Source organism: Trachypithecus francoisi, unplaced genomic scaffold, assembly GCF_009764315.1.
Source record: "Trachypithecus francoisi isolate TF-2019V2 unplaced genomic scaffold, Tfra_2.0 Contig00483, whole genome shotgun sequence".
NCBI lineage: Eukaryota > Metazoa > Chordata > Mammalia > Primates > Cercopithecidae > Trachypithecus > Trachypithecus francoisi.
The window spans coordinates 4,377-76,465 of record NW_022680670.1 but is presented as its reverse complement, the minus strand read 5'-3'; the positions used below and the strand labels follow the sequence as shown (position 1 = coordinate 76,465).

At 43.2% G+C, this 72,089-nt stretch overlaps 2 long non-coding RNA genes and 1 pseudogene across 2 annotated transcripts; 2 read left to right on the top strand and 1 right to left on the bottom strand.

Annotated features, from left to right (window-relative positions):
* Positions 1-8,265: 8,265 nt before the first annotated feature.
* On the bottom strand, positions 8,266-10,104 carry LOC117084410. Its single transcript, XR_004437442.1, has 3 exons — positions 9,914-10,104; positions 9,400-9,715; positions 8,266-8,745 (listed from the first exon to the last, which is right to left on the bottom strand). It is a non-coding gene; the product is annotated as an uncharacterized LOC117084410 (long non-coding RNA).
* Positions 10,105-18,000: 7,896 nt separating this feature from the next.
* LOC117084399 lies at positions 18,001-28,592 on the top strand. The gene is made up of 2 exons (XR_004437437.1): positions 18,001-18,043; positions 28,375-28,592. It is a non-coding gene; the product is annotated as an uncharacterized LOC117084399 (long non-coding RNA).
* A 1,922-nt stretch (positions 28,593-30,514) lies between these two features.
* On the top strand, positions 30,515-32,391 carry LOC117084390 (annotated as a pseudogene).
* The last annotated feature ends 39,698 nt before the right edge of the window (positions 32,392-72,089 follow it).

The following is a 72,089-nucleotide window of genomic DNA, read 5'->3' as shown; positions in this document are numbered from 1 at the left end:
GTTTGGACTGAAGACCTGTTGCTGTCTCAATACTGGCATTTGCTGGTTGAGTATCCTTAGGCAACAATATTAAACTTTTTTGAGCTCACTTTTCTCCTCTGACTAGTGGAGGCATTTACTTCTGTTTTGTTCACCATACAGGCCTATTCAGTCTTGTTTGAGTTCATGGGTGTGAAAACTCCATGCAAACTGTAAAAGTTTGTAGGTTGAAAGAATAAAGACCACTGTCCCCTTTAAGCAACGACCTTCACCTAGATTCAAGTCAGTTATAGACTTAGAGATGAATGAATTGCAGCGGGAAATGATTTTACATTTCTAATTCCTTCAATGTTAGATACACTGGGGAAAGAAAAAACTCATTTAATTATGTCTGCTCCATTCCCTAGGAGCAATCTTTGATTCCCCTGGGTAGGTGGATTCTTCATCCTTCAACCACTGTCTCTTCTGCCCTGGGGAAGTCACATTGAAATCAGCTAAACCTAGCACATATAAAATAAATTTCGTGCTTGGTCCAGGGATGAGGTGAGTGAAGAAAGTTAGAAAGCATCTTATCATAAATAAGCTTGTGGTAACAGACACAAAAGTTACTGCAAAGGATTCAGCAAAGTGTGCCTCTTTCTACCCTTTCTTGTAATGTGTTTCCCAACTCCAATTTAACCAGCTAGGACATACTGCCCCAAAAGGTGTCACTTATAGCAATCATTCAGATAAAAAGCAAATAAATCAATGTCGAGCTCAGCTTTTGTGTTTCAAAGTAGAACACTGAAACTTAAGACAGAGCCAAAGCTCTTGAGAGAAAAGCCTTTTTAGTTATAAGAACTTGAGCTTCTTGAAATTTTCAATTTTAGGTTCTGATTACAATCAATAAAAGAAGAATGAGATTTTTCAAGCTCACTTGGAATTGACAAAGATTCCATTTGCCTGGGGGAGAAGCAGTCCATAGTCTTAGTAGAAGGAAGAGAATAAGGTACCCCTTATTCTGTTGGTCTCTGCTGGACCTTCCACCACATCCTGTCTTCAGTCTTGTTGGAGTTAGGCGATAGGCCAAAGAGATGATCTCCGAGAATCTCTTTCTTGAACTGAAAAAAAGTTCATATGGAACCAAAAAAGAGCCCGCATTGCCAAGACAATCCTAAGTCAAAAGGACAAAGCTGGAGGCATCACGCTACCTGACTTCAAACTGTACTACAAGGCTACAGTAACCAAAATAGCATGGTACTGGAACCAAAACAGAGATATAGACCAATGGAACAGAACAGAGTCCTCAGAAATAATACCACACATCTACAGCCATCTGATCTTTGGCAAACCTGAGAAACAACAAGAAATGGGGAAAGGATTCCCTATTTCATAAATGGTGCTGGGAAAATTGGCTAGCCATTAGTAGAAAGCTGAAACTGGATCCTTTCCTTACTCCTTATACGAAAATTAATTCAAGATGGATTAGAGACTTAAATGTTAGACCTAATACCATAAAAACCCTAGAAGAAAACCTAGGTAGTACCATTCAGGACATAGGCACGGGCAAGGACTTCATGTCTAAAACACCAAAAGCAACGGCAGCAAAAGCCAAAATTGACAAATGGGATCTCATTAAACTAAAGAGCTTCTGCACAGCAAAAGAAACTACCATCAGAGTGAACAGGCAACCTACAGAATGGGAGAAAATTTTTGCAATCTACTCATCTGACAAAGGGCTAATATTCAGAATCTACAAAGAACTCAAACAAATTTACAAGAAAAAAACAAACAACCCCATCAAAAAGTGGGCAAAGGATATGAACAGACATTTCTCAAAAGAAGACATTCATACAGCCAACAGACACATGAAAAAATGCTCATCATCACTCGCCATCAGAGAAATGCAAATCAAAACCACAATGAGATACCATCTCACACCAGTTAGAATGGCAATCATTAAAAAATCAGGAAACAACAGGTGTTGGAGAGGATGTGGAGAAATAGGAACACTTTTACACTGTTGGTGGGATTGTAAACTAGTTCAACCATTATGGAAAACAGTATGGCGATTCCTCAAGGATCTAGATCTAGATGTACCATATGACCCAGCCATTCCACTACTGGGTATATACCCAAAGAATTATAAATCATGCTGCTATAAAGACACATGCACATGTATGTTTATTGCGGCACTATTCACAATAGCAGACTTGGAATCAACCCAAATGTCCATCTGTGACAGACTGGATTAATAAAATGTGGCACATATACACCATGGAATACTATGCAGCCATCAAAAAGGATGAGTTTGCGTCCTTTGTAGGGACATGGATGCAGCTGGAAACCATCATTCTTAGCAAACTATCACAAGAAGAGAAAACCAAACATCACATGTTCTCACTCATAGGTGGGAACTGAACAATGAGATCACTTGGACTCGGGAAGGGGAACATCACACACCGGGGCCTATCATGGGAGGGGGAGGAGGGAGGGATTGCATTGGGAGTTATACCTGATATAAATGATGAATTGACGGGTGCTGACGAGTTGATGGGTGCAGCACACCAACATGGCACAAGTATACATATGTAACAAACCTGCACGTTATGCACATGTACCCTAGATCTTAAAGCATAATAAAAAATAAATAAATAATAATAATAAAAGAAATGTGGCCACATACACCATGGAATATTATGCAGCCATAAAAAAGGATGAGTTTGCGTCCTTTGTAGGGACATGGCAGCTGGTAACCATCATTCTTAGCAAACTATCACAAGAACAGAAAACCAAACACCGCATGTTCTCACTCATAGGTGGGAATTGAACAATGACATCACTTGGACTCGGGAAGGGGAGCATCACACATCGGGGCCTATCATGGGGAGGGGGGAAGGGAGAGGGATTGCATTGGGAGTTATACCTGATATTAATGACGAATTGATGGGTGCTGACGAGTTGATGGGTGCAGCACACCAACATGGCACAAGTATACATATGTAACAAACCTGCACGTTATACACATGTACCCTAGAACTTAAAGTATAATAAAAAATAAAAATAAAAAAATAAAAAAGTAAAATAAAAATAAAAATAAAAAAATAAAAAATAGAGACATAGGGAGGATCCAAGGGGAAATAACCTATAATCTCATCACCCAAAGACTCCTAGCTGACTAAAAAATAGGTAGAAAGAACACACATGCATTTTTGTCATATTCAAAGGAAAAGAAAGATTCTAAATATTAAAAAGCAAAAGCCAAATTATCCGTCTCCCTACCCACACTACCAACTCTCTTCCGTGATATCCAATGTTAATGATACAGACGACTGCTTGCCTGTCTCCTTTCCTGTATTTCAGATGTTTATGTGTATTAAATATGTGTCTGAATGTCTATATAGCCATTCATACACATGCGTGTTTACTTTTGCTTTTACAACAAGCTTTATATTAATATGCCATGTATACCTGACTTTCAATAAAATAGTATATTCAAGATATATTAAAATTATTTCAAGCTTAACACATATATTACTTTCTAATTCTTTTGTTTGTTTGTTTGTTTTTGAGACGGAGTCTCGCTCTGTTGCCCAGGCTGGAGTGCAGTGACGCCATCTCGGCTCACTGCAGGCTCTGTCTCCTGGATTCATGCCATTCTTCTACTTCAGCCTTTGGAGTAGCTGGGACTACAGGAATACGCTGCCACGCCTGGCTAATTTTTTTTTTTTTTTTGTATTTTTTAGTAGAGATGGGGTTTCACCGTGTTATCCAGGATGGTCTCGATCTCCTGACCTCGTGATCCACCTGCCTCGGCCTCCCAAAGTGCGGGGATTATAGGCGTGAGCCACTGTGCCCATCTTGTTGCTAATTCTTAACAGCTCTTCCATCATGTGTGTGCTCTATAATTTATTTGAGCAGTCTCTAGTGATGACATCATTTTGATCTTGTTAAAGTTTGTGCTATTACCAGGACATTGCCATGGTCATCCACAGGTTTCACTGAGTGTTGGTGACACTAATAATGATGTATTAATAGATTCTTAACAGTGATTGGTAGGGGGTGGCCCTGTGATCCAGACCTGGCCAATGAGGCAGGAGGAGTGAGCTAAGGAGTGCATAGGAGGAGCTTACTCACATTCAGGAAGAACAGGTAGAACAGAGGCTTTTCCCTGGGATCTTTCTGCCTCTGGATGTTGGTGTTGATGATGTGATGTCTGGAGCTGTGGCAACCACCTTGCTACCAGCTTGAGGCTGAAGCATCATGAACAGAAAGGTAAGGATGAGAGAATCCCAGGGAAGCAGAGCTAGATGCTGGGAATTCTGTTCCCAAAGCTTGTCTCACCCAGGGGCTTCTTGTTATGAAAGGTAGAGTGTTCCTTTGCATTCAAGCAAGCATTTTTAATTGGGGCCTTTGTTTACATGCAGCGGAAAGCCTCTTGCCAGGTTTCTTCTGCATAGTTTCTCCTTCCCTTGCTTCTTCTCCACATCTCCTCCTACTTTTGTGGCTGGTGGATTTGCCTCCTTCCCATTTCCTCTTGGCCCATCCACTCTTACAAAAATATTAGTGTCTTCTCATAAAATTCCAGAAGGTCTTCAATGATGCTAATGACATTAAGTACAGGGCTTTTCAAAACCCCCACAAAAGGCTCCAAGTGGGCTGAGCAACAGGTCTACTTGGCTGGATGTTTTGTACAATAAAAAGTATGTGGTATTTTCATTGTAGACAGTTAAGGCTTTTTCTACTCTGGCCTTCTTCTTCCCATTCACCACCCCTGGATGTTTAGGGTGAAGACAGGCATTTTGGTATCTGGCTAAGAGGAAGTGAGTTGAGTTGATGCATTTAACCTGGGGTGAAGGAAACACAACCCGTGGTTCTCAGTCACTCCTGTGCATAGTCATGTTGCCTCAAACTGTCCTGGTGTATGAGTGGCCCCAGACAAGGCCCTACCACTACTTCAGTTTTTACCTAAAGCAGCAGGAGAGGTAGTACCTTGGTCAGAAAATGTCCCCAGCACCTCACATTGGAAACCTGTGATTAGCAGAGAGGAAAAAGGTTTGTAATGTATGGAGCCAGAAGCCCATCTGTGGATAATGATTCCCAGCAGAAATATGGAAAATTTTAAGTGCGTGTTCTGGTTCTTTTTGACCCTAGTCAAAAAAGGAAGTTTTACTCTATCAGAAATGTAGTCAGTAATATGGCATGTAAAATAATTAGTGCATCACGCAGTTGTTTTTATTTTTGATGGGAATTGAATGAGATAGAATTTCTCAATTTTTGACATTTGTAGGGCACAGATCTGTGTGGTAAAACTACCCATAATAAGGATATATGTGTGAGAAGTGGCACAGAACTGATAGATGGGGCTGACCTCCCACTTCTTATCCTGACCAAGCCTGGGAGCTCCACATAACAAAGACATAAAATTGCGACCAGCTCGAAGAAGTACTTGCTTCAGGACAAACTCCTCCTGCACATTCAATGAGCTAATAGGTATAGCACATAAGGACATTTTTAGGCAATTCTGAAGCTTAGTACAAAAGTGACAGTTTAAAAATGCTGCCTTTGCATGCATTGTCAATAGAAAAATTTGTTAAGGTCCTCAATTTTAAGTCAATAAAATTTAGAGTTATTAAAATCTTAGAGCTTGCATATGAAAGGAAAATGAAAGAGGCTTTTCCAAAGTAGACAACCATCAGAAAAATGTGCATGATATGAACAATTATAAATTTTGAATCAAGATGTTATGCACCATCAATTTTACGAGTGATCAAACCTTTTAGTGGAAAAACTGGTTTATTCTTCTGCTATACTTTGACAAAATCCTATTATAAATTAAATGTCTTATAATGAGGCAAATAGTGATGCATTAGCTGAGTATAAAAACATTGAACAAAATTATAAGTTTTGTCAGTAGCTAACTAATAAAAATATCATGTGAGTAAGTAAAAATCATGTGGATTAAGAAGAGCAAATCTGCCTTTTCATCTGCAGAGTGGATGGATGGACTGATGTTAACAAAGCCAATGGCATCATGAGCATGACAGAATGTTTCTCTCAAGCAGCAGCTTTGAAATGTCAAACAGCCTCTTCTTGGCTGATGACCACTTTCTGACTCTGGGCAGGTGTCTGAGGCTGGGATTAGACACAGCCCCTTCTCCTGGCCCAGCACCCAGCCCTGCAGCTGCTTCCTCCAGTCCAGCAGGCTATACACCAAAAGATGCATGGTGGAGCTCCCAGTACCCCCACTGCCAAGTTAAATCCCTCTTAGCAAATCAAATTCATCATATTTGTCCCCCACTGTCCCATCTACATGCTCATGTCAGAGGTGTTTGAAGCAGAGCAGCTCCATCTTGAGTAGGGGGTGGGTAAAATGAGGCTGAGACCTGCTGTGCTGCATTCCAAGATGGTTAAGGCATTCTAAGTCACAGGATGAGATAGGAGGTCAACACAAGACTGCTTTCTGACTCAATGGAAGACCTCATTCTCTAGAGTCAGGGGCTGTCAGAAACATTGCTTATCAGTAAGAAGAACATTCCGCTACCTGGAGGATCTATATCCACCTTTATACAGAAGCACAGAGCTACAGAGAAGGGGTTTATGGACAGAACAGTCCACATCTGGCTGGACTTTATGGGTTCTAAGGATATAGGACCTAAGTCCATTTTGCAGGCCAGGCTTGACACTGGCTGCTTTACACAGAGACCTGCCATGCTCTGAGTCCATCAATATCACCTCAAAATTCTTCCCCCGGTCCTATAACAACCTCTTTTCTTTTCTGAGTCATCCCAGCTTTCTTGGTATGAATTTATTCCCTTATTGCAACAAGCCAATAGACCTGAGTCTGTTGACTACAGAATCGGTGTTGGTGACTGATTGCAAGAGGATCTGTGTTATTTTTCCAGATTTTGTGATGTTTGCAGTATTTTTCAGCATTTTTGTACATATAATTTCCATGATTTAATTTCTTTTCCTATATAAACATTAATTTTTGTGCTTAATTTTGTATTGCTAACATTGTGCTATTTTTTTTTTCACAGAGAGCCCCTATAATGTATGCTCCTCAGGCCCTGCAGCACCTTGGTCCTCCTGTCCTTGTTATGGCAAGTGTCCACCAGCCCAAGGGAAGACTGTGCTGTCTCGTGCTTCCCAGGCCTCCGATGCACTCACCCCTCCTTCCAGAGCGATTTCTCTTTGCTGGATGAGGGGTTTCTAACCTCTTCATTTTCAGTCTTTTACCACTGATTTGTGACATTATTTTTGGTAAAGAAAGTCTTAAGAAAAGGCATAAAATTTCCAAAATGGGAATTGAGTGATATGGAATTTTGTAATTTTTGATATTTGTAGGCACAGATCGGTGTGGTGAAACCCTGTCTTACTCTCCTACAAAGACCTAGTGGCTTCAGAACACAGTTCAGACGATTCATTTGGCTCTGAAGATATACCTGCTCACCCTCAGCATCCCTATCCACTTCTTCCCTCCCAAATAGAAGACACACAGGGAGAAGGTAGGGGAAGCCCAGTATATAGCCCACACTTTACTCCCAGCTTTCTCAAGGGAGAGAGAGAATTGTGTCTGAGAAGTGGCTTAGTTTACACAAAATCATCTCTTCATTGTGTGTCTTGATGGTGGTCGCTTGTGTCAAAGGAGATCTTCCGTTCAGGTAGAAAATCATGAGCAACTCCCTGCAGGGATGTCTTCACCCCTAATCACCACTCTGAGCACCTCCTACTCTGCATGCAACCCCTCTCTCCCAACAGAAGCCTGAGTGACTACATCTGCCCACCCCAAAGAGGATGAGTACCAGACTCAAGTCATGGCCTCATGAGTGATGCTTCGCTTCCCAGATCCCAAAGATCTCTGTAAATCAAATCCAAGCAGAGATGAAAGCTCTCCTCTCTGCCTGTCTCCTGGTGCAGGCCCGCAGAGGAGACCTCCCCCAGGGCAGGAACCACCAATTCAAGGGTGAGAGCAGTACAGTGGCGTGGGAGTAGGAGGTGGTTGGTGCAGCTGACCTGGTACAAACCCCTAGACATTCTGACATGTGGATTGCACCAAGGACATTCTGTCCTCCAAAGGAACATCATAGATTTGGAAAGAGCAAAACTGTTTCTGTGAAAGGAAAGAGAGAGGGACAATCAGGGTGGGTTGCATTTAAAGTGGGAGACACCCAGACATGAGACATCAGAGTGGGGGCAAGGATGGATGGAGGTGAGACACTGTGCCCCTACCTGCTCCGGCTGAGTCCCAGAGCACTGAACCAAACTGTGCAGTGATGACTCCATTTCCCCTCCTAGGTGGGGATGGAAGCCTCCAGGTCACCAGGTGGCATTGCCTCCATTTCCAGCCTGCAGGGTTCCTGCCCCAGCACAGCCCTGTGAGGAGCAGCCTGTACAGGGTCTCAGGAGTCCCACGGATGCAGGACAGGGGGAGGTGGCTCACTGCCCCCAGCTCCTTCAACCTCTTGTGCCCAGGCATGCACTAAGAGGGGTCAGAGGGAAGAAGCCAGGGCAGGGCAACTCCCCCTCAAAGAGCTGGGTCATGGGAGGGGTTGACAAGGGCAGTGTAGCTCTTCCCTGATTGGAGACGTCACAAGACCCAGCAGGTCCTTGGAGAGGCTGGTGTTGGGTCAGCGGGGCAGGTCCAGGGCTTTGCAGCTAACAGACCTCTACGTCACTCTAATCTGCTCAGCGTGACTGTAGCTGTGGGCAGGTGCCTGAGGCTGGGAGAAGGGGACCACCCTTGAATTGGTGGCTCCTATCCTCGGGGAGGTCTCCTCTGCGGGCCTGCACCAGGAGACAGGTAGAGAAGGCATCAGGTTTTCTTTTGCACGGCAGAGCCCCATCTCCCTGCCCAGCACCCAGCCCTGTAGCTGCTTCCTATGGTCCAGCAGGCAACAACCCAAAGCACACAGGTTGGAGCTCCCAGCACCCCCATTCCCAAGCTAAAGCCCACTTAGCAAATCAAATTCATTACCCCTTCCATAGCACCCCACCTACACGCACACACATAGGCATCTACATGAACTCACCCCAATCCTCACTTACATGGATCTATGCACCAATGTCCATACTTCCCCACACAACCACATGCACACACACACTCTCATGCACCTCCCACACACACTTGCATATGCGTGTATACACATGCACCTTTCCATGTGCAAAACCACACCTGCACACCTACTCACATGTACATGCACAGACATATAAGTTCATATGCACACACATCCATGTCCTTCCCAACACACATCTGTCTGTGTGTGCACAAACACACATGCATCTTTCCATATACATGTACCCATGCCTGCATGCCCTGCTCTAGGCATACCGATGTGCTTACATACATACGCTTCAAAACATGTGAAGAAGCACACACACACACACACACACACAACTCTGCAGTGCACAACTGTTCCCTGACCCACATCAGGCATGTACCTCCTGAAGTTCTGGCTGCTCATGGAAGGAACAGTTGTCCAAGTTGGGCTGGAACTTGGCGCATGTGGTTTGCCCCATCTCCACATCAAAGAAGTAGTTCATCCTGAGCGGGGTGTGAACAGGGAAGGGAGTCTCATGGTAACTGTGGGTGGGGCCGGGTGGAAAGTGCGGGAGACCCCTGGCAGGCGGTGGGGGTGTCAGAAGAGGGAGCAGCAGCCGCTGGATGAATGTGGGAGCCCACAGGTGTCTCTTGCTCCTCCCCGCAGGGAGCCATGCTGCCAGCACTGGTCCTCTGTGCACTGCTTGGAAAACTCACCTGATTTTTAAAAATTGCCTTGAATGAGGTAGAATTTACATAGAATAAAATGCCTAACTGTATGTGTCTAACCTGGGGGATTTATTTTTTTTATGGATTTCAGGATACAGACGTAGTTGTGTTTTGTGGACATATTGCATAGAGGTGAAATCTGGGCTTCTAGGGTACCCATTACCAGATAATGTACATTATACTCACTAGGTGCTATTTCACATTCACCTCCATCCCACTCTCCCGTTCTTTGAGCCTCCGCTGTCTATCATTCCACTCTGCATGTCCGTGAGTATCCATTGTTTAGCTCCCACTTACAAGTGAGAGCATGCAGTTTTTGATTTTCAGTTTGAGTCATTTCAATAAGGATAATGGCCTCCAGTTCCATACAGGTTGCTGCAAAAAAAACAAAAAAAACAACAACATAATTTCATTCATTTTTGTGGCTGAGTGGTATTCCATGGTGTGTGTATATATATACATATGGAGTAGTATTGGATATATATATATCCAATTGTGTGTGTGTGTGTGTGTATGTGTGTATATATATATATATGGAGGAGAATTCAGACACACACACCACCTTGCTTCATCCAACTGTCCATCTGTCCATCGATACCATGACTTTGCTATTGTGAAAAGTGCTGCAAGAAACATACAAGTGCAGGTGTCATTTTCATATAATGATTTATTTTTAGGGGGTACCTATCCAGTAGTGGAATTGCTGGATCACAGGGTAGTTGCTGAGAAAACATCATACTGTTTTCTATAGAGGTTGTACTAACATACACTTCCACCAACAGTGCATAATTTTTTTCTTTTCCCCACATCTTCTCCAATGTCTGTTGTTTTTTGACTTTCTTTTGAGACAAGGTCTCATACACCGTACCCAGGCTGAAAGGCAGTGGCACGATCATACCCAACTGTAGCCTCAAACTCTTGGGCTCAAATGATCCACCTGCCTCAGCCTCCCGAGTAGCTGGGACTACAGGCCCATGGCAAGACATTTTTATTTTTTGTAGAGACAGGGTTTCACTATTTTGTCCAGGCTAGTCTTGAACTCCTGGCCACAAGCAATCTTCCCATTTTGGCCTCTCAAAGTGCTGTGATTATACACATGAACCACTGCACTCTGCTGTCTTTTGACATTTAGTAACAGCCTTTCTCCCTGGTGTACAATGATATCTAATTGTGGTTTCAATTTGTGTTTCCCAGATATTTAGTGATGTTGACCATTTTTTCACATGCTTGTTTGCCACTTGTATGTCTTCTTTTGAAAAATGTTTTTGTTCATATCCTATGTCCACTTTTAAAAACTTTAAGTTCTGGGATACATGTGCAGAACGTGCAGGTTTGTTACACAGCTGTACATGTGCCATGGTGGTTTGTTGCACCTATCAATCTATCATCTAGGTTTTAAGCATCACATGCATTAGGTATTTGTCTTAATGCTCTTCCTCCCCTTGTCCCTTACCCTCTGACAGGCCCCGATGTGTGATGTTCCCCTCCCTGTGTCCATGTGTTCTCATTGTTCAACTGGCACTTATGAGTGAGAACATGTGGTGTTTGTTTTTCTGTTCCTGTGTTAGTTGCTGAGAATGATGGTTTCCAGCTTCAACTATGTCCCTGCAAAGGACGTGAACTCATTCTCTTTTATGGCTGCATAGTGTATATGCCACATTTTCTTTATCCAGTCTATCACTGGTAGGCATTTGGGTTCCAAGTCTTTGCTATTGTAAATAGTGGTGCAACAAACATATATGTGCATGTGTCTTTATAGTACAATGGTTTATAATCCTTTGGCTATATACCAGTAATGGGATTGCTGGGTCAAATGGTATTTCTAGTTTTAGATCCTTGAGGAATCACTATACTGTCTTCCGCAATGGTTGATGTAATTTACACTCCCATCAACAGTGTAAAAGCATTCCTATTTTTCCACAGCCTCGCCAGCATCTGTTGATTCCTGACTTTTTAATGATTGCCATTCTAATTGATGTGAGATAGTATCTCATTGTGGTTTTGATTTGCATTTCTCTAATGATCAGTGATGATGAGCTTTTTTTTTCATGTGTTTATTGGTTGCATAAATGTCTTGAAACGTGTTTCTTCATATCCTTTGCCCACTTTTTGCTGGGGTTCTTTGTTTATTTTCTTGCAGTTCCTTGTAATTCCTTGTAGATTCTGGATATGAGACCTTTGTCAGATGGATAAATTACAAAAAGTGTCTCTCTTTCTGCAGGTTGCCTGTTCACTCTGATGATAGTTTCTTTTGGTGGACAGAAGCTCTTTAGTTTAATTAGATCCCATTTCTCAATTTTGGCTTTTGTTACCATTGTTTTTGGTGTTTTAGTCATGAAGTTTTTGCCCATACCTATGTACTGAATGGTATTGCCTAGGTTCTCTTCTAGGGTTTCATGGTTTTAGGTTTTTTTTATTTTTTTATTTTTTTTATTTTTTTATTTTTTTATTTTTTATTATCCTTTAAGTTCTAGGGTACATGTGCATGACGTTTATATCATGTATAACTCCCCAATGCAATCCCTCCCACCTCCCCCCTCCCCATGATAGGCCCCAGTGTGTGATGTTCCCCTTCCCGAGTCCAAGTGATCTCATTGTTCAGTTCCCACCTATGAGTGAGAACATGCGGTGTTTGGTTTTCTCTTCTTGTGATAGTTTGCTAAGAATGATGGTTTCCAGCTGCATCCATGTCCCTACAAAGGACGCAAACTCATCCTTTTTTATGGCTGCATAGTATTCCATGGTGTATATGTGCCACATTTTCTTAATCCAGTCTGTCACAGATGGACATTTGGGTTGACTCCAAGTCTTTGCTATTGTGAATAGTGCCGCAATAAACATACGTGTGCATGTGTCTTTGTAGTAGAGTAATTTATAATCCTTTGGGTATATACCCAGTAGTGGGATGGCTGGGTCATATGGTACATCTAGTTCTAGATCCTTGAGGAATCGCCATACTGTTTTCCATAATGGTTGAACTAGTTTACAATCCCACCAACAGTGTAAAAGTGTTCCTATTTCTCCACATCCTCTCCAACACCTGTTGTTTCCTGACTTCTAATGATTGCCATTCTAACTGGTGTGAGATGGTATCTCATCGTGGTTTTGATTTTCATTTCTCTGATGGCCAGTGATGATGAGCATTTTTTCATGTGTCTGTTGGCTGTATGGATGTCTTCTTTTGAGAAATGTCTGTTCATATCCTTTCCCCACTTTTTGATGGGGTTGTTTGTTTTTTTCTTGTATATTTGTTTGAATTCCTTGTAGATTCTAGATATTAGCCCTTTGTCAGATGAGTAGATTGCAAAAATTTTCTCCCATTCTGTAGGTTGCCTGTTCACTCTGATGGTAGTTTCTTTACCTGTGCAAAAGCTCTTTAGTTTAATTAGATCCCATGTGTCAATTTTTGCTTTTGCTGCCGTTGCTTTTGGTGTTTAAACAGGAAGTCCTTGCCCATGCCTATATCCTGAATAGTACTACCTAGATTTTCTTCTAGGGTTTTTATGGTATTAGGTCTAACATTTAAGTCTCTAATCCATCTTGAATTAATTTTCGTATAAGGGGTAAGGAAAGGATCAAGTTTCAGCTTTCTACTTATGGCTAGCCAATTTTCCCAGCACCATTTATGAAATAGGGAATCCTTTCCCCATTTCTTGTTTCTCTCAGGTTTGTCAAAGATCAGATCGCTGTAGATGTGTGGTATTATTTCTGAGGACTCCTGTTCTGTTCCATTGGTGTATATCTCTATTGTGGTACCAGTACCATGCTGTTTTGGTTACTGTAGGCTTGTAGTATAGTTTGAAGTCAGGTAGCGTGACGCCTCCAGCTTTGTCCTTTTGACTTAGGATTGTCTTGGCAATGCGGGCTCTTTTTTGGTTCCATATGAACTTTAAAGCCGTTTTTTCCAATTCTGTGAAGAAAGTTATTGGCAGCTTGATGGGGATGGCATTGAATCTATAAATCACCTTGGGCAGTATGGCCATTTTCACGATATTGATTCTTCCTATCCATGAGCATGGTATGTTCTTCCATTTGTTTGTGTCCTCTTTGATTTCACTGAGCAGTGGTTTGTAGTTCTCCTTGAAGAGGTCCTTTACATCCCTTGTAAGCTGGATTCCTAGGTATTTGAGGATATTTGCATCGATGTTCATCAGGGATATTGGTCTAAAATTCTCTTTTTTTGTTGTGTCTCTGCCAGGCTTTGGTATCAGGATGATGTTGACCTCATAAAAACAGTTAGGGAGGATTCCCTCTTTTTCTATTGATTGGAATAGTTTCAGAAGGAATGGTACCAGCTCCTCCTTGTACCTCTGGTAGAATTCAGCTGTGAATCCATCTGGTCCTGGACTTTTTTTGGTGGGTCAGCTATTGATTGTTGCCTCAATTTCAGAGCCTGCTATTGGTCTATTCAGGGATTCAACTTCTTCCTGGTTTAGTCTTGGGAGAGTGTAAGTGTCCAGGAAATTATCCATTTCTTCTAGATTTTCTAGTTGATTTGCGTAGAGGTGTTTATAGTATTCTCTGATGGTAGTTTGTATTTCTGTGGGGTCGGTGGTGATATCCCTTTATCATTTTTTATTGCGTCTATTTGATTCCTCTCTCTTTTCTTCTTTATTAGTCTTGCTAGCAGCCTGTCAATTTTGTTGATCTTTTCAAAAAAACCAACTCCTGGATTCACTGATTTTTTGGAGGGTGTTTTGTGTCTCTGTCTCCTTCAGTTCTGCTCTGATCTTAGTTATTTCTTGCCTTCTGCTAGCTTTTGAATGTGTTTGCTCTTGCCTCTCTAGTTCTTTTAATTGTGATGTTAGAGTGTCAATTTTAGATCTTTCCTGCTTTCTCTTGTGGGCATTTAGTGCTATAAATTTCCCTCTACACACTGCTTTAAATATGTCCCAGAGATTCTGGTATGTTGTATCTTTGTTCTCATAGGTTTCAAAAAAATCTTTATTTCTGCTTTCATTTCGTTATGTACCCAGTAGTCATTCAGGAGCAAGTTGCTCAGTTTCTATGTTGTTGAGCGGTTTTGATTGAGTTTCTTAGTCCTGAGTTCTAGTTTGATTGCACTGTGGTCTGAGAAACAGTTTGTTATAATTTCTGTTCTTTGACATTTGCTGAGGAGTGCTTTACTTCCAATTATGTGGTCAATTTTGGAATAAGTGTGATGTGGTGCTGAGAAGAATGTATTTCTGTTGATTTGGGGTGGAGAGTTCTATAGATGTCTATTAGGTCCGCTTGGTGCAGAGATGAATTCAATTCCTGGATATCCTTGTTAACTTTCTGTCTCGTTGATCTGTCTAATGTTAACAGTGGAGTGTTGAAATCTCCCATTATTATTGTATGGGAGTCTAAGTCTCTTTGTAGGTCTCTAAGGACTTGCTTTATGAATCTGGGTGCTCCTGTATTGGTGCATATATATTTAGGAGAGTTAGCTCTTCCTGTTGAATTGATCCCTTTACCCTTATGTAATGGCCTTCTTTGTCTCTTTTGATCTTTGATGGTTTCAAGTCTGTTTTATCAGAGACTAGGATTGCAACCCCTGCTTTTTTTTGTTCTCCATTTGCTTGGTAGATCTTCCTCCATCCCTTTATTTTGAGCCTATGTATGTCTCTGCATGTGAGATGGGTCTCCTGAATACAGCAGACTGATGGGTCTTGACTCTTTATCCAGTTTGCCAGTCTGTGTCTTTTAATTGGAGCATTTAGTCCATTAACATTTAAGGTTAATATGGTTATGTGTGAACTTGATCCTGTCATTATGATATTAACTGGTTATTTTGCTCGTTAGTTGATGCAGTTTCTTCCTAGCCTTTATGGTCTTTACATTTTGGCATGTTTTTGCAATGGCTGGTACCGTTGTTCCTTTCCATGTTTAGGGCTTCCTTCAGGGTCTCTTGTAAGGCAGGCCTGGTGGTGACAAAATCTCTAAGCATTTGCTTATCTGTAAAGGATTTTATTTCTCCTTCACTGATGAAGCTTAGTTTGGCTGGATATGAAATTCTGGGTTGAAAATTCTTTTCTTTAAGAACGTTGAATATTGGCCCCCACTCTCTTCTGGCTTGTAGAGTTTCTGCTGAGAGATCTGTTGTTATTCTGATGGGCTTCCCTTTGTGGGTAACCCGACCTTTCTCTCTGGCTGCCCTTAAGATTTTTTCCTTCATTTCAACTTTGGTGAATCTGGCAATTACGTGTCTTGGAGTTGCTCTTCTGGAGGAGTATCTTTGTGGCGTTCTCTGTATTTCCTGAATTTGAATGTTGGCCTGCCCTACTAGGTTGGGGAAGTTCTCCTGGATGATATCCTGAAGAGTGTTTTCCAACTTGGTTCCATTTTCCCCCTCACTTTCAGGCACCCCAATCAGACGTAGATTTGGTCTTTTTACATAATCCCATACTTCTTGCAGGCTTTGTTCATTTCTTTTTCTTCTTTTTTCTTTTGGTTTCTCTTCTGGCTTCATTTCACTCATTTGATCCTCAATCGTTGATACTCTTTCTTCCAGTTGATCGAGTCGGTTACTGAAGCTTTTGGATTTGTCAGGTATTTCTTGTGTCATGGTTTTCATCTCTGTCATTTCGTTTATGACCTTCTCTGCATTAATTAGTCTAGCTGTCAATTCTTCCACTCTTTTTTCAAGATTTTTAGTTTCTTTGTGCTGTGTACGTAATTCCTCCTTTAGCTCTGAGAAGTTTGGTGGACTGAAGCCTTCTTCTCTCATCTCGTCAAAGTCATTCTCTGACCAGTTTTGATCCATTGCTGGCGATGAGCCGTGCTCCTTTGCAGGGGGAGATGCGCTCTTATTTTTTGAATTTCCAGCTTTTCTGCCCTGCTTTTCCCCCATCTTTGTGGTGTTATCTGTCTCTGGTCTTTGATGATGGTGACGTACTGATGGGGTTTTGGTATAGGCGTCCTTCCTGTTTGATTTTTTTCCTTCTGACAGTCAGGACCCTCAGCTATAGGTCTGTTGGAGATTGCTTGAGGTCCACTCCCGACCCTGTTTGCCTGGGTATCAGCAGCAGAGGTTGCAGAAGATAGAATATTGCTGAACAGCGAGTGTACCTGTCTGATTCTTTCTTTGGCAGCTTCCTCTCAGGGGTGTCCTCCACTCTGTGAGGTGTGGAGTGTCAGACTGCCCCTAGTGGGGGATGTCTCCCAGTTAGGCTACTCAGGGGTCAGGGACCCACTTGAGCAGTCAGTCTGTCCGTTCTCAGATCTCAACCACCGTGTTGGTAATCCACTGCTCTCTTCAAAGCTGTCAGACAGAGTCGTTCGCGTCTGCACAGGTCCCCGCTGCTTCCGCTGTTGTTTTTTAGCTGTGCCCTGTCCCCAGAGGTGGAGTCTACAGAGACAGGCAGGTTTCCTTGAGCTGCTGTGAGCTCCACCCAGTTCGAGCTTCCCAGTGGCTTTGTTTACCTACTTAAGCCTCAGCAATGGTGGACTCCCCTCCCCCAGCCTCGCCGCTGCCTTGCGGTTAGATTGCCACAGACTGCTGTGTTAGCAATGAGGGAGGCTCCGTGGGCGTGGCACCCTCCCGGCCAGGTGTGGGATATATTCTCCTGGTGTGCCCGTTTGCTTAAAGTGCAGTATTGGGGTGGGAATTACCCAATTTTCCAGGTGTTGTGTGTCTCAGTTCCCCTGGCTAGGAAAAGGGATTCCCTTCCCGCTTGCACTTCCCAGGTGAGGCAATGCCTCGCCCTGCTTCAGCTCTCGCTGGTCAGGCTGCAGCAGCTGACCAGCACCGATTGTCCGGCACTCCCTAGTGAGATGACCCCAGTACCTCAATTGAAAATGCAGAAATCACTGGTCTTCTGTGTCGCTCGCACTGGAAGTTGGAGACTGGAGCTGTTCCTATTCGGCCATCTTACTCCGCCCTCGGGCATACACATTTTTAAAATGTAGTACTTACCACCAAATTATCTATCTGAAAAGTAATCAGCAACTTAAACTTTTAAGTAGCAGTATAAAACATCTTCACAAATATTGTGGATAGAAAACTGTTTGATTCCTCTTTTAAATTCTTATACCAGAAATGAAAAGGATTTTTTCCTATATACATAAGTAATTTGTAAATCTGGAGAAAGGTACTTGGCCTACTTTTAGAGTGTTTGATGATTTGATTTGAAAGAATTCCCTGTAAAATGAAGATGTACTTTTCATCGAATGTGTATATATAACTTTTCATCGAATGTGTATATATAACTGATATATATAACATATCATATCTGTATCTGTATCTTATATATAATAAACAACATAGGCTGGGTGTGGTGGCTCACACCTGCAATCCCAGCACTTTGGGAGGCCGAGGCAGGCAGATCACTTGAGGTCAGGAGTTCGAGACCAGCCTGGCCAACATGGTGAAAGCCCCTCTCTACTAAAAATACAAAAATTAGCCAGGCGTGCTGGCACCTGCCTGTAATCCCAGCTACTTGGGAGGCAGAGGGTGCAGATTGCTTGAACCCAGGAAGCAGAGGTTGCAGTGAACCAGGATTGTGCCACTGGACAATAGCCTGAGCGAAGAAGCGAGACTCCAACTCAAATAATAATAATAATAATAATAAAGAATACAATGAATTCCCTATGCAACGAAAACATATTTTTCATCTAAAAATATATATATAATATAGTAAATATTTCAAGTAAGCTCTCTTTTATTTTGTTAACTATTTTTCTGAAACACAGTCAGTTTTAATTTTTAGTTTGCTAAATCAACCTTCAGAATATCTGCTTACGAGGTCATTCTTAGGGAGGCGTTTGTCAAAATGTACCTGTAAAATAAGCGTTTGTGTTTTCTTCTGGTACTTTACTCATTTGCACATGTAAAAATTTCAGTCTGTATTCCATCAGGAACTCATGTTTGTGACACAAAATTTCATTAGTTTTCCTCAAACAGCAGGCATTTTTTCATTAATAACTCATCCTTTCCTACTCATCAATCCTTACGTATGTCTTACATAATTTCAGTGTTTCTCGGTTTCCTATTCTGTTCCATGCATCTGTCTTTTCAGCTGTTAGTAAACAATTAATTTCAGAAATTAATAGCATATTTTGCTATCTAGAGGAGCAAGTGTTTTTTTTCACTCCGTTATGAGATTTTTAAAAATGTCATCACAATAGTGAAAGACAGCAGGTGTCACACAAAAATGTTAAAACCTTGATTTTTCATTCGGTCTATGTAAAACTGACAAACAGAGAAAGAGCTCACATTTTGAGAAAAATGTCCTTTCCATTCAAGAACACAGAAATCACCTCCCACTTCCAAGTTGCTCTCTAAGAACCTTCAGTAAAGAACCTACCTACACAGGTGGATATGGATGTAAAACGGACAGATTTATCTGAAAATCTCTCGCCTACCGAAAATCACTCAGGGTATTTTTGATAGGGGAATGATCTCTCCTTAGGCACCTCCTATAATGTATACAAACCATGTTTCAAAGGTGTTCGTTAAAAATAACAACACCGTATATGCTTTGTGAGTTAAATCACTCAAATTCTCCATCAACTGCTCCAGCCAGGGAATTATGAGGGATGGAAAACAGCTGAGGGTCCATTTGACTTCGCCGCTCAGAGTGTGCCCGGTGCCCTCCAAGGCCCTGTCCCAGGGGCTGCGGGGTAGCCGGGCCTGGGGACCCCCTCCCACCCCGGACTGAGGCCCCCTCCCTGCTACCTGTGCTGCTTGTCCAGGGCATCCAGGTCTCCGCTCCTGTGCGCCAGGCAGCGCTCCACTTCCCCGGCATCACCCTTGACAGCAGTCCTGTGGATCTTCTGCAGTTCGGAGTCCTGGATTCGGTACCCGGAACCAGTGTAGACGTGGTCTATGGAGCCCAGGACCATCTGGCCCCTGCGGCTCCAGAAGCCAAACAACTTCATGGTTGTGACTTCTCAGACCCCCAACCACCGATCGGCTCTTGAGTGGGGGCAGCTTCCTGTCACCTTTTCACCACCCCCCACCCCCCCACCGACCCAGCCCCAAATCCCCTATCCAACCCCAAGTCTGGATCCAACCCCAAATCCGCGATCCAACCCCCCAGTCCAGGGTTCCAAATCTATAATGTATTCCAAAATCAGATCCAGCCGGTCCACCACAGCCTTCAGCAGCGACACTCGCAGCCTCTGACCTCTCAGACCGAGTGAGCCTCGCAAAGCTGTTGGTCGCGCGCCTGCACCGCGGTGGCCAACTGGGTTCCGGAAGCCGCTCCCTGGCTGCGCACGCGGGCAGGTGGGCTGCAGCTCCAGGCGGGCGCCACTGGGCTCGCGGGTTCTCCTGGGGTCTCCGGGCGGCCCCAGGATCCTAGGCGCGCAGCCAGCCATGCCTGAGAAGGAGGACTTGTATGGCCTTGCGGCCTGCCCCGCTCCTCCTGGGAAGGGAGATCCGGTGCTGGCAAGGGCACTCCGCGGCCACCGGAGTGGCTTCGCGGATGGCCTGGCTTCAGGCTGAGGCTCTGGCCCTGGAGTCTGTGTGGCTAGTATCAGGTAGTGGAAAAGACATGGAGAGTCAGGGGTTGCTGCTTCCCCCACCCGCCCTCACCGCTGCCAGTGCCCGACTGCGCGGTTTGCAGCTGCAGATCTGGCACTGGCGCGGGATGACAGAGCTTCCCTTGCATGGCATTAGGGTCCCCCAGTGCACAGCCTACCTGGCCTCAAGATGAGTTCCTCCTGGACATCTCTCTAGATCCTGGGCCCTGGCGCTGGGCACACTGAACCCACACCGATGAAACTGAGCGGCTGCTGGCGGGCCGATGACCTGACTTTGCCACCTGGGTGTCTGGCCTCAGGATCCACGCTGCTGGGGGGCAGGCCTGGCCTGGGGTGTCCAGTCACTTGCTGTCTGTGCACCACGTCTAGGCTGCAGCTGCGGCTCAGACGCCAGTGGGGGTTGGCAGGCCTGGTACCTGATGTCCTCAGGGTCAAGTGCATCACCCGCCCACTCGAGGGTCTGCTCTGATTTGGCCTCCTCCAAGAACGCAGGGGCCACGGGAGACAGATTCTTCTTCGTGATAACTGGGATGGTTTTGAACAGCAGGTTCTGTGCTGCTGCTGTGCAGACTGCCTGACTTGGAACTCCGGGCACTGGCCCCGTGTCTGCCTGGCAGGTGTGCGGGTAGGGTGAGTGCCGCGGAGGGTCAGGGGTTGCTCCATCATCTCTGCCCATGTGCAATTTGCAGTTCTGCCATTTTCTGCAACAGCTGAGGCGCAGAACCCCCTGGATGGCGTCAAGGTTGCGGGCATGGAGCACAGCCCACCAGGCCTGAGGGTCCGCTCCTTTTCCATGCGGTCTGAAGCCTGACACAGATGCTGAGCACTCTACCTGGATGCAGATGGGGGTGACTGATGGGTTGCAGAGCCGGCCATCTGGCTTTGCCACTCAGGCCTCTGGCCCCAGGATCCGCATGCTGACGTCGTGGGCTGGGAGTGGCCAGGCAGTTGCTGCCCACGTGCAGGTGGCAGCTGCAGCTTGGGCACCGTCAGGGATTGGCAGGGCAGGTACCTGATGACCTCAGGGTCACCAAGTGCACCTCCTGCCCAACCGCGAGTCAGTTCCTTTTTAGCCTGCGCCAACAGCGCAGGGGACATGGTGGCTCAGTTCTCCATGGAAACTGGGATGGGGTTAGCGGCCAGTTCCCGCCCTTTGGTCGCCTGGCCAACTGCCAGACTTTAGCCTCTGCCACCCAGGCATCTGTCTCTGGGGTTACCGCTACTCGGGTAGAAGCGGGGGTCAGGGTGGGCGTGGAGCGTCACCGGTTGCCCGGCCAGCACTGTTTGCAACATAGTCAGATGGGGGCGGCAGCTCTGCAGGAACTCAGACCCAGTCAGCCCTCCCACTCAAGTACAGGTTCCGGATCCTGATGCCTCCACCCACAGAGCCCTGTCCCCGGTGGTGTCCGCTACTCCATGTCCAGCGTGCCTAGGGGTCCCAGGCAGTCTCCGCAACACAGAGCGAGAAGGCACGGGCCCAGGAACCACCGCGGGTATGGGGGTCTTGCAGTGCTCAGGATTCCTGCGGAAACTCTGTGGGCTAGCTGGGCTGGAGCAGGAGCAGGAGGAGGGCGCGCTCTAGAGTCTGGAGTCCTGGGAGAGGAAGAAGGCTCCTTCTTGGGAGGCCACTGCTGTTGCTGCAACCTCTGCCACCACAGGCATTGTACCTGCTGATAGCGCTCTTAACTCACCGCCCGCTGTTGGCTCCGGGATAGCGCCCCTAACACCCTCCCCTCGCCCGCCACAGTGTAGAACCCAATGGCGCACCCAACTTGTCCCCGCCTGGGACGTTGCAGCACCAGCTAACTGCCCCGACCTGCCCCCTGCTGTGGGCCATGCAGTCACGGATAGGACCCCCAACCAACCCCCTGCCGCCAGGAGTGACGCCCCGGAGAGCGCTGCAACCTGCTCCCCTCCGTGAATAGTGCAGCCACCAATCCTTAAAGCCTCCAAGCCGCTCCCCATTACAGGTAATGCAGCCCCAGATAGCGGATAGCACCCCCAACCATCCCTCAGCCACGGACTATGATACCCTGGATAGCGCACCCAACCTGCACCCCGCCGTGGACAGTGTATTCCTCCACAGCACCCCTAACCCGTATGCCGCTGCCGAGAACATGGTCCTGATAGCGCCCCAAACCCGACCCCTGCCACAGGCTGTGCAGCAGCTGATAGAGCCACTAACTCATCCCCCACTGACCTCAGCACAGGCCCGGAATGGTGCCAACAACCCACCCCACCATCCCGCCTGCCACCGGCGGGGTATCACCCCCAAACTGTCCCTTGCCATGGGCAGTGCATCCTCCAATAGCGCACCCAACCTGCCCCCTACCATGGGCAGTCTGGTCCCCAATAGCGCCCAAAACCATCCCCTCCAAGCACCACCCTGCACCCCCCTTTCCCCGCCCCCACCCACAGTACCACCGGATACTGCCCCTAACCTATCCCCTGCGGTGGGCGTTTCAGATAGCGCCCCCAACAAGCCCTCAGCCGCGGGCAGTGCAGCGCTGATAGCACCCCCACCCCACTGTGGGCAGTAAAGCCGGACCAGTCAGCGCCCAATCAGTCCCCGCATCCGGGCGCAGCCTGCAGTGTAACCACAATAATGGCCCCAACCCGCATCCCCACCAGGCTGCGGGCAGCGCAGCACGGGATAGCACACTTAAAGTAGGGACGCCCGGAGTAACACCCCAACCAGCCCCCGCCGTGGGCAGTGTAGCTCCGGATAGCGCACATACCCCATCACCTTTCTACGCTCTGCCCGGCTGCAGTGGCTGTCGCTGCCACCAACGGCAGAGCGGGGGAAAAAAACAAACAAACTTTACCTAATCAAGATTTCAAATACTTGTTGTATATGTAACTTTTAAAATGTTTAATAAGAGCAATAAGATATATATTAAAATAGCCAATAATTGTTATTTTCTCATGTTTTCATTTATTCCATTGTTTACTGACCTTTCAGGCACATAAAATAGGATTTAATTTCCTACTTGGTTCATACTACTTAATATTAGATAATCAATTACCTATAAATCGAAAACCTATGAAAATTAATGCTGGCTTAAAACTGTTTTTGATAATGTAACAAGAAATTCGAAAGATAAAAGGTTAACTTTAATTAATGTCTTCTAAATGAATCTGTGCCTCAATGCTGAGTGTTCAACATCAGCAACAGGATTCAGAGAAATCACACAACTTGCTTTAATTTTTATTTGTAATCTAAGAAAGAGCACTGTTGGGAAGGTCTCATTGCATATTTATGTGATGACCTTTTATAGTTTCTAATATGTATTTTGAAAATAATAATAAATATTTTGCAAGTTACACAGATTTCTGTAATTACTACATACACTGTGTGTGAAATAGTAAACACACAGGCTACTGGCCCCAGAAGCTGGGCTGCTGGTTTGGCCTGAGCTCCTGGTCAGACCAGGAGGAGGGGGCTGGCTGTGTCCACACGCAGGGGCCAGGCCTCGGTGGAGCTCACCAGGCCATAGATTCCATCTGTGCTTGCAGAGTTGAGCAGACTCCAAGGACTGAGCTACTCTCATCAAATCCCCTAGACACTAACTAGATAGCAATCGATGTCTGCTTCTTTCCACAAGAGACTTTAGGCCCTATATGGAACAAAGTCCAAAAGTGTGTGTATGTGTGTATAACTGACTGGGAGTAATGCCAACCAGACCAAAGACAAGCAAGATCACCAGACAAAGCAGCGCCTGCTGTCATCCATCCTGGGAGGGTGTGCCCCAGTCTGGGTGGTTTTGTCAATTCACACCTACCAGCCCATTCTCTGAACTTGAAGTTTTAAAAAGTCCTCATATCAAACTTAATATTAGGGTTAGAGAAGTTAAAACACAAATGGGACTGGCATGAAGTGGACTGTGTTTTCCAAGGAGGATGTTTCAGTTAATAAAAACAATCTCAGTGTCAGCATCATTCATAGAATGGTAGATATTTGTGCCTCTAGCAGGAGGCTACAGTCTTAAGTTACATGGCCCCAAGCCCACATGGTCCTTCTCTTTGCTATTTTAGTTCAGAGAGAAGGGGGTGCAGCCTCAGGACAGGAGGTACCTCTGGTCCAAGGCTCTGAAATGCCTTCCCCACTCAGAGCTGCATTAACCAAGTGTGGCTGCCATGAATACTGAGGGGGAAATGACAGAGGGAAGCTGTTGAAACAGCCCTGAGGCCAGCACCCACTGTGCCGTACCAAGGAAGCCAGGAGGAGAATGGTCTGGCAGGGAGCATGGGGAGCATCTGCTTCCATTTGCTCTCCACCCCCATGGGATTTAACCGAGTGTGTGATGTGGGAAGTGAAGCAGTGCCCAGGAAGCCATGAGAGGGGGAGTCAAATCTGGGCCTCATGCTCTCAGCGGAGGGTGCACTTAGTGATTCAGGCTTCTACTGGGAGAGAGGGGCCGAGGGCAGAGCAGCAGGTGCACAGATGTTATGGCTGGGGGCAAAGTCTTCCTCATCAGGTGGATCAAAGAAAATTATATGAGTGAAAATATTTCACCAAGTCGAATACAGATGGACACTTTGGTTTGCACTTCACTAGGGATGAAGAGGGGAAAAAAGACACAGCTGAGCAAGAGATTTTTGGAACAAGTAACTTTCCAGATGAAGCATTGGTTTTCTTCAGCAGGTCTCAGGTGTGCGAACATTTGGATCATCTGTTGAAGGGAGATATCCAATCTCCTAGACAAAAATGTTCCAAACTTTCACAAACTTAACACCCCCTGTAGTTTAAAAGGCAGGATGTTTGTGATGTGGGTCCTGACTCCACCATCTCTTGGTTAGGGTTCCTGGAAACAGACTCAGATGGAGATTCCTGGGCAAGAGGCTCACTGAGGCATGTGCTGGGGAGGCAGGGGCATGGGTCAGGGCAGAGGGAGAAGTCAGGCAGGGGTGCAGCTCAGCAGAAGCCACAGCCAGGCCCGTGGGGAGCTCTGCAATGGCGATGGCCTCAGAGTGGTAGCACACTGGAGCAGAAGAACCAGGCCTTTGTATTCCCATAGAAGCCATTTATTGGAAAGAGGAAGTTCCAGGAAGGGCATGAACTTGGACAAAGCAGCTTCCTCTGACTCAGATGAATGCCCACAGAGGGACTCAGCTGTGAACCATCAGTGGCCACACTCCCAGAAACTGAGAGAATGAAGTCTCACTGGTAAACAGGAAACTGTGGGAGGGAGCACCACTGCGAAAGCAAGAGATGTCATCTCTAGGAGACTCAGTTAATTTATCTGTACAATGGGAAGAATTATTACCATTACTGCACAGGAAACTTTAAGAAATAAATGAAAGAATATATTTGAAAAGTGACACTGAGCCCTGCATTAGGTTATGTCATCATTGGTGCATACAGCAAGGGGATAAGATGGGTGCATACAGCAAGGGGATAAGATGGGTGACTTCACATGCCCCGTGTGAAGCACAAATTGTTATTCAGCAAGGGCCTCTTAACCAACTCTTAGGTGCCTTGGGTGATGCTGAGTCCCGGAATAAAAAGACGCATTAAGACATGATCTCCTGCAAATGCAAAGAGGTGTATTACTGAGTTAGCTAAAGATATGGGAAACGAAAAGACAAGATTATTCTTATTTGTAGAAGATTTCTTCATGTGTCTAGAAAGCTCAGAAGAATCAAGTTAAATGTTATGAAAATCAATATGGGTATTTGGCAACATGGCTGAATCCCTGGCAAAAATTCAAACATCAGTAGTTTTCCTAGAAGCGAGCAAAAACTAATTGGAATGTGTGAATAACAAAATCTCACCTCTAGAGGCAAGAAAATGGACAGCAATATTTTTAAAGAGAAAGGTACTTTGTAAAATACTCTTGAAAATATTCACAACAATGTTATTCATTATAGCCTAAAAGTAGAGCAACTCAGATATCCACTGATAGACAAATGGATAAAGAAACTATTATATACCCATACAAGGAAATATTCTTTCATCTTATAAAGAAAGGAAATTGTGACACATGCCACGATATGAATGAACTTTGAGGAAATTATGCAAAGTAACATAAATCAGATAAGAAAAGGACAAATACCATGTCATCCACTTATATGAGCTACCTACAGTGGCCTCATTCACAGAGGTTTAGAATAGAATGATGGTAACTAGGGCTTAAGGGATAGCGGAAACGGGTAGTTAATGTTTAATGGATACAAAGTTTCAGTTTGAGAGGATAAAAAATTCTTTCATTGGAGAATGGGGATGTTTGCACACCAATGTGATATACTTAATGATGTAAAACTCAATACTTAAATACAGCTAAAATGACAATTTTTATGTTATCTATATTTTATCATAAAATATTTTTAAAGATATGAGCAAGTTCTTTGTGAAAAATAAGAAAAATTTACTGAGAAGAGAGATAAAATATGACTAGAGCTCTTTTTTGTATGGGAAGAACAAATAAAGTGAACATAATAATTTGTTTCAAATGAATCTATAGTTAATTGTGTTCCATTCAAAATATGTGATAATCATTTTGAGGATACTAAAAAACACGTGGAAAAATAAACCAAAAAACTAAAAATATTTGGAAAATTACTCCTGATGCCTAATATTAAAATATATTACAGAATTAAAAGGATGTGATGATGATGCAGAATAAACACTGCACACAAATCTGTTAGTTATTCCCTGTTGTGGCTGTCAGTTCACAGCCTATTTCGAGAAGCACCACGTGCTGAGTGCTCACATGGTGCTGGGTGCTGGCGAGGCTGCAGACAGCAACAACCCCCAGGGATGGGCAGCCGTCATGCCAGGCACCACCAAGGAAGAGCCCATCCCAGCCTAGGAGGATGGAGGTCCAAGGGGGGGGGGCATCCTGTGAGTGATGACACCTATGCTGAGACTGTGGCCTAGGAGTGAGAATGAGGAAGAGGCTCAAAGCATACATTTCAGAATGAGGGTTAGAAAGGAGGCTGGGAGGGCACAATCCGGCAGGGATCTGCAGGATTCCCATGTGGAGGGTCTCAGTGTGGGAAGTGCAGGCTGGAGGAGTCAATGCCTTGTGCCCAGCATTTGAGCCACACTAGTGAGATCGAGAGCGATTGCCCCGTAGAAGACACAGCGCTCAGAGCTTTGCGGGAAATGCAACAGAGAAGGTCATGTGTTATTCTGCCACTTGTGACAACATAGATGAACCTGGAGAACATTATGTTAAGCCAGACAGAGAAAGACAAACATTACATCATCTCATTTTATATGTGGGATCTAAAAATCCAAACTTATAAAAGCTGAGAGTAGACTGGTGATGACCAGGGGATGGAGCAGGGGGAACATTGCGGAGATGTTAGCCAACACATCTGTATTTCTTGATATAGAAGAACATTATACTATATTAGATAGAAAAAAGATAAGGAATAATCTATGTGGCATTATCCTGATATATAAAGAGAGAGAGAGACTAGAAAACAATAGTTATTTCTGGATATAAGAGGGGGAAAAAATAACTGACAGCCTCAAAGGCAAGGTTGTGGAGCAAGTAGGAGCTATCACACCTTGGTGGGAAGGTAAGATTGTACAATCACTTTAGAAATGTTTGTTATAAACTGAAGTATACACTAACCCTATTGACTTTTGTGTGAATGCAAGAAAATTTGTTACACCTTTTCTGATTATAAAAAATTGAAATCAACAGTCTTAAAAGGAGCCAAGACTCAGGGTGCATCAGGACAGAGAAGTGGGAACTGTGGGAAAACAGGGGTATTGAGCACAGTAGCTGGGAAACGGCATGGGGTCTGAGAACCACAAGAGACTTTTGGAATCTGAATTTGCCAACTGAGTGTGAGAACTATGTGACAGTTTCCATCCTGGGTGCCTGGCTGCTGGTGAGCTTTTCACATGAGATAGTGAGTTCATTTGTGGAGGTTTTGAAGTTGATTTAAGCTTCCCAAAGAGCTGGAAATACGGATATGAAATTAGAAGAAGTTGGATCATATTTATATATAATACATATATATTATTAATCATATAATTATGAAATATAATATACATACATAAAGATATCTTTAAAAGACAGGAAAGCAAAATACAAAACACTCTGAGTTGTGGCGAAGGAAGAATAAATTTTAGTGGACAATCTAGAAAATGTAGAGGAAATGGACTGGGCACAGTGGCTTATACCTATAATCCTGGCACTTTAGCAGGCAGATCATTTGAGGTCAGGAGTTCCAGACCAGCCTGGCCAACATGGTGAAACCCCACCTCTACTAAAAATACAAAAATTAGCCAGGCCATGGTAGTGCATGCATTTAATCCCAACTACGTGGGAGACTGAGTCAAGAGAATCATTTGAACCTGGGAGATGGAGGTTGCAGTGAGCTGAGATTGTGCCATTACAATCCAGCCTGGGTGACAGAGTGAGACTGTGTCCCAAAAGGAAAAAAAAAAGGAAAGAAAATGGAGAAGAAATGGATAAATTCCTGGAAACATATATCCTTCCAGGATCGAACCAAAAAGAAATTGAAATCCTGAGCAGACCAATAATGAGTAGTAAAATTGAAAATGTAACTTTTTAAAAATCCCAATGAAATAAAGCCCAGAACCAAACAGGTTCACTGGAGAATTCTATGAGATGTACAACAAGGAAGTGGTAGTTATTTTACTGAAATCATGCCAAAAAATCAAAAAGAAGGGACTCATCCCTAATATCCTACAAAGCCAGTGTCACCCTGACACTAGAGCCAGGCAAGGACACAACAGAAATAGAAAATTACAGACTAATATCCCTGATGAACATAGATGCAAAATTCCTCAACTAAATGGTAGCACACTGGTCCAGCAGCACATCAAAAGATAATGCACTACACTCAAGTGGATTTGATTCAAGGGATGCAAGATTGTTTTAACATCTGTAAGTCAATAAATATGATTCACCACATAAACAGACTTTAAAACTAAAATCATATGATCATATCAATAGATGTGTAAAAAGTATTTGACAAAATACAGCATCTCTTCAGGATAAAAATTCTTACCAAACTAGGCATACAAGGTGCATAACTAAAATATAGCTAAAAATAATAAAGGCCGTATATGACAAACCCACAGCCAACATCATACTGATTGGGTTCAATTTGAAAGCATTTTGCCTAAGAACTGGAATGGGACAAGGATGCCCACTGTCGACTCATTTAACACAGTACCAGAAGTCCTAGCAAAAGCAATCAGGTAGAAGAAATGAAGAGCATCCAAATTGTAAAAGAGAAAGTCTAACTTTCTCTGTTTGCCAATAAAATGGTCTTATACCTAGAAACCCTTAAAGATACTCCAAAAAACTCCTAGATTTCATGAATGATTTTACTAAAGTTTCAGGACTCAAAATCAATATATAAAAATCAGTACTTCTATACACCAATGATGATGAAGCTTAGAGCCAAATTAAGAACTCAAGGTCATACATAATAGCTACAAAAAATAAAAATACAAAAAAAAAACATTTAATCAAGGAGGCACAAGATCTCTCCAAGGAGAACTACAAAACACTGATGAAAGAAATAGATGAGCCAAAAAAATGAAAAAACATTCCACACTCATAGATTTGAATAATCAATATTGTTAAAATGACCATACTGACAAAAGTTTTCTACAGACTCAGTGCAGTTCCTATCAAATTATCAATATCATTCTTTAGAGAATTAGAAAAAAAATCCTAAAATTCAATCCTAAAGTCCTAAAACCAAGGCAATCCTAAGCAAAAAGAATACAATTGGAGGTATCACATTATACTACAAGGCTATAGTAAGCAAGACATCAGGGCCCTGATATAAAAAACAGACATATAGATCAATGGAACAAAATAGACACATAGAAATAAAGAAATGTACCTCAATCAACTGATCTTTGACAAAGTTAAGAAATCAAACACTGGGGAAAGGATACCCTATTCAATAAATGGTGCTGGGGTAATTGGAGAGCCACATGCAGAAACATGAAACTGGACCCTTATCTCTCACCATATAAAAAAATTAACTCAAGGTGATTAAAGACTTAAATGTAAGAACTGAAACAATAATATCACAGAAGATAACCTAGGAGAAATCTTCTGGATATTGATCTAGGCAAAGAATTTATGACTAAGTCCTCAAAATGAAGCACATCATCAACTGCCTTAGACAAATGGGACTTAATTAGACTAAAAAGCTTCTGCACAGCAAAAGAAATAATCAACAGAGTAAACAGATACCCTACAGAATGAAAGAAATATTTGCAAACAATGTATCTGATAAAAGGCTAACATTGAGAATCCACAAGGAACTCAAATAACTCAATTTAAAATAATACCATTAAATAAAAAGTTTATGGCTGCCAGTGTGGCCTCCACCAACCGGGACGGAGCTCTGGATAAAGTATATGAGGAGATTGAAAAAGACTTAATTCTCCTGGAGCTACAGCTATTGAAGACAAGCTATGGGATGGGGTTCCAGAAACCTTTTCAAACTTGCAAAAGCTGACATTAAGATCTGGGTGCTTACTGGAGACAAAAAGGAACTGCTGAAAATATAGGATTTGCTTGTAAACTTCTGACTGAAGACACCACCATCTGTTATGGGGAAGATATTAATTCTCTTCTTCATGCAAGGATGGAAAACCAGAGGAATAGAGGTGGAGTCTATGCAAAGTTTGCACCTCCTATGCAGGAACCTTTTTTTCCACCCAGTGGAAACCGTGCGTTAATCATCACTGGTTCTTGGTTGAATGAAATGCTTCTCGAGAAAAAGACCAAGAGAAGTAAGATTCTGAAGCTGAAGTTCCCAAGAACAGAAGAAGAAAGACGGATGCGGACCCAAAGTAAAAGGAGGCTAGAAGCTAAGAAAGAGCAGCGGCAGAAAAACTGTGGACCTGGCCTGCGAGTGCAGCGCAGTCATCTGCTGCCGCGTCACCCCAAGCAGAAGGCCATGGTGGTGGACCTGGTGAAGAGGTACAAGAAAGCCATCACGCTGGCCATCGGAGACGGGGCCAGTGATGTGAACATGATCAAAACTGCCCACATTGGCGTTGGAATAAGTGGACAAGAAGGAATGAAAGCTGTCATGTCGAGTGACGACGATTCCTTTGCTCAGTTCCGCTATCTGCAGAGGCTACTGCTGGTGCACGGCCGGTGGTCTTACATAAGGATGTGCAAGTTCCTACCATACTTCTTTTACAAAAACTTTGCCTTTACTTTGGTTCATTTCTGGTACTCCTTCTTCAGTGGCTACTCTGCACAGACTGCATACGAGGACTGGTTCATCACTCTCTACAACGTGCTATACTCCAGCCTGCCCGTGCTCCTCATGGGACTGCTCGACCAGGATGTGAGTGACAAACTGAGCCTCCGATTCCCTGGGTTACACATAGTGGGACAAAGAGACTTACTATTCAACTATAAGAGATTCTTCGTAAGCTTGTTGCATGGGGTCCTAACATCGATGATCCTCTTCTTCATACCTCTTGGAGCTTATCTGCAAACCGTAGGGCAGGATGGAGAGGCACCTTCTGACTACCAGTCTTTTGCTGTCACCATTGCCTCTGCTCTTGTAATAACAGTCAATTTCCAGATTGGCTTGGATACTTCTTATTGGACTTTTGTGAATGCTTTTTCAATTTTTGGAACATTGCACTTTATTTTGGCATCATGTTTGACTTTCATAGTGCTGGAATACATGTTCTCTTTCCACCTACATTTCAATTTACAGGCACAGCTTCAAACGCTCTGAGACAGCCATACATTTGGTTAACTATAATCCTGACTGTTGCCATGTGCTCACTGCCCGTCGTTGCCATCCGATTCCTGTCAATGACCATTTGGGCGTCAGAAAGTCATAAGATCCAGAAGCATCGCAAGCGGTTGAAGGCGGAGAAGCAGTGGCAGCGGAGGCAGCAGGTGTTCCGCCGGGCCGTGTCATCGCGGCGCTCGGCCTACGCCTTCTCGCCTTCTCGCACCAGCGGGGCTACGCGGACCTCATCTCGTCCGGGCGCAGCATCCGCAAGAAGCGCTCGCCGCTTGATGCCATCGTGGCTGATGGCACTGCGGAGTACAGGCGCACCGGGGACAGCTGATCCCTCACCCCCAGGCCGGGACGCGGCCACAGAGCACATCTATTTTTTTATGAAAGATTCTCAGGACTTCGTGTGTGTGTGTGAATTGCATTCGTCACAAAGATATTGAAGACAATAAATAACCTTTATAACAAACTCCTTGGGTTGGATTATTAAACAATAGCAGAGCCAAGAAATAGGACTTTTAAAAGTCCTATTATTCGGCTGGGCATGGTGGCTCATTTCTGTAATTCCAGCACTTTGGGAGGCTGAGGAGGGGAGATTACCTGAGGCCCAGAATCCAAGACCAGTCCAACCAACATGGTGAAAACGTGTCTCTACCATAAATTAAAAAATGAGCCGGGCTTGGTGTGGGGCACCTGTAATCCCAACTGTCTGACAGGCTGAAGCAGGAGAATCACTTGAACCTGGGAGATGGAGGTTACAGTGAGCCAAGACCGTGCCACTGCACTCCAGCCTGGGTGACAGAGCAAGACTATGTCTTTTTTTTTTTTTTTTTTTTGAGACGGATTCTCGCTCTGTCATCCAGGCTGGAGAGCAGTGGCCAGATCTCAGCTCACTGCAAGCTCCGCCTCCCGGGTTTACGCCATTCTCCTGCCTCAGCCTCCCAAGTAGCTGGGACTACAGGCGCCCGCCACCTCGCCCGGCTAGTATTTTGTACTTTTTTAGTAGAGACGGGATTTCACCGTGTTAGCCAGGATGGTCTCCATCTCCTGACCCGGTGTTTGGCGGCATGGAGGCCTCCAGCCAGCAGCCCAGCGCAGAACGCTGTGGCGGCGGGGGCGGGGGTGGGGGTGGTGTGTGTGGGTGCGAGGGTGTGTGGTTGTGTGGGTGTGTTGGTGCGCGCGTGTGTGTGCGCGCGAGCGCGGGGTTGGGGAGTGGCGTGGGGGATCAAGCTGGGGTCGGGCGGTGGAAACGCGCGAGAGCTCTGCCGGGGCGGCTCCCGGGGCCCAGGCGGCTGCCCGCACACGCGCGCATGCGCAGTAGACGGCCCCCCTCCTGGAACCCGGGCGGGCTCTGGGACCCCGGGGAGGCTCAGTTCTCCTCGGGGTGGAGTCTCTGGCCGCCGCCGCCGCCGCCGCCGCAGCCGCCAGGCCCAGACCCGGAAGGCAGGAATGCCAGGCTGGTCAGCCCGGAGGGGAAACAGGCCTCTCCACACCGAGGCAGGTGCTCTCCGCGAAAGGGAGGCCACCGCCCCGCCCCCGATCCCGTCCCGACCCGGCGTCCTAGAGCTCCTCCAGCAGGGCCCGGTATTCCTCCTCGCTGAGGAGTAGCGGTTCCAGCAAAGCGGGCTCTCCCACGTCCTGCAGCTCCGTCGGGGCCTCGCTTTCTAGGAAAGGCTGCGCCTGTGCTTTCAAATTATGATAGCTAACATTGCTGATTTTGAATTTTTGCATTAACGTTCATCAGTGATATTACCTTGTGGTTTACTTTTTCATTGTTCTTGTCTCATTTTGGAATAAGGTAATTCTGCCTTCATAGAATGAGTTTGGAAGAGTTTCCTCTTTTTCAGGTTTTTGGAACACTTTATAAATAATTAGTTTAAGTTCTTTAAATGTTTTGTAGAATTTGGCAGTATAAGCATCGGGTCCTGAAATTTTATTTTCCTCTTTTTTCTTTCTTTTATTTATTTTTTTATTTATTCATTATTATTTTAGTTTAGATACAGGGTCTTTTCTGTCAATCAGGCTGGAGTACAATGGTGCAGTCATAGCTCACTGCAGCCTCAAATTCCTGGTCTTAAATGATGTTGTTGCCTCAGCCTCCCAGGTTTTTAGGACTACACGTGCACACCAGTACCTGGCTAATTTTTAGTTTTGTTTTTGTAAAGACTGGGTCTCACTATGTTCTCCAGGCTAATCTGGAACTTCTGGCTTCAAACAATCCTCCTGCCTTGGCCTCCAAAGTGTGATATTACGTGTGTGAGATACTGTGCCCAGGCCTCCTGATTTTCTTGTATGGAGAGACTTGAAATCAATGCTTCAATCTCATTATTTTTTACTGGTCTTTTCGCATTTTGTGTTTCTTCTTTCTTCAATTTTGATAGGTTATACGTGTTTAGAAACTTATTTATTTCTTCTGGGTTTTCCAATTTATTGGCATATAATTGCCTGTAGTATTTCTCATGATTCTTTGTATTTCTGTAGTAACCGTTGTAATGTCTGTTTTTCATCTCTGGTTTTATTTATGTGAATCTTCTTTTTTCTTAGTATGACTAAAGATATATCAATTGTGTTTATCTTTTCAAAGAATAACTTTTTATTTTATTGATCTTTCTTATTTTTGTTTCCATTTTGTTTCTTTGTGCTCTGGGCTTCGTTATTTACATTCTTTTACCAATTTGGTGCTTAGTTTGTTCATGATTCTATAATTCCCTGAAATATATTCTTAAACTGTTAGAGATTTCTTTTTTCATATAGAAATTTCTTCAATCTTCCTCTGAGGACTTTTTTGCTGTATTTCATAAGCGTTCATTTGTTCTGATTTCATTTTCATTTGTCTTAAGAACTTTTAAAATGAAACAAAATTTATTTTTTAACCCATTGGTTGTTCAGGGACACATTTAATTTGTACGTATTTACACGTTTTCTAAAGTTCTTGTTGTTTATTTTTAGTTTTATTCTATATTGTCAGAAAAAAAACGTGTATAATTTTGATTTTTTTGAATTTGCTAAGGCTCATTTTGTGGCTTAATATATGACCCATCATGGAAAATGTTGCCTGCACAGTTGAGATAAATGGATTAAATGTTCTGTAAATGAATGCTAAGTTATTTTGGTTTACAGTTCAGTTTCAATATGATGTTTCTTTCTTTGTTGATTTTCTGTCTTGATAATCTGTTTATTTCTGAAAGGGGAATATTAAGGTTTCCTACTATTATTTTCTTGCTTTCTGTTTCTCCTGTTAGATCTATTAATGTTTGCTTTGTATATTTAGGTGCTTCAATATAGAGGGCATATATATTTACAATTATTATATTGTCTTGTGATACTGACCCCTTTATCATTATGTAATGGCCATGTTTGTCTGTTTTTATAGGTTTTTCCTTGAAGTATATGTTATCTGAAATAAATATATCAGATAGGCGGTATAGGCTTTCTTTCTGATTCCGTGTTTATGAAATATATTTTTCCATGTGATCACTTTCAATGTGTGTGTGTATTTACAGATGAAGTGAATTTCCTGTAGAAAGTTTATAGTTAGGTCTTGTTTTTCATCAGTGTAGCAATTATATCTCTTAAATGGGATAATCCATTTACATACAAGCTAATTATTGATAGGCAAGGACTTAGTACTGCCATATTATTACTTGCTTTCATGTTTTTTTTTTTTAAAATTTATACTTTGATTGATTGATCTCACTATCTTCCTTTGTGGTTAAATGATTTACTCGATCAGTGTATTTTGTTTCTGTTTTTTTTTTTTTTTTTTTTTTTTAGTTTTTAGAGTATCTATTAAAAGTTTTTGCTCTGTGGTTACAACAAGGCATGCAAAGAACATTTTATGGTTACGGTATGTTATTTTAAACTTAATAACATTCCACAAAATTTAATTTTGATTCTACAAAAAGAGGAAAAGAAACCACTCTATTCTTTAACTCCATCACTCCCTCATATTTTGCATTTTTGATGTCTAATTTACATCTTTTTATATTGCTTATTCCTTAACAAGTTATTGTAATTGTTATTATTTATTTATATATATGGACCTTCACACTAAGGATACATAAGTGGTTGACATCCAATTATTACCGTATTAGTGCATTCCAAATTTGTCTGAATCCTCACTTCTACCTCTGGGTTTATACCTTCAGATTTTTTGTGTTATGTATGGCTGCCATTTTCTTTCAGTTTGAAAAACAATAATTAGCATTTCTTGTAAGGCTGGTTTGATTACAATAAATTCCTTTGCTTTTTATTTGTCTGAGAATGTTTCAGTCTCTCCTTTTTTTTCTAAATGATAGCTCTGCTGGATATTTTATTCATGGTTGACAGTTTTTTAAATTCAGCACTTGAATCTATTATCCTACTCTCCTGGCCTGTAGTGTTTCTGCTGAGAAGTCTGCTGCCAGGCATATGGGAATTCTCTTATGTGTTATTTGTTTCCTTTTTCTTAGTCCTTTCAGGATCTTCTCTTTGTCTTTTACCTTTGAGAGTTTAATTGTAATATGTCCTTGGTTGCCTTATTCAGATTAAATACGATTGGTGACTTTGACCATCCTAAACATTTTAATCTTTCTCCAGGTTTAAAAAGATTTTTATTATTTCTTTGAATAAGCTATCTTTTTTTGTCATTCTCAGTTCCTCTTTTAACACCAACAATACATAGATTTGCTCTTTTGTTGGTGTCCCACAAATCTCAAAACATTTCTTTGTTTCTTCTTATTCTTTGTTTTTTTTTCATTCTACTCTGACCATGTATTTTCAAAGAGCCTGTCTTTGAGCTCACTATTTCTTTCTTCTGCTTGATCAGTTCTGCTGTTGGTGCCTTCCATTGGATTTTCAATGTGTTCACTGAACTTTCCTGCTCTAGGGTTTCCATTTGATTTTTTCCCATTATTTTGATTTATTTGTTGAATTTCTCTGGTAGATTTCTGAATTGTGTTTCTGCTTTCTCAGTGTTCACAGGTTCTTCTTGAATTCTTTGCCTGCCAGATCATTCATCTGTATGTCTTTAAGTTCAGTTGCTGACACCTTCCTTTTTCCATTCGGAGAGGCAACTTTTCCTAAGTTATTATTATTATATGTAGATATACATCTCTGTCTACACATTGATGAATTAGATATTTGAGTCTTCTCAGTCTGGGTTTCTTTGTGACTACTTTTCAGTGGACAAGAAGCTTTGAGTGGACTTACAGTTGTATTCCATTGTAGCATTAGAGATAGCCCAGATCCCACATTAGATGTAAGTCTTGCCATGGCTCCACCCCACAAGGAGGCCCCTGCTATGGGGGGAACAAGTCAGGCCATCAAGCTTGTAGAGTCTGTGTATTGTTTCACATGAAGCTGTTGCTGCCTCACCTCCTCTTATGTCCTTAGCATCCTCATGTGGTTCATCCCTTTTGGCACTCATGATGCCACTTGTGGGCTGATACAGGAGTGAGTCTACTTGAAGGCACTCAGTATAGTGGAAAAAACAAATATCAACCTCCTGCTGACTTTTTCCAGTGAAAAAACTATAAGTCCTGCGGGACTTTCTGCAGATGGTACCATAATGGCCTGAGGGAGGAGTATCACAGTCACAGTGTATTGATTAGCTCACTGTCTAAGCCATGGTTTTACTATCTCTTCACAGTCCAAACGTGCTTCATAACCTTGTTCATACATTGAGGTTCTGTTCTCGTAATGGTAATTTCACATGCAGACAGTTGCTCACATTGATGTTTCTATAGGAGTGTGATAGCTGGAGAGGTCTGCGCCACTGTCTTGCTCTGCCTCAGTCATTTTTTTTCCAACAAGAATTTGTCTCCTAATCATTTTCATTTTTCTCTTAACCGACCTAGGTTTAGCCTTTTAACCCTTCTCCCTCCTCTGCTTCTAATGTCATTGTTTCTTTGTATGCCTATCATACCTGCGATGCTACATAACCTTCAGATGACTATATATAATATATAAGACTTAATTTCCTATAAAATAGAGGTAATAATAGCATCTGGTAGATAGAAAGGTTAAGAATATTAAATGACACCACTGATGTTAAATGGAAGTAACTTTCTGAAATGTATTAATGAGACATGATTCTTTGTTCTAGTCCTCTCTTTGTAGACTAGACTGCTTTGTTTGCGTTTTCTCTTTTCAGTCAGAGAAAGCAATAAAATTATAATAGTAAAAATTAAATAAAATTTAATTTGTAATTGTGTTCTGATCTTCTCCTTGTTCAGCCATGGAAATCAATAAAATTGTGATAGCAGAAATTAAAAGTGAGCAAAGACTTATTTAAAAATTGGCATTCGCCTTTTCAATGCCAAAATAAACTAGACAGTTTTAGTAAGGCAACAGTCTCAAGAAACAATTTATTGAAGGGAATATGGGTTTCTAAATCCTAATGAGTTTTTTTTACCTATGTGAGTCAAGTTTGACTGTCTTGAATCCTACTATGACTTTAATGGAAGTTCTAGTTAGGGTAAAGTGTCAAAGAAAAAATTGCACCAGACAAAGTTAAACACATAAAAAAGCCGTTATTGAAGGCGATTGCAAAAGGGTAGAGGCCAGAACTTAGTCTGAACTCAGCTCCACTGAACAAACAGCAGTAGGGATTTTGAGATCTGGAATGAGGGGGAGATCGTAGACCACTTGTCTTTGCTAGTTGTCTTTTCCAAAGGAATATTGAACTATCTTTTATCTTTATGACAGAAGGTAATTTTACAAATTAGAGCAATATGCCCACCAAAATTTGGCTCTTACTCTCTCATGGAGTCTGGGAGATAATGGTGTCATCATTCTTGAGAATTACATTTCAAAGGGATGCTTCCCAGGTTCTTGAAATAGATATTCCTGAAGTGTAAAACTGACAAGTGGGCTCTTAAAAAGATTTATATATCAAAGAGGCATAGAAAGATTTTACAATGATAACATTTCTAAAATATGCTAAAAACAACAAACAAACAAAAAGAAAACAAGGGGCCTAGAATCAGAAATAATCCTGTCTAAAATTTTATCAAGCTGAGGGGATGGTTTTAGTCAAAGGTTTGGTGTATTTTAACTGAGCTTTTAACTACACGGAAAGAAGAAAGTTCCCAGGAGATGTGACTATGGCTCTGCCTGTGTCGCTGATCAGGTATTCATCCCCAGCATCCTCCTGGGACTCGCTCAAAGAGATAGACAAGAAAAAATAGACAGTTAAAGATGAGAAAATATGCAGGCTGATGTCTTCTCTAGTGCACATAGGGTGTCCCAGGAATGACAGAGTGGCAGGACAGCAGGAAGTGCCTTAGAGATCAATTCCCTTACTCTCAGCTGGTGGGTGCTGCCTGAAAATCCACTCTCTCCAAGGTCGGTGGGAGGGGGACTCACAACTGGTTTGATCAGACCAGTGGTGGCCCCTGGTGGACATGCTGGCCTCAGAATGTGAGGTCTTGGAGGCTAGAGGAAAATGGCATTGGTGACCAGAAACTTCCTCAGTGGTTGGCAATACATGCAAAATCAAAGAGAAGATGAGCCGTGTCAGCAGATATCAGTGAAGAATGTCCAGAGAAGACTCCACTGACCATACACAGCACAGACCAGTCTGTTCCGGAGGACAGTGCAAATGGCACACAGCAGCAAGGGAGGCTACTTCGACCCTGCCCACGCCACCAGCAGCTCAGACCCTAAGGTCAGATGCCACCACAGGGGCTTAATTCCAGTGCTCGGTCCACTTCTCAGGAAGACGGGAGCCTGCACTCAGCCCCATCCCCGTGGCTGCACAGGGCCCAGGACCTGTGACATGGCGCTCTGGGTGCAGGCCGAGAAAGAGCAGAATGTAGGGTGGCATGTCGGTGATCTCGGCGACACTCTGACCATCTTGGAGCAGCCCCAACAGCCTCAGCTGTGGACTCAGCTGCAACTGCCACCTGGCTATGGCGCAGGGGTGCAGCAGTGGCAACCCTTGACCCTGTCTCCGCCACCAGCAGCGTGGACGGCAGTACCAGAGAGCGCCTCCGCACCTAAGACCTTAGGCCACGCAGCTGCAGGATGACGTGAAACTGCCGCAGACACAGCTCCCAGAGGCTGTGCAGTGCCCAGCAAGGTGACCCTGCACTCTGGGCACGGGCCAAAGATCAGATACTACCATGAAAGGACAGTGAACTTGGTGACCCTAAGGCTCGCAGTGGGTTTAGCAGCAGCTGTCACCTGGAACCAACCCTGACCCTGGCCGCCTCACCAGTTGCAGGAACCCCAGGCCAGATGCCACCAGCGGCTAATCCAGGTGTTCCTCCTCCAGCTGCAGCAGGGCGGAAATCCGCTGCTGAGCCCCATCTTGGCTGCTGCACAGAGCCCAGCGCCCGCACAACGCGCTCTGGATAAGAGCAAAGGAAGAGGGGACTTAGGGTGGGAGGACCCTGCACTCCCTGACCGTCAGGCTATCTGAGGTCAGCCCAGCCAGCCTGGGTCTAAAGCTCCGCTGCAGCTGCTACCTGCTCATGGCGGGCAGCTGTGGCAAACCCCCTCTGCCCGCCACACTAGCGGCTCCGAAACCCTAGAGCCAGACGCCACCGAGTGGCAAAGTCAGGCAGTGGGTCCACAGCTGCAGGAGAGCGGGAATCTGCCCTTCCGTGGATTCCTGGAGGCTACACAGTGCCCAGCACCCGCCACCCGGTGCTCTGGGCGCGGGCAAATGACTCTCAGGCTGTCTGGGACCGGACCAGCCCTGCAGCCTCAGCGGTGGGGTCAGGGGCGGCTGCCGTGTGCACACAGTGAACTATAGCAGCTGTGGCAGCCGCGGACCCTGTGCAAGCCACCGGCAGTGCGGACCCCATGACAAAAAGCCTCTGAGGCAGCTGACTCAGGCGGTAGGGCCCCCAGCAGCCAGAGGGCGGAAAACTGCAGCTCAGCCCCATCCCAGCGCTTGCACTCTGCTCAGCACCTGCCAACAGCAGTGAGGATTCCATGGCTGGAGGCCTTGCCAGGGCAGGAACCTGTCGCTCTGCCTATTCTAGGCAGCCGCACAAGGCCCAGTGCCTGAAACCCCGAGCTCTGGGCACGGGCCAAGGAAGAGTGGACCCTAGGCTGGGAGAGCGGTGCACTGGGCGATCCTCACGCTTTCTGGGACCAACCCTGCCGGCCTCTCCTGAGAGCTCAGCTGCGGCTGCCACCTGTACAAGGGCACGGCAGCAGCAGAGCAACCGGGCACTTTGCCTGCACCACCAAGAGCCCTGACACCGGGGCCAATGCCATCTCAGCCCCGAATTCAGAAAGTCAGCCCTGCAGCTGCCGCAGGGCAGAAACCTTTGCCCTTGGCCCAGTCCCCCTGGCTGCACAGTTCCCAGTGCCCGTGACCCGGAACTCTGGGTGCAGGCAAAGAAATCGCGGACCCTAGGCTGGGATGGTGGTCCACTCCATGACCCTGAGGCTGTCTGGGAAACGCCTTGCAAGCCTCCGTCATGGGCTCAGCTGCAGCAGCCACCTACCTGCACATGGCGCCCACAGTAAACTTGGTGGCAACCCCAGACCATGCTCTTACACCACCCAGGCGGACCCCAGGGCCAGACGTCACCCAGCGGCTAATTCAGGTGGTCAGGCCCCAGCTGCAGGAGGGTGGGAACCGGCCGCTCAGCCATTTCCTGGTTGCTGCCCTGTGCCCAGCGCGTGAACACCCTGCTCTGGGCACTGGCAAGAGAGAGCTGACTCTAGGATGAAAGGGCCGTGCCCTCAGCGATGCCCAGGCTGTCTGGGAACAGCCCTGCCTGCCTCTGCTGTAGGTTCAGCTGCAGTGGCAACCTGCTTTAGGCGCAGCAGTAGCTGTGGCAACCTGCGACCCTGCCAGTGCCACCAACAGTGCGGTCCTTTGGGCCAGAAACCTCCATGGCGCCTAAGTCAGGGTTTTGGTCCCCAGCTGCAGGAGGTCAGGAACTGCCCCACCTCAGAGGCTGCCTGGTGCCCAGAGCCAGGGCCCATCTCTTCTAGTGCAGGTTGTGGAGGAGCCAGGGGCCACCCAGGCTAGAGGGCAATGTCATGATCACAGCTCACTGAAGCCTCAACCTCCCAGATTCAAGCTATGCTCTCACCTCAGCCTCCTGATTGGCTGGTAGCTGGACTACAGGTAGGTACTATAATGCCTGGCTATAATATTTTATATATATTTTGGAGAGACAGGATCTCACCATGTTGCCCGGGCAGGTCTTGAACGCCTACAGTTCAAGCGATCCTCCCAACTTGACCTTTCTCAGTGGTGGAATTGTATGTGTGAGCCACTGTGCCCTACCTGTGACTTTTCTTATAAGGATACTTGTCATTGGATTTCGGGCCCATCCTATTTCAAGATGAGATGCCCTCATCTGAAGGTGCTGGATTTAATTACATCTGCAGAGTGTTTTCCAAATAAAGGCACATTCACAAGTTCCAGTTAGACATATCTTTTGATCGACCACCATGCAATTAACTTGAGGAGTATTCAAATGCTAGTGTGGACTGAGGCACCAAAGAATGACATTATTATATCATACACATTGCCTTCTTTGTAGTGACCTGTGGGCTTGGAAACAGAACCATTTGCAACTGTCAGGGAAGTGCACAGAGCCTGACATTTCCCACAGCCTCTTCCCCACTGGCCTTCCATGAGAGGATCACCCCTTGAGAATGTCGAGAGATTCCTGTTAAATGCTAAAGACCACAGGAGTGTTTGGGAGGGGGAAGATGTTTGGGGAGCAACTTAGTCGCCCTGAGGTGCCCATTACCCTTCACTTTTTCAGCAAGGATCTAGGAATGGGATCCAGGCACAAGATGGATACATGTGCATGAGAAGAGGCCAGAGTCTTTTTCTGTGTAGGCATCATCCAGCCCTAGATGAGCATTGCTCCAGAAACACGTACACACATGATGCTAAACCCAATCTTTTGAGGACTTAATACTAACTGGGATTTTTTTAAGCATTTAATTCTTACCACAGTCCTTTGACATCTTATTATCCACATTTTACAGATAAACAGGCACAGAGGGTTTAAGTAACTTGCACAAGGTCACACAATCATAACCAGTAAAGCGAGGATGAAAGCCCAGTCAGTCTGCATTCAAAGCCTGTGCTCCTGCCCCAAAATGACAAGTAATGACTTAAAGGCAAGAAAAACAGACCCTCCTCGACCCACCATCCTCATACACAACCTTCCAGCCCAGGATCTCAGCTATTCATTCATTTGCTCTCATATTCATTCATTCATTCATTCATTCATTCAGTTCTTCCACAACCATTTAGTGAAGCTCTGTCGTGGAATGTCCACAAAGAAGGTTCAAAAATGAGACAGGTGTATTTTCTCCCGTATAACAGGGGATGACCATATGAAGAGAATTGATGGGCTGTGTGTCCCATGGTTTTACAGGACAGTGGTGGAGGGTGGCCCAGGTCATCCACTCTCTGGGAAGGCAGAACCAGAAGCACAAGTTAGACAACTGCTAAAGTGATGTTCATGCAGCCTCATATGTTAAGTCCTATCTTTTGAAAACTTTTAAAATTTTGTATGTAAGAAGATTTTAGATGCTTATCACTGAGTACCAGAGGGATGTAGGCTGATGCCCTTATCAACGAATTTGGGGACCATGACACACAAGGATTGACTACTGCAGACACGTTCACAGTGCTACCTCCTGCCCCAAGGAGGATGGCCCAAATCCCCATGCCCTCTCTGATGGGGAGAAGGGCTGGCAGAGCCATTAGCTTCACTTCCAGCCACCCCTGGCACTTTGATGCTCCTGGTGCTGACCCAGGGTCCTGGAGGACTGGCTGAGGCAGGGGTAGAGATGCGTAGGGCAGCGGCTCCTTTCCATCCACACCAGAACTATTTCAGTGTTTCACCAATTCAGCCATTCCCTTGTGTGCTGGCTGAACATCAGCCCTGCTCCAGGCCTCAGTTTCCCCTTTGTAAAGGGAATGCTCTGGATTCAGGGCTGACCAGAAGTCATCACGTTCTTGAGATTCCAGGCCTGTTGGCAGGGGATGAGAGGTTCACTAGGAGTGTAGAAGGCCAAGGTTGGGGAGAGGTGGAGGAGAGAGTGGTCTCCCTTCAGCCCAGGTGGGAGGTTCACAGAGACACGCTTCCTTCTTCCCCAAGGCAGGACTTGTTAACAGTGAGCTTCAGGCATTCTGGCTCTTGGGACTAACTAGGATGTCACCCTCCCTGTAGTGTCCACTCCATAGACAACATGAGAGGAGTGTGTAAGTATAACTAGGAACAGGTTAGTGTCCTGATATTCTCTGTGATGGAGGGGGCAGCCCTCCTCAGAGACCCAGGGAAGCCCAGAACCATGGGGAGCCTGAACACACTTTACTTTCTCAGCAGTGACAACCAGAACCCTGGCCTACTAAAACATAAATTAAAAGGAGAATACCCTAAATTCCTGGCTGTACCAGGATGACTCACTCAAAGGCCCTGTTAGGACAAAGATAACTTTATATACAAGGCCAGGCAGAGCCCAGAAGGAGTGGACTCCAAGAATGGGGAAGAGAAGGACAAGTTCTTCTTATCAGCTACTCCTTTGAGATTCTTTCCCAAGCCAGTATTTCTTTGCTCTGCTGTCATAACTATTTTTGTAACTATTTCTGTAAGTTTGTAAGGATTTTGTGAGTCCTGTTTTCCATTTGTGCAACACTGAGAAGTTTACAAGAAATGCCCGAGCAAGCCTAAAATAGTGACCATCTGCTGAGAGCCTGCTGGGCAGCCCAGCAGAAGTCACCAGACATGTTTGAGTCATACACCTGTCTCGGTTTGATTAACTGCCTTTGTTCTGCTTCTGTAAGCTTGCTAAGGCCACCCTGTGAGTTTCACACACCTGCATGCTTAAAAACCAGGCCCCATCTTTGTTCGGGGCTCAGCCTTTGGGATGTGAATCCACTGGGGCAGTAGCCACTTTAATGAAATCCTCCTGTCTCAGCCATTGGTCTCTCCAGTCTCTTGAATCCTGCAACACTATGACGGCTCCAAGACAGCATGTGGGATTTAAATACTAACTTTTTTGTTTGCTTGTTTGTTTTTATTTTTGTACAAGACTGGGTCTGGCTTTTTCACTCAGGCTGGAGTGCAGTGGTGCAATCACAGCTCAGTGCAGTCACCTCCTGGTCTCAAGCCCCCGTCCAACCTCAGCCTCCCAAGTAACTTAGGACTACAGGTGTACACCACCATGGTTAGCTCATTTTTGTATTTTTTGCAGAAACGATGTCTCACTATATTGCTCAGGCTGGTCTCAAATTCCTGAGCTCAAGAGATTTACCAGTCTCAGCCTTCCAAACTGCTAGGATTACAGGTGTGAGACACTGTGCCTGGCAGTAATTTTGTTTTATATTAAGGTGAGGTTTATACCACCTTATTCTGATTACAAAAGTAATACATGCTCATTGTATAACACTGAAAATGTAAGCAGTATAAAGAAGAAAATAAAAAAGACTATGAAAATCACTAGTGGTCCATTGCCTACTGATACATTATGTGTTGCCTCCTAATCTTTACTTCCTCTCCCTCCATGTGTATCTTTGTGTGCATGTCTGTCTGTCTGTCTATCTGTGTGATTTTCTTGGCACATAGGACAATAGCTGACATTTATATCTCCCCTACCAATGTTGCACATGGTGTTAAGCATTTGACAAAATATATTGTATTTAACTCCTACAGAAAACCTAAAAAGGCAAAGGGCAATATAATTAACAGAATTTTCCATATGAAAAGACTGGGGCCTGAGTTGAGGTCACATTTTATATATGGCATTATATTGGACTTCAGACACGTAACATAGTAAGTGTCCTGCAGAATCTTGGCCCCTTAATCTATACAATAACAGAAGCAACTTTTGTGAGATTGTTTTTCCTATCCATGCCTGGAATATTTACATAACATTCCAGTGTTTAAATATGTTGTTTATTGCCAGATGCGGTGTCTCATGGCTGTAATCCCAGAATTTTGGTACTCCAAGGCAGGTGGATCACCTGAGCTTAGGAATTGAAGACCAGCCTAAGCACTACAGGAAAACCCCATCTCTACTAAAATACAAAAACATAGCCAGGCGTGGTGGGGTGTGCCTGTATTCCCAGCTACTTGGGAGGCTGGACAGGAGAATTTCTTGAACCTGGGAGATGGATGTTGCAGTGAGCTGTGATCATGCACTGCACCCCAGCCGGGGCAACAGAGCAAGACCCCATCTTTAAAAAAAGTTGTTTATCAAACCATTTTCATCTTCAAAACATTTCAGGCCTCCTCTTTGGCTTTTTAGCATTATAAATAATATTGCAATAAACATCCTTCAGCAGAAAACTTCATAGCCTAGCTTCCCAGAAGTAGAGGTGTTAGGTCCAAGGTTATGAATTGTTTTAAAGCTATTGATTTATCTGGATAAAATTGCTTCCAGAGATACTGCCCCTTTTTGCATTCCAATCAGTGGATCTCACCTTCAGCATTTTGTGCCGTTAAAAAGATAATGTTTCTCCTTTTAAAGATTATACTTAAAATAGCTTTTAAATGTGAAAAATTTGTATCTACAAATATGAGATAGGGAAAAAATAAAAGAAACACAAGAGCAGAAAGTAGATGAAAACATCCAAATTGAAATCACAGGCCTCCGTTATGGAGAAGACAGCTGCAATAGCTTTTTTGTTCTTTTATCTACAGTTGGTAGATTCTTCTTGTAATTAATTTTTACCCCAACTTAAGTGCTGGCTGGGTTGTCGATTTGATGCTGGAATGGAAAGAAGAAATGTGCACCTTGTCTTTGAAAGGTCCTGAGAGCCTTGTCTGTCCTTGTGATTATGTGGGTATCTGTTACATTGTTGTGAATTTTGAGCTTTGAAAATAACTTAACAGTCAATCAATTGCTGAGCTTCTATTACCAGTAGTGGAACACAGTGTACATCATATAGAGAGGCAGACTAGTCACTGACAAGGAGGCTGACCCCGGGAAAACCAGCACAGAGCCAGCTCTTCTGTTTGAATCCACTCTCCAGAATATACCATAAGTCAGGGAAAGAAATAAGAGTCTCAAGAAATGAGACTCTTACTGCGATGAGAGGGGGACCTTGAAAGCTACTTTAGCGATTGGGGGAAGAGAAGTCTCCTTTTGCATCCCAAATCAAGCAGAGACCTGGTAGTCCAAGCATAATTTCTGAAAAACCTGGGTCACCCGGGCCCTGAGGAATCCTGTCCTCTTAGTCCACATTTGCCGAAATATCAGGAGGTTCATCAGGAAGCTGGTTAGGCATCTCAACACAGGGTCAGAAAGCTCCTACGTATACAAATAAATGTGCACACTGGAAACTGAGTTCTGTAATTTTTCCGTGGCCTAGAGAACTATGATGATGAAAATGTTCTACATTCATGCTACCTAGTTCAGTAGCCACTAGTCACATGTGGCTGTCGGGTAACTGAAATGTGGCTAGTCCAACTAACCAGCTTATGTTAAATTTTGATTTATTTGAATTAATTTTAATTTAAATAGTCACCTGTGGCTATTGGCTACTGCAGTGGATAGCACAGAGATGAGAAATAATAGAAAACTATTGTTGTTGTTGCAATGGCTGTCATTATCAAAAGCTCAGTTCCTGTTTTATGTAAGATTTTGGTTTCTATTTTCTCAAAGAAGTGACGTACAAGAAAAAGAAAACAAAATGATGTTCAAGTAGAACTTTGGTAAGGAAGGGTGAAGCACACTTAACTCAGGGTGGAGACAACAGCAATGACCTTGTTTGAAATGCAGCTCCTGTCTGTGTGGCTCTCTGTGCTCTGTTGGGGCATCAGCTCCTTTACTTCTTAGTTAAAGCAGTTATTTCAATGGTGCAATGCCTTTTTGTTCAATAAGCATGATTTGTTACACAGCTGGTTTATCTCCAGTATGGAAGCTCTCTACTTAATTGTCTTGATTTCTCTATGCTTGTTACCACTCTGCAGATGTAAGCATGGCACCTGTATATCTCTCTGCAGGCTTTGATCTAATATGACAGTGTCTACGACGTGCCCACCTAGAGAAATACACACATTGCAACTTGAGGAAGAGAAAAAGAGGGCCCTGCAAAAGGCATCTACAGGCCCCACGTGCTGTTTACCCTTTTTATTTATTGGTGAAGTGAGTCCTTATCCATTTATTGGGCTGTTGCAAGCAAAGGAATTAACTGACTATGACAATTCTCCTTGATTTACAGAAATTTAGTCTGCTTTGAGTTCCCACTGTTGGGAGAAACCTAGTTATGCTAATTAAGAACAGTTACAGATAATATAGTGGTAGTCTTTTTCTTTCTTTTTCTTATTTATTTATTTATTTATTTGTTTATTGTTTTTTTTTTTATTTTTATTATACTTCAAGTTCTAGGGTACATGTGCATAACATGCAGGTTTGTTACATATGTATACTTATGCCATGTTGGTGTGCTGCACCCATCAACTCGTCAGCACCCATCAATTCATCATTTATATCATATATAACTCCCCAATGCAATCCCTCCCCCCTCCCCCGTCCCCATAATAGGCCCTAGTGTGTGATGTTCCCCTTCCTGAGTCCAAGTGATCTCATTGTTCAGTTCCCACCTATGAGTGAGAACATGCGGTGTTTGGTTTTCTCTTCTTGTGATAGTTTGCTAAGAATGATGGTTTCCAGCTGCATCCATGTCCCTACAAAGGACGCAAACTCATCCTTTTTGATGGCTGCATAGTATTCCATGGTGTATATGTGCCACATTTTCTTAATCCAGTCTGTCACAGATGGACATTTGGGTTGATTCCAAGTCTTTGCTATTGTGAATAGTGCCACAATAAACATACGTGTGCATGTGTCTTTGTAGTAGAATAACTTATAATCCTTTGAGTATATACCCAGTAGTGGGATGGCTGGGTCATATGGTACATCTAGTTCTAGATCCTTGAGGAATTGCCATACTCTTTTCCATAATGGTTGAACTAGTTTACAATCCCACCAACAGTGTAAAAGTGTTCCTATTTCTCCACATCTTCTCCAACACCTGTTGTTTTCTGATTTTTTAATAATTGCCATTCTAACTGGTGTGAGATGGTATCTCATTGTGGTTTTGATTTGCATTTCTCTGATGGCCAGTGATGATGAGCATTTTTTCATGTGTCTGTTGGCTGTATGAATGTCTTCTTTTGAGAAATGTCTGTTCATATCCTTTGCCCACTTTTTGATGGGGTTGTTTGTTTTTTTCTTGTAATTTGTTTGAGTTCTTGTAGATTCTGGATATTAGCCCTTTGTCAGATGAGTAGATTGCAAAAATTTTCTCCCATTCTGTAGGTTGCCTGTTCACTCTGATGGTAGTTTCTTTTGCTGTGCAGAAGCTCTTTAGTTTAATGAGATCCCATTTGTCAATTTTGGCTTTTGCTGCCGTTGCTTTTGGTGTTTTAGACATGAAGTCCTTGCCCATGCCTATGTCCTGAATGGTACTACCTAGATTTTCTTCTAGGGTTTTTATGGTATTAGGTCTAACATTTAAGTCTCTAATCCATCCTGAATTAATCTTCATATAAGGAGTAGGGAAAGGATCCAGTTTCAGCTTTCTACTTATGGCTAGCCAATTTTCCCAGCACCATTTATTAAATAGGGAATCCTTTCCCCATTTCTTGTTTCTCTCAGGTTTGTCAAAGATCAGATGGCTGTAGATGTGTGGTATTATTTCTGAGGACTCTGTTCTGTTCCATTGGTCTATATCTCTGTTGTGATACCAGTACCATGCTGTTTTGGTTACTGTAGCCTTGTAGTATAGTTTGAAGTCAGGTAGCGTGACGCCTCCAGCTTTGTCCTTTTGACTTAGGATTGTCTTGGCAATGCGGGCTCTTTTTTGGTTCCATATGAACTTTAAAGCAGTTTTTTCCAATTCTGTGAAGAAAGTCATTGGTAGCTTGATGGGGATGGCATTGAATCTATAAATCACCTTGGGCAGTATGGCCATTTTCACGATATTGATTCTTCTTATCCATGAGCATGGTATGTTCTTCCATTTGTTTGTGTCCTCTTTGATTTCACTGAGCAGTGGTTTGTAGTTCTCCTTGAAGAGGTCCTTGACATCCCTTGTAAGTCAGATTCCTAGGTATATTATTCTCTTTGAAACAATTGTGAATGGAATTTGATTCCTGATTTGGCTCTCTGCTTGTCTGTTACTGGTGTATAAGAATGCTTGTGATTTTTGCACATTAATTTTGTATCCTGAGACTTTGCTGAAGTTGCTTATCAGCTTAAGGAGGTTCTTTGCTGAGACAACGGGGTTTTCTAAATATGCAATCATGTCATCTGCAAACAGGGACAATTTGACTTCTTTTCCTAATTGAATACCCTTGATTTCTTTCTCTTGCCTGATTGCCCTAGCCAGAACTTCCAACACTATGTTGAATAGGAGTGGTGAGAGAGAGCATCCCTGTCTTGTGCCAGTTTTCAAAGGGAATATTTCCATTTTTTGCCCATTCAGTGTGATATTAGCTGTGGGTTTGTCATAAATAGCTCTTATTATTTTGAGGTACGTTCCATCAATACCGAATTTATTGAACGTTTTTAGCATAAAGGGCTGTTGAATTTTGTCAAAAGCCTTTTCTGCATCTATTGAGATAATCATGTAGTTCTTGTCTTTGGTTCTGTTTATATGCTGGATTACGTTTATTGATTTGCGAATGTTGAACCAGGCTTGCATCCCAGGGATGAAGCCCACTTGATCATGGTGGATAAGCTTTTTGATGTGCTGCTGAATCGGTTTGCCAGTATTTTATTGAGGATTTTTGCATCGATGTTCATCAGGGATATTGGTCTAAAATTCTCTTTTTTTGTAGTGTCTCTGCCAGGCTTTGGTATCAGGATGATGTTGGCCTCATAAAATGAGTTAGGGAGGATTCCCCCTTTTTGTATTGATTGGAATAGTTTCAGAAGGAATGGTACCAGCTCCTCCTTGTACCTCTGGTAGAATTCAGCTGTGAATCCATCTGGTCCTGGACTTTTTTTGGTGGGTCGGCTATTGATTGTTGCCTCAATTTCAGAGCCTGCTATTGGTCTATTCAGGGATTCAACTTCTTCCTGGTTTAGTCTTGGGAGAGTGTAAGTGTCCAGGAAATTATCCATTTCTTCTAGATTTTCTAGTTGATTTGCGTAGAGGTGTTTATAGTATTCTCTGATGGTAGTTTGTATTTCTGTGGGGTCGGTGGTGATATCCCCTTTATCATTTTTTATTGCGTCTATTTGATTCCTCTCTCTTTTCTTCTTTATTAGTCTTGCTAGCAGCCTGTCAATTTTGTTGATCTTTTCAAAAAAACCAACTCCTGGATTCACTGATTTTTTGGAGGGTGTTTTGTGTCTCTATCTCCTTCAGTTCTGCTCTGATCTTAGTTATTTCTTGCCTTCTGCTAGCTTTTGAATGTGTTTGCTCTTGCCTCTCTAGTTCTTTTAATTGTGATGTTAGAGTGTCAATTTTAGATCTTTCCTGCTTTCTCTTGTGGGCATTTAGTGCTATAAATTTCCCTCTACACACTACTTTAAATGTGTCCCAGAGATTCTGGTATGTTGTATCTTTGTTCTCATAGGTTTCAAAGAACATCTTTATTTCTGCTTTCATTTCGTTATGTACCCAGTAGTCATTCAGGAGCAAGTTGCTCAGTTTCTATGTTGTTGAGCGGTTTTGATTGAGTTTCTTAGTCCTGAGTTCTAGTTTGATTGCACTGTGGTCTGAGAAACAGTTTGTTATAATTTCTGTTCTTTGACATTTGCTGAGGAGTGCTTTACTTCCAATTATGTGGTCAATTTTGGAATAAGTGTGATGTGGTGCTGAGAAGAATGTATATTCTGTTGATTTGGGGTGGAGAGTTCTATAGATGTCTATTAGGTCCGCTTGGTGCAGAGATGAGTTCAATTCCTGGATATCCTTGTTAACTTTCTGTCTCGTTGATCTGTCTAATGTTAACAGTGGAGTGTTGAAATCTCCCATTATTATTGTATGGGAGTCTAAGTCTCTTTGTAGGTCTCTAAGGACTTGCTTTATGAATCTGGGTGCTCCTGTATTGGATGCATAGATATTTAGGAGAGTTAGCTCTTCCTGTTGAATTGATCCCTTTACCATTATGTAACGGCCTTCTTTGTCTCTTTTGATCTTTGATGGTTCAAGTCTGTTTTATCAGAGACTAGGATTGCAACCCCTGCTTTTTTTTGTTCTCCATTTGCTTGGTAGATCTTCCTCCATCCCTTTACTTTGAGCCTATGTATGTCTCTGCATGTGAGATGGGTCTCCTGAATACAGCAGACTGATGGGTCTTGACTCTTTATCCAGTTTGCCAGTCTGTGTCTTTTATTGGAGCATTTAGTCCATTAACATTTAAGGTTAATATTGTTATGTGTGAACTTGATCCTGTCATTATGATATTAACTGGTTATTTTGCTCGTTAGTTGATGCAGTTTCTTCCTAGCCTTTATGGTCTTTACATTTTGGCATGTTTTTGCAATGGCTGGTACCGGTTGTTCCTTTCCATGTTTAGTGCTTCCTTCAGGGTCTCTTGTAAGGCAGGCCTGGTGGTGACAAAATCTCTCAGCATTTGCTTATCTGTAAAGGATTTTATTTCTCCTTCACTGATGAAGTTTAGTTTGGCTGGATATGACATTCTCGGTTGAAAATTCCTTTCTTTAAGAACGTTGAATATTGGCCCCCACTCTCTTCTGGCTTGTAGAGTTTCTGCCGAGAGGTCTGCTGTTATTCTGATGGGCTTCCCTTTGTGGGTACCCGACCTTTCTCTCTGGCTGCCCTTAATTTTTTTTCCTTCATTTCCACTTTGGTGAATCTGGCAATTATGTGTCTTGGAGTTACTCTTCTGGAGGAGTATCTTTGTGGCGTTCTCTGTATTTCCTGAATTTGAATGTTGGCCTGCCCTACTAGGTTGGGGATGTTCTCCTGGATGATATCCTGAAGAGTGTTTTCCAAGTTGGTTCCATTTTCCCCCTCACTTTCAGGCACCCCAATCAGACGTAGATTTGGTCTTTTTACATAATCCCATACTTCTTGCAGGCTTTGTTCATTTCTTTTTCTTTTGGTTTCTCTTCTCACTTCATTTCATTCATTTGATCCTCAATCGCTGATACTCTAACTTCCAGTTGATTGAGTCGGTTACTGAAGCTTTTGGATTTGTCACGTATTTCTCGTGTCTTTCTGTTCTAGGGTACATGTGCATAACGTGCAGGTTTGTTACATATGTATACTTGTGCCATGTTGGTGTGCTGCACCCATCAACTCGTCAGCACCCGTCAATTCATCATTTATATCAGGTATAACTCCCAATGCAATCCCTCCCTCCTCCACCCTCCCCATGATAGGCCCCGGTGTGTGATGTTCCCCTTCTCGAGTCCAAGTGATCTCATTGTTCAGTTCCCACCTATGAGTGAGAACATGTGATGTTTGGTTTTCTCTTCTTGTGATAGTTTGCTAAGAATGATGGTTTCCAGCTGCATCCATGTCCCTACAAAGGACGCAAACTCATCCTTTTTGATGGCTGCATAGTATTCCATGGTGTATATGTGCCACATTTTCTTAATCCAGTCTGTCACAGATGGACATTTGGGTTGATTCCAAGTCTGCTATTGTGAATAGTGCCGCAATAAACATACGTGTGCATGTGTCTTTATAGCAGCATGATTTATAATTCTTTGGGTATATACCCAGTAGTGGAATGGCTGGGTCATATGGTACATCTAGATCTAGATCCTTGAGGAATCGCCATACTGTTTTCCATAATGGTTGAACTAGTTTACAATCCCACCAACAGTGTAAAAGTGTTCCTATTTCTCCACATCCTCTCCACACCTGTTGTTTCCTGACTTGCTAATGATTGCCATTCTAACGGTGTGAGATGGTATCTCATTGTGGTTTTGATTTGTATTTCTCTGATGGCCAGTGATGATGAGCATTTTTCATGTGTCTGTTGGCTGTATGAATGTCTTCTTTTGAGAAATGTCTGTTCATATCCTTTGCCCACTTTTTGATGGGTTGTTTGTTTTTTTCTTGTAAATTTGTTTGAGTTCTTTGTAGATTCTGGATATTAGCCCTTTGTCAGATGAGTAGATTGCAAAAATTTTCTCCCATTCTGTAGGTTGCCTGTTCACTCTGATGGTAGTTTCTTTTGCTGTGCAGAAGCTCTTTAGTTAATGAGATCCCATTTGTCAATTTTGGCTTTTGCTGCCATTGCTTTTGGTGTTTTAGACATGAAGTCCTTGCCCGTGCCTATGTCCTGAATGGTACTACCTAGGTTTTCTTCTAGGGTTTTTATGGTATTAGGTCTAACATTTAAGTCTCTAATCCATCTTGAATTAATTTTCGTATAAGGAGTAAGGAAAGGATCCAGTTTCAGCTTTCTACTTATGGCTAGCCAATTTTCCAGCACCATTTATGAAATAGGGAATCCTTTCCCCATTTCTTGTTTCTCTCAGGTTTGTCAAAGATCAGATGGCTGTAGATGTGTGGTATATTTCTGAGGACTCTGTTCTGTTCCATTGGTCTGTATCTCTGTTTTGGTTCCAGTACCATGCTATTTTGGTTACTGTAGCCTTGTAGTACAGTTTGAAGTCAGGTAGCGTGATGCCTCCAGCTTTGTCCTTTTGACTTAGGATTGTCTTGGCAATGCGGGCTCTTTTTTGGTTCCATATGAACTTTTTTTCAGTTCAAGAAAGAGATTCTCGGAGATCATCTCTTTGGCCTATCGCCTAACTCCAACAAGACTGAAGACAGGATGTGGTGGAAGGTCCAGCAGAGACCCAACAGAATAAGGGGTACCTTATTCTCTTCCTCTCTACTAAGACTATGGACTGCTTCTCCCCCAGGCAAATGGAATCTTTGTCAATTCCAAGTGAGCTTGAAAAATCTCATTCTTCTTTACTTATTGTTTATATCAGAACCGAAAATTGAAAATTTCAAGAAGCTCAAGTTCTTATAACTAAAAAGGCTTTTTTCTCTCAAGAGCTTTGGCTCTGTCTTAAGTTTCAGTGTTCTACTTTGAAACACAAAAGCTGAGCTCGACATTGATTTATTTGCTTTTTATCTGAATGATTGCTATAAGTGACACCTTTTGGGGCAGTATGTCCTAGCTGGTTAAATTGGAGTTGGGAAACACATTACAAGAAAGGGTAGAAAGAGGCACACTTTGCTGAATCCTTTGCAGTAACTTTTGTGTCTGTTACCACAAGCTTATTTATGATAAGATGCTTTCTAACTTTCTTCACTCACCTCATCCCTGGACCAAGCACGAAATTATTTTATATGTGCTAGGTTTAGCTGATTTCAATGTGACTTCCCCAGGGCAGAAGAGACAGTGGTTGAAGGATGAAGAATCCACCTACCCAGGGGAATCAAAGATTGCTCCTAGGGAATGGAGCAGACATAATTAAATGAGTTTTTTCTTTCCCCAGTGTATCTAACATTGAAGGAATTAGAAATGTAAAATCATTTCCCGCTGCAATTCATTCATCTCTAAGTCTATAACTGACTTGAATCTAGGTGAAGGTCGTTGCTTAAAGGGGACAGTGGTGTTTATTCTTTCAACCTACAAACTTTTACAGTTTGCATGGAGTTTTCACACCCATGAACTCAAACAAGACTGAATAGGCCTGTATGGTGAACAAAACAGAAGTAAATGCCTCCACTAGTCAGAGGAGAAAAGTGAGCTCAAAAAATTTAATATTGTTGCCTAAGGATACTCACCAGCAAATGCCAGTATTGAGACAGCAACAGGTCTTCAGTCCAAACTCACATACTAGAGCTTGCCTAGGAAGCTGATCACTCTTGGACCACCTTCTCCATCACTGGACCCACACTCTGCCCTTTACCATTTCTGACCTCTGAGATGCTGAACCTGGGGTGCCTTTGGCATTGAACTTCAAGTTGCATTATTTTCCCATTGTTTTACCCACAATTATCTTGTCTTCATTTTTTTTTTTTTCTTTGAGATGGAGTCTCGCTCTGTCACCCAGGCTGGAGTGCAGTGGCATGATCTCAGCTCACTGCAAGCTCTGCCTCCCGGATTCACGCCATTCTCCTGCCTCAACCTCCCGAGTAGCTGGGACTACAGGCACCTGCCACCACGCCTGGCTAATTTTTTGGTATTTTTAGTAGAGACGGAGTTTCACCGTGTTAGCCAGGATGGTCTCGATCTCCTGACCTCGTGATCTGCCCGCCTCGGCCTCCTAAAGTGCTGGGATTCCAGGCGTGAGCCACCTCGCCCGGCCTATCTTGTCTTGTTTTTAAAAGTATGGCTCACTCTAATTTTCTTCTGTAACTAAGAATTTCATGAATAACATTTAAAAATTTAATCAATCTGATTTGTGCTAGGTGACATGGATAAAGTAAGAAGCCAGCTTTTTGTTCTCTAAATATATAGTTGATAATTAGATAACAACCTACCTTTCCTTCAAAGTGATTTAATTTCCATAATGTTCCAAATTTGCATATATATTTGGAGTGGTTTCATGGCCATATTCTTCTTGATGGACCTGTCCATATCTGCATGAGTACAATCTTGGTTAAATTTCTCTAATTCTTATTTAAGTGGCTAACCAGGCTGACCCCTTGATTTTTTTTTTTTTTTTTGTAGTTGTTTAAAATTTTCTGGAACTTCCTCACTTGTATTTTTTCAGACCAAAATCTTATTATCCATACAAGTACTTTTTTTTTTTAAAAAACCAAATTCAATTTAACCTAAATTTAAAACTACACAAATTAACAATCCCACTCATGGAAAGACATGGTCATTTTCAGAAGACAAAAGATCCTGTGCCACAGTGAAAATACCTCAACTGTTTGCATGTTTGAGTGTGTGCTATGATTCCAGTGCATCTTGGTGCTTGATCCATTTGTCCCTCAGTGGCCTTATGTCGTGGTTACTGTCACATCTCCATCTTACGATGAGGACAGTGAATGTTCTCACTTTTATTTTATGCCAAGTAAACTTTTGAAAAGTTTTGTGAAAATCCAATAAATATCCTACTAGAATGCTGGTAGGGTTCATCTCACGTAGTTAGATTAATGTGGGGGAAAGGAGTTCTCCCTGATGTTGAATCATACCCAAAGAAGATACATCTCACTGGGCAGCCCTTCTATAAGACTCTTTAATAGAGTTCTACTGTTTTCATCATGTAATTCATGCACATGTTTAGCTCATTCTTATTTCTGCATATTTTATGATTTTTGTCACTATTGTGGAGGAAATCTTTTCCTCACTGTACTTTTTTGTAAAACAAAATATATAAATATTGGCTAAGGAGAGAAAGCAAAATTATTATTTTGCAGACAATGTAATCACTTTTAAGAAAACTCAAGAGAACCTACAAAAGTATAGTATTAAAAACAATAAAACAATTAAAGCATGTGGATGATACCAAAAAATATAAAAACAGTAGCTTCCTATAAAATAATTACTTCACCTTAAAAATTACTTTCCTGTGGAAAGGAAGTTGTATATATATTTCACATAAAGGCCTAATAAAAATCACAAATTTTATGTTGAAAAATGTTCCCTTCTAGTTCAGGCATTATTTGCATCTATAAAATTTTAATTGCTTCTATCAATATGTAGTGTTTTACTTATTAGGATATTTTAAAGTATTATTTTTTAAAATTGCACTATGCCCAGCAAGTCACAAAGTGCATGTGTACCCTCCTATCTTCAGTATCCTATGCACCCTCTTCCACCGGCATACAGACGTGCAACCCCACAAACAACTTGTCACCACTTCAAATGTTTGTGAGGATAGTGGAGCGGAAGAACACTAGAAATTACTGTGGAGTTAGCATGACTAATGTTTAATTAACTGGGTTGTAGAAAGACCAGAAGATGTTCCACTGTTTTCCCTGGTCACAATTTATACTCCCTGTTCCAAGAAGGTGTCTTCCACAGCCTCCTCCCGCTCCCACCCCCCATCGGACCGCACTAGCTCTGCAGCTTTATTTCTTCAGGCTGGAGTCTCCTTTCCTCTCTCCCGCTACAGTTCATGACCAGATGCTGTGGATGCCATCAGGGCCAGCTTCCTGGTCATACGGTCCATGTGGTGACAAAGGGTCTCTTGTTTGGAAGGGGCTCCATGCTCTGCTATCACTATCATGAACTTCTTCGTGGTTTTAAAACAAGAGGCCCCACATTTTCATTTTGCACTATACCTTGCAAATGATGCCATTATGTCCTGTCCAGGATCTGATCACATCTCACTGTTGCCTCTGTTGACATCAGGTCCTGGCCACCATTGCCTGTATCTTAGGGCAAAGCCCTTCAAGTGCTCTCTGCAGATGTCCTTATTCCAGCTCACTGTGGAATCTCCACCAACAGCCAGACAGAGCCTCCTAAGCCCCTCTCCAGATGGTGTCACTCCTCTGCTGACCCCTCCCCTGGGAGACCAGCTTATCAGAGTCAAGGCCAGGTCATGGCATCGGCCTCCCAGTTCATCCCGTCAGGCCCACAGTTCCCCCTTTCCCCAGCCCTCTTCCTCACTCCTCAGTCACAGCAGGAGGACCGCTGCTGTTCCTCAAGCACACGAAGACTCTTCTGCCCAGGCCCTGGCATTGTTCACAAATCCTCCTCCCCAGGGGACCACAGGACTCCTGCACCTGCCTCCTTCCAGTGTCTTTACTCAAAAGGCGCAGTGAGGCCTTCCACAACCAAGGTCATTAAAGTATTAACGTTAGAAGGTTGTCAGCATTAGAGAGTAAAAATACAAGACCTGATTAAATGTGAATTTCAGATTAACCAAAAATATTTTTAGTATAAGTATATCCCCAGTGGTTCATGGGAAATACTTATGCTAAATATATATGCAAAGTGTGTGTGTGTATATATGCATAGTATACATAGTGTATATATATGTTTAGTGTATACATACATATGCCATGCATATATAAATTTAGTACAAGTGTACTAAATATAAGTGACTATATGTATTTAGTAAAAGCATATTAAATATAAGTGGCATTGGACTTTATGCACAGTGGTCAGCAAAAATAGTGAAAATTATGGTATAAAGATACATATATGATATAAACATGCATACTATTTTCCTTATCCTTTTAAAGAAATTATCTGGCAATCTCCTCTGATCAATGGCCATAGGTGGGTGAGTCACCTTCATTCTTCCAGGTTCAGCTGGAAACCAGGGATAGTGCAATATGGTATATTAGTATATATATTTAGCTTACTTATATTAAATATATATGTATAATACTATATATACGCTATATATTTAATACTATATACTATATATATGTATACTATGTATATGTATTACTATATATACTGTGTATATGTAACACTATATATACTATATAGTGTCTGCTCGGATGGCAACTGAAGAACACATAATTATCAACCAGGCATTCTTGGGACACCCACCGTCTCCTTTGTGCCCAGAGAGATCAGGCAGATCAGTGCACCAGAGAGTGAGCAGAGGGGAGACACATGGCAAGCCAAGCCATGGCTCCAGGTCCTTTCTGGGGCTGGCTCTGTACCTGCCCTGGGCCTCCCCCAAACACAGCTCTTTATAAAAACCTCCTTTTTCCATAAGCTGACTCAAGCTGGTTAATGTTACTCACAACTAAAGAAGTCTTTTTAGCAATATCCTAGAATGAGGCATTATAGAAGCTTCTCTAATTAAGTCCCAAAAGTTCTTCCCTCAATCTGACACCAACCTCCGTGAGGTGCATCTCTTTCCTTATGCCCAGGGGATGATAACAGCTATTACTGTAGCATTCTGTAGCTTCAGGTTTAGCGTCATTGATGACTCAGTACCACTTGTGATTTTCCAAGAAGCATCTGCTTTAGTGACGATGTTCACAGCATATGGGCCTGAGAACGCGTGTCTTCTTGCTCACAGGGCCCTCAGAGGCACTGGCGTCTCCACCTCCAGCATGCAGAAAAACTCCCTGCAGAGGCTGGGGGCACCATCCCTCCCTGTGGAATGAATTAATGAGGCCCTCCGTCTCTGCGGTCTGGGTGGCTTGGCGGATCCAGCCGTCTGGCTTGGAAGTGAACCACGTGACCAGGAATGGAAGCCTACCCCCAGCACAGCACAGCTGCTCGGTGAAAATATGGCCAGACTGCCTTTTTTTTTTTTTTTTTTAAGCAGTGAGAGATGGACTGGCCTCCTCTTTTTGGGTCAGCTGCAGCCTACTGGAGGTGTGGATAAGGCAGGTAGGGTCTTTGCTGCTTCGTCAGTCCGAAGGTAGCAAGGGCAGTTCCACTGTAGAGGCAGTGGCAGAGAGGCTTTCAGTTGCTCCTGGAGGCTCTGTTCAGGGCGTTGCAGAGCTGCTGCTGGTTTGAGACTGGTGGGAGACTGCTGGAAGCCCAGACCCAGAGGACCAGCCTAGTGAAAAGATGTGGTAACGGGCATCCACGTGACACTCTGGAGACTTTCCTGTAGGGCTGCTGCAGTATGCTGGGGGCCCAATCCTGTCCCTAGCCAGCTCGGATCTTCCTGTACCTGGAGGTAACAAGAGTGAAGGCTGTGAAACAGCCAAGATGGCGGCCTGCCCCTCCCTCCAAGAGCTCTGTCCCCGGGAGGTATGCACCTGTTGGTGGCCCAAACACACCTGTAGGAGGTGGCTGGAGACCCCCATTGGGAGGCCCTGCCCAGTGAGGATGAACAAGATCAGGGGCTCCCTTTAAAAAGCAGTCTGGCCTCTTTTTTGTAGACCAGCTGCACTGTGCTAAGGGTCCGCTTCAGCCTCCAGTCACCTAGAACACTCCAAAGCCCAAAAGCTGGACTGGCTAAGCCACCCAAATGGCAAAGGTGGCGGCCTGCCTCTGCCTCTGGGAGCTTCATCCCAGGGAGGCTGGAAACCTCTGTGGGCCGGCAGACACTGGCCGGTGTAGCTGAAGACCCTTGGTCTTCAAGGGAGGTCTCACACATTGAGGAGGAACAGGATCGGCAACCCACTTTAAAAAAGCAGTCTGGCCTGGGCGCGGTGGCTCCCTCCTGTGATCCCAGCCCTGTGGGAGGCCGAGACGGGCGGATTGCTTGACATCAGGAGTTCGAGGCCAGCCTGGGCAACATGCGAGAACCCATCCCTACTAAAACTCCAAAAATTAGCTGGGCGTGCTGGCCTATGCCTGTAATCCCAGCTACTCGGAAGGCTGAGGCTGGAGAATTGCTTGAACCCAGGAGGAGGAGGTTGCAGTGAGCCAAGATTGCACCATGTTTTCGTAGTTATACTCATTCTTCCCAATCATTTTTAGGAAGGATAAATTGATATGAAAACTGTTTGCATGAGCAATAGAGAATATTACAAAGAATTAAAAATACGAATATGAAAGTAACATTTTTACATATTAGAAACCACTGTGTTAACACATTAAAATATTATAGCAGGGGGCGGAGCAAGATGGCCGAATAGGAAGAGCTCCAGTCTCCAACTCCCAGCGCGAGCGACACAGAAGACCGGTGATTTCTGCATTTTCAACTGAGGTACTGGGGTCATCTCTCTAGGGAGTGCCGGACAATCGGTGCTGGTCAGCTGCTGCAGCCTGACCAGCGTGAGCTGAAGCAGGGCGAGGCATCGCCTCACCTGGAAGCGCAAGTGGGAAGGGAATCCCTTTCCCTAGCCAGGGGAACTGAGACATACAACACCTGGAAAATCGGGTAACTCCCACCCCAATACTGCGCTTTAAGGAAACAGGCACACCAGGAGAATATATCTCACACCTGGCCGGGAGGGTCCCACGCCCACGGAGCCTCCCTCACTGCTAACACAGCAGTCGGCGGCGATCTATCCGCAAGGCAGCAGCGAGGCTGGGGGAGGGGCGCCCGCCATTGCTGAGGCTTAAGTAGGTAAACAAAGCCGCTGGGAAGCTCGAACTGGGTGGAGCTCACAGCAGCTCAAGGAAGCCTGCCTGTCTCTGTAGACTCTACCTCTGCAGACAGCGCACAGCTGCAGTCCATTAGGGGAAGAGCGGGGGCGGTGCAGACGCGAACGACTCTGGCTGACAGCTTTGAGGAGAGCCGTGGATCTCCTAACGCGGAGGTTGAGATCTGAGAACGGACAGACTGCCTGCTCAGGTGGGTCCCTGACCCCTGAGTAGCCTAGCTGGGAGACATCCCCCACTAGGGGCAGTCTGACACCCCACACCTCACAGGGTGGCGTCACCCCGAGAGGAAGCTGCCAAAGAAAGAATCACACAGGTACACTCGCTGTTCAGCAATATTCTATCTTCGGCAACCTCTGCTGCTGATACCCAGGGAAACAGGGTCTGGAGTGGACCTCAAGCAATCTCCAACAGACCAACAGACAGTCCTTCTGACTGTCAGACGGAAAACTATCAAACAGGAAGAACACCTATACCAAAACCCCATCAGTACGTCACCATCATCAAAGTCCAGAGACAGATAAAACCACAAAGATGGGGAAGAAGCAGGGCAGAAAAGCTGGAAATTCAAAAAATAAGAGCGCATCTCCCCCTGCAAAGGAGCGCAGCCCATCGCCAGCAACGGATCAAAGCTGGTCAGAGAATGACTTGGACGAGATGAGAGAAGGCTTCAGTCCATCAAACCTCTCAGAGCTAAAGGAGGAATTACGTACCCAGCGCAAAGAAACTAAAAGTCTTGAAAAAAGAGTGGAAGAATTGACAGCTAGACTAATTAATGCAGAGAAGATCATAAACGAAATGACAGAGATGAAAACCATGACACGAGAATTACGTGACAAATGCACAAGCTTCAGTAACCGACTCGATCAACTGGAAGAAAGAGTATCAGCGATTGAGGATCAAATGAGTGAAATGAAGCCAGAAGAGAAACCAAAAGAAAAAAGAAGAAAAAGAAATGAACAAAGCCTGCAAGAAGTATGGGATTACGTAAAAAGACCAAACCTACGTCTGATTGGGGTGCCTGAAAGTGAGGGGGAAAATGGAACCAAGTTGGAAAACACTCTTCAGGATATCATCCAGGAGAACTTCCCCAACCTAGTAGGGCAGGCCAACATTCAAATTCAGGAAATACAGAGAACGCCACAAAGATACTCCTCCAGAAGAGTAACTCCAAGACACATAATTGCCAGATTCACCAAAGTTGAAATGAAGGAAAAAATCTTAAGGGCAGCCAGAGAGAAAGGTCGGTTACCCACAAAGGGAAGCCCATCAGAATAACAGCAGACCTCTCGGCAGAAACTCTACAAGCCAGAAGAGAGTGGGGGCCAATATTCAACGTTCTTAAAGAAAAGAATTTTCAACCCAGAATTTCATATCCAGCCAAACTAAGCTTCATCAGTGAAGGAGAAATAAAATCCTTTACAGATAAGCAAATGCTGAGAGATTTTGTCACCACCAGGCCTGCCTTACAAGAGACCCTGAAGGAAGCCCTAAACATGGAAAGGAACAACCGGTACCAGCCATTGCAAAAACATGCCAAAATGTAAAGACCATCGAGGCTAGGAAGAAACTGCATCAACTAACGAGCAAAACAACCAGTTAAGATCATAATGACAGGATCAAGTTCACACATAACAATATTAACCTTAAATGTCAATGGACTAAATTATCCAATTAAAAGACACAGACTGGCAAACTGGATAAAGAGTCAAGACCCATCAGTCTGCTGTATTCAGGAGACCCATCTCACATGCAGAGACATACATGGGCTCAAAATAAAGGGATGGAGGAAGATCTACCAAGCAAATGGAGAACAAAAAAAAGCAGGGGTTGCAATCCTAGTCTCTGATAAAACAGACTTGAAACCATCAAAGATCAAAAGAGACAAAGAAGGCCGTTACATAATGATAAAGGGATCAATTCAACAGGAAGAGCTAACTCTCCTAAATATATATGCACCCAACAGGAGCACCCAGATTCATAAAGCAAGTCCTTAGAGACCTACAAAGAGACTTAGACTCCCATACAATAATAATGGGAAACTTCAACACTCCACTGTCAACATTACACAGATCAACGAGACAGAAAGTTAACAAGGATATCCAGGAATTGAACTCATCTCTGCACCAAGCGGACCTAATAGACATCTATAGAACTCTCCACCCCAAATCAACAGAATATACATTCTTCTCAGCACCACATCGCACTTATTCCAAAATTGACCACATAATTGGAAGTCAAGCACTCCTCAGCAAATGTACAAGAACAGAAATTATAACAAACTCTCTCTCAGACCACAGTGCAATCAAACTAGAACTCAGGACTAAGAAACTCAATCAAAACCGCTCAACTACATGGAAACTCAACAACCTGCTCCTGAATGACTACTGGGTACATAACGAAATGAAAGCAGAAATAAAGATGTTCTTTGAAACCAATGAGAACAAAGATACAACATACCAGAATCTCTGGGACACATTTAAAGCAGTGTGTAGAGGGAAATTTATAGCACTCAATGCCCACAAGAGAAAGCAGGAGAGATCTAAAATGGACACTCTAACATCACAATTAAAAGAACTAGAGAGGCAAGAGCAAACACATTCAAAAGCTAGCCGAAGGCAAGAAATAACTAAGATCAGAGCAGAACTGAAGGAGATAGAGACACAAAAAATCCTCCAAAAAATCAGTGAATCCAGGAGTTGGTTTTTTGAAAAGATCAACAAAATTGACAGACCGCTAGCAAGACTAATAAAGAAGAAAAGAGAGAGGAATCAAATAGACGCAATAAAAAGTGATAAAGGGGATATCACCACCGACCCCACAGAAATACAAACAACCATCAGAGAATACTATAAATGCCTCTATGCAAATCAACTAGAAAATCTTGAAGAAATGGATAATTTCCTGGACACTTACACTTACACTCTCCCAAGACTAAACCAGGAAGAAGTTGAATCCCTGAATAGACCAATAGCAGGCTCTGAAATTGAGGCAACAATTAATAGCATACCCACCAAAAAAAGTCCAGGACCAGATGGATTCACAGCTGAATTCTACCAGAGGTACAAGGAGGAGCTGGTACCATTCCTTCTGAAACTATTCCAATCAATAGAAAAAGAGGGAATCCTCCCTAACTCTTTTTATGAGGCCAACATCATCCTGATACCAAAGCCTGGCAGAGACACAACAAAAAAAGAGAATTTTAGACCAATATCCCTGATGAACATCGATGCAAAAATCCTCAATAAAATACTGGCAAACCGGATTCAGCAGCACATCAAAAAGCTTATCCACCATGATCAAGTGGGCTTCATCCCTGGGATGCAAGGCTGGTTCAACATTCGCAAATCAATAAACGTAATCCAGCATATAAACAGAACCAAAGACAAGAACCACATGATTATCTCAATAGATGCAGAAAAGGCTTTTGACAAAATTCAACAGCCCTTTATGCTAAAAACGCTCAATAAATTTGGTATTGATGGAACGTACTTCAAAATAATAAGAGCTATTTACGACAAACCCACAGCTAATATCATACTGAATGGGCAAAAACTGGAAAAATTCCCTTTGAAAACTGGCACAAGACAGGGATGCCCTCTCTCACCACTCCTATTCAACATAGTGTTGGAAGTTCTGGCTAGGGCAATCAGGCAAGAGAAAGAAATCAAGGGTATCCAGTTAGGAAATGAAGAAGTCAAATTGTCCCTGTTTGCAGATGACATGATTGTATATTTAGAAAACCCCATTGTCTCAGCCCAAAATCTCCTTAAGCTGATAAGCAACTTCAGCAAAGTCTCAGGATACAAAATTAATGTGCAAAAATCACAAGCATTCTTATACACCAGTAACAGACAAGCAGAGAGCCAAATCAGGAATCAACTTCCATTCACAATGGCTTCAAAGAGAATCAAATACCTAGGAATCCAGCTTACAAGGGATGTAAAGGACCTCTTCAAGGAGAACTACAAACCACTGCTGAGTGAAATCAAAGAGGACACAAACAAATGGAAGAACATACCATGCTCATGGATAGGAAGAATCAATATCGTGAAAATGGCCATACTGCCCAAGGTGATTTATAGATTCAATGCCATCCCCATCAAGCTACCAATGACTTTCTTCACAGAATTGGAAAAAATTGCTTTAAAGTTCATATGGAACCAAAAAAGAGCCCGCATTGCCAAGACAATCCTAAGTCAAAAGGACAAAGCTGGAGGCGTCACGCTACCTGACTTCAAACTATACTACAAGGCTACAGTAACCAAAACAGCATGGTACTGGTACCACAACAGAGAAATAGACCAATGGAACAGAACAGAGTCCTCAGAAATAATACCACACATCTACAGCCATCTGATCTTTGACAAACCTGAGAGAAACAAGAAATGGGGAAAGGATTCCCTATTTCATAAATGGTGCTGGGAAAATTGGCTAGCCATAAGTAGAAAGCTGAAACTGGATCCTTTCCTTACCCCTTATATGAAAATTAATTCAAGATGGATTAGAGACTTAAATGTTAGACCTAATACCATAAAAACCCTAGAAGAAAATCTAGGTAGTACCATTCAGGACATAGGCATGGGCAAGGACTTCATGTCTAAAACACCAAAAGCAACGGCAGCAAAAGCAAAAATTGACACATGGGATCTCATTAAACTAAAGAGCTTTTGCACAGCTAAAGAAACTACCATCAGAGTGAACAGGCAACCTACAGAATGGGAAAAAATTTTTGCAACCCACTCATCTGACAAAGGGCTAATATCCAGAATCTACAAAGAACTCAAACAAATTTACAAGAAAAAAACAAACAACCCCATCAAAAAGTGGGGAAAGGATATGAACAGACATTTCTCAAAAGAAGACATCCATACAGCCAACAGACACATGAAAAAATGCTCATCATCACTCGCCATCAGAGAAATGCAAATCAAAACCACAATGAGATACCATCTCACACCAGTTAGAATGGCAATCATTAAGAAGTCAGGAAACAACAGGTGTTGGAGAGGATGTGGAGAAACAGGAACACTTTTACACTGTTGGTGGGATTGTAAACTAGTTCAACCATTATGGAAAACAGTATGGCGATTCCTCAAGGATCTAGAACTAGATGTACCATATGACCCAGCCATCCCACTACTGGGTATATACTCAAAGGATTATAATTACTCTACTACAAAGACACATGCACACGTATGTTTATTGCGGCACTATTCACAATAGCAAAGACTTGGAATCAACCCAAATGTCCATCTGTGACAGACTGGATTAAGAAAATGTGGCACATATACACCATGGAATACTATGCAGCCATCAAAAAGATGAGTTTGCGTCCTTTGTAGGGACACGGATGCAGCTGGAAACCATCATTCTTAGCAAACTATCACAAGAACAGAAAACCAAACACCGCATGTTCTCACTCATAGGTGGGAACTGAACAATGAGATCACTTGGACTCGGGAAGGGGAACATCACACACTGGGGCCTATCATGGGGGGGGGAGGGAGGGATTGCATTGGGGAGTTATACATGATATAAACGTCATGCACATGTACCCTAGAACTTAAAGTATAATAAAAAAAAAAAGAAAAAAAAAAGAAGCATGACAAAATGTGGCAAAATTGCTGAGCAAGGTAGAAGATTTACAGGAGTATGCATATACTGGTTATGACTATTATTGCTGTTTTTGTTTTTTTTTTGTTTTTATTAGTGGTACTCAACTTCTTGAGTAGAGGTATTACTAGTTTGGATTCTTCTGTCATTGCTGAGAAAACTTTTTTTTTTTTTTCTGGACACACATGAACTGCATTTTTTAGATTCTTTCAGGTTGCGGCCATGTATTTGGTTCTCACAAATTAAATGTGCAAATATGTGGTATGTTATTTGGTGTCCAAAGCAGATAAGAAGAGATATACCTTCTCCATTTATGCTCATTGCAACATGAATGGAAGGAAACTGATGAAGCTCCAAATGACCGCACAAAGTCAAGTCTCCATTCTTCCTTTTTCAACTGACTTCATTAGATAGAGATGAAAAAGTAATAAATTTTACTTTTGTTGTGATTTAAAAAATAAATAAATAAATAAATAAATAATATAAAATATTATAGCATTACTAAGTGCCCTTTATGCCAGAAAGGCAAGTGAGATTCATTCTCAGGAAATTCTTTAATTACATTAATTGTATGCATAATTACATTAATTGAATTAATGAGAATGTCATGTGCTCATGTTCATAAATGCAAACAGATGTCAAAATGTCAAACAAAATTATATTTTAAATAATTTAAGCAATAAGAAATTACCAGAATTTTTTTTTATAGACTTTGTCTTGTTTGCTTTTAATAGACTTTATTTTTTAGAGCAATTTCAGGTTTACAGCAAAATTGAATGGAAAGTACAGATAATTCCCTGGTACCCATTGTTCCCAAATAACAACCTTCCCCACTATCAACATTCCACACCATAGTGGTGCCTTATTTGTTACAATGGATGAACCTACATTGGTACATCATCACCCAAAGTCCATGCTTTGCCTTAGGGTTCACTCTTAGTGGTGTACATTCTACTGGTTTTGACAAATGCATGATAACATGTATCCAGTATTAGAATATTGGACAGAATTGTTTCACTGCCTTAAAAATTATCTGTGATCTGCTTATTTAACCCTCCATCCCCCTAAGCCCTAGCAACCGCTGATCATTTTACTGTCTCGATTTCGCGTTTGCCAGAATATCATAAGGTTAAAATCACACACGGTTTTTTATCAGGCAGGATTCTCCAGGGAAATAGAATCAATAGTGTGTGTATGTATGTGTGTGTTCACACACACACGGGGGGTGGGGGAGAGAAAGAGAGAGGGAGAGAGAGAAAGATAGAAGTTTATTATAAGCAATTGGCTTATGCAATTATGAAGCCTGGCAAGTCCCAAGACCTGCAGGGTAAATTGGCAAGCTGGAGACCCAGGAGAAAACAATTAACAATGTTTCTGTTTTTAGTCCAAAGACAGGAAAATTCTTGTGTTTCAGTTTGAAGGCTGTCAGGCAGGAAGAATTCTATTTTGCAGAGGGTCAGCCTTTGTTTTCTATTCAGACCTTCAACTGATTAAATTAGTCCCATTCCATCCACATTGTGTCAAAGAAAATTATATTTTAAATAATTTAAGCAATAAGAAATTACCAGAAAATATTTTTTAAACATAAAAATAGATTTGTACAAATGAAGAGTAATGATATTACATGATTAGGCAGCAAGAGTCAACATTATTAAGAAATCAAAAATAATTTTTTTTTAAGATAGGGTCTCTTCCTCCCACCCATGCTGAAGTGCAGTGGTGCGATCTCAGCTCACCGCAACTTCTACCTCCTGGACTCAAGCGATCCTCCTACTTCAACCCCCCAAGTAGCTAAGACTACAGTCATGTGCCACCATGCCCGGCTAATTTTTTTATTTTTTGTAGAGCCGGGGGTTTGTCATGTTGCCCGGGCTGGTCGCGAACTCCTGAGCTCAAGCGATCTGCCTGCCTCCACCTCCCAAAGTACAGGGATTAAAGGCCTGAGCCACCATGCCCAGCCAAAAAGGAAAAGGAAAAAACTTTAATAAATTGATTTTAACTCCAATATAGCTATCATCTGTTTGTATTCTGGAGATAGAAAGTTTATTCTAAAGAAGAATAAACAAAAATATCCATGAAAAGTCTGAAAAGAGAGTGACTTCTTCTGTAAAATATTGGAGACTTTGAAATTAAAATTGTGTTGTGTTAATTCATAAACAGAATGAGAGGCCAATGGCATGTAAAATTCAATAGTGAACTAACACATATATGAAATGCACTGTGCAATATAAGCAGCAGTGGTGAAAGAAGTGATGCAAGCTCGGCGTGTCTCCCTCAGGACTGATGCTCACAGACACGCAGCACAGACTTTGTCTCTCTCTACAGGTCTGGTGTGCCTACACGTGCAGGAAGGATACTTTGCCTTCCTGCAAGAGCATTTTGGCTAATATCCAATGAATGTGATTCTTACTGCCTCAACACTCATTGTAACCTGTTTTCAGAGCTCACAATATGCTTCCTGCTGAGCTGAGATGTCACTGCCATTACTAAAACTTGATTACCTGCAGGTGACCCAGGTCTATGTTTGTGAATTATGGAAACAGTCAGACATTATTGGAGCAATTCTGTAGCTGGTGACTTGCCTGGTTCAGGACTATCGGGGGCACCTTTCTTTACTAGGTCTGCAGGTGAAGAGTGTGTGAAGTGTTCAGAGACACTGGGATGGGCCACTCCAAAGCGTGATGCTTTCAAACTATACCCCAAACTGACACAGGCAGAAAGTTCATGTCCGTTTAGAAGAAGGAAAAACATATTTGGAAAGAATAATCATCATTGGTTGTGAAACAAAGTCTTCTTCTGAGCATGTGCTAAAATAAACACTACCAGATGTTCTATGGCCAGAATAAAAGTGTTTATTTGTTAATAGATGCTGGTGAGGGTGGACAGAAAAAGGAGCACATATGGAGTTGGTGGGAATGTAAACTAGTTCAGCCACTGTGGAAAGCAGTTGGAGATTTCTTAAGAAACTTAAAACAGGTACCATTTGACCTGGCAATCCCATTACTGGTGCCGGGTGCGGTGGCTCATGCCTGTAATCTCAACACTTTGGGAGGCCGAGGCAGGTGGATCACCTGAGGTCAGGAGTTTGAGACCAGCCTGGCCAAAATGGTGAAATCCTGTCTCTAATATAAATACAAAAATTTGTTGGGTGTAGTGGTGGGCATCTGTAATCCTAGCTACTCAGGAGGCTGAGGCAGGAGAATCGCTTGAACCCAGAGGAGGTTGCAGAGAGCCGAGATCACGCCACTGCACTCCAGCCTGGGAGACAGAGCAAGACTCTGTCTCAAAATAATAATAATAATAATAATTAACAAAATAAAAATAAAAATCCCATTACCGGGTATACACCCAAAATAAAATACATTATTTTACCAAAAAGACACATGTAAACCTGCACATGTACCCCTTCTATCTAAAATACAACTTGAAAAACTATTTTTAATAACATTTGTGAAAAATGTTATCTAATTGTAGGAATAAAGACAGACTTTCTAACTAAGTTCAAGAAGCACACAGCCAAAAGGAAGGACTAGGAGAAGGGCTGAGGAAAGCCAGAAGTGTCAGCATGCTTGGCACAAGCTGGTGGGTATTTGCTGGACTGACAGCTGCCCTGGGGAAATGAAAAAGTGTTACTTAGACACAATTATTGATTCTTTAATTTCTTGATTTTCCTAGGACATCTTTATCATTCTTCTCTCACCCTCCTGTGTGTGTTCAGACATCTGCCTCTTAGAGGTGACTTGTTGGCTGTAGAATGTGGCACTTATTACTGTCCTTTGCTCAAGGAAGAAGGACCTCTCTAATCCCAGAAATGTCTCTATCTGATGAAAGAAATCAAATAACAAATGAAGAGATATACCATATTCATCAACAGAGAGATATACCATATTCATCAACAGAAACACTCAATAGTGTTAAGATGCCAGTTTTTCCTAATATACAGATTCAATGCAATTCCAGTCAAAGTAGAAGCCAGTAAGTTGGAGAATATAGAAAAACTAACTCTAACGTTTATGTGGATAGGCAAGAGAACGTCAATGGTAAAACATAATATTGAAGAATAATAAAATTGGAGGACGGACACTAATCAACTTCGAGACTTACTATAAAACTACAGTAATCAAGAGTGTGAGATGGATGAAAAAATAGACAGATTGATAAAACATGATAAAGTTCAGAAATAGACACAAATCAATGTACTCAATTTGTTTTTGAAAAGGAAATAAAGGAAATATGATGATGAAACAAAGATAGTTTTTCAGGAAGTGGGGCTGGAGCAACTGAACATCCACAGGCAAAAAATAGAATCACAGACCTTATACCTTAACAAAAATTAACTCAAAATAAAGACCTAAAATATAACAGAAAATTATAAAACTGATAAGGGTTTGATAATGACCTTTAGAAAAAAAACAGAGTTGCAGTTCATAAAAGAAAGAAGTGATAAGCTGGATTTGATTAAAATGTATTCCTTTTCCTCTGTGAAAGACACTAAAAAGAAAACCCATAAACTGGAAGAAAACACCTGCCAAAACATATCTGATTAAGGGCTGTTGTAAAAATATATCAGTATTCTTAAAACAGAATAGTAAGAAACAACCCAATTTAAAAATTAGCTAAAGGGCGGGAGCAGTGGTTTATTTCTGTAATCCCAGCACTTTGGGAGGGTAAGGCAGGTGGATCATTTGAGGTCATGAATTCGCGACCAGCCTTGGCCAACATGACGAAACCCTGTCTCTACTAAAAAT